Source organism: Pristis pectinata, chromosome 16, assembly GCF_009764475.1.
Source record: "Pristis pectinata isolate sPriPec2 chromosome 16, sPriPec2.1.pri, whole genome shotgun sequence".
NCBI classification, from domain to species: domain Eukaryota; kingdom Metazoa; phylum Chordata; class Chondrichthyes; order Rhinopristiformes; family Pristidae; genus Pristis; species Pristis pectinata.
This window is the reverse complement of record NC_067420.1, coordinates 26,706,324-26,778,412: the sequence shown is the minus strand read 5'-3', so window position 1 is coordinate 26,778,412 and position 72,089 is coordinate 26,706,324. Positions and strand designations below refer to the sequence as shown.

The 72,089-nt window shown below is 40.3% G+C and overlaps 2 protein-coding genes across 6 annotated transcripts in view; both read right to left on the bottom strand.

Annotated features, from left to right (window-relative positions):
* LOC127578913 (regulator of G-protein signaling 20-like) overlaps positions 1–22,975 on the bottom strand; it is an 87,580-nt gene extending 64,605 nt beyond the window's left edge. Inside the window, exon 1 of one of the 2 annotated variants that reach the window (XM_052031472.1) lies at positions 22,814–22,975. The gene's annotated coding sequence lies outside the window, so the exon portion shown is untranslated. The remainder of the gene's footprint in view (positions 1–22,813) is intronic. The other variant, XM_052031473.1, reaches the window with a different exon arrangement.
* A 19,503-nt stretch (positions 22,976–42,478) lies between these two features.
* LOC127578907 (protein LKAAEAR1-like) lies at positions 42,479–63,093 on the bottom strand. Of its 4 annotated transcripts, none has more exons than XR_007957587.1 (4): positions 63,045–63,093; positions 47,258–47,380; positions 46,384–46,480; positions 42,479–43,997 (listed from the first exon to the last, which is right to left on the bottom strand). XR_007957587.1 is itself a non-coding variant. In XM_052031462.1 (3 exons), the coding sequence occupies exons 1-3, from the start codon at positions 51,490–51,492 to the stop codon at positions 43,935–43,937; spliced, it is 468 nt and encodes a 155-aa protein (XP_051887422.1). In that variant the 5' UTR covers positions 51,493–51,505; the 3' UTR covers positions 42,479–43,934. The 4 variants fall into 4 exon arrangements, 1 of the variants encoding a protein (XP_051887422.1); XR_007957586.1 differs by lacking the exon at positions 63,045–63,093 and adding an exon at positions 51,211–51,505; XR_007957588.1 differs by lacking the exon at positions 46,384–46,480.
* Between the last annotated feature and the right edge of the window lie 8,996 nt (positions 63,094–72,089).

Here is a 72,089-nt window from a genome sequence, read left to right as displayed (position 1 = left end):
GTTCTAGAAAGCCCAGCTGGGGTGGGGGGGGGGGGGGGGGGGGGGGGGTGGTCGAATCACCCTTCCTCTATCCAGCCTGTTAAGCCTTGTAAGAGTTTTTAAAGCAATACATAGATTCAACTTGCAAGGGTTCCTTTAAGACCAAAATATCTGACTATTACCACCTAGAATGACAAGGCCAGCAATTGCATTGGAACTACCAATACTTGTCTCTAAAACAAATTTCATTCTCACTTAGAAATATATTTGTCCATCTCTCTCATCGCTGGTCTCCTTGCTGGAATTTCCTGCTTAACCACAAGCACTACAGTGAGTCAGGAACACTGCTCTCTACCATCATCTTAGCATTCCATGAGTGAATAAAAATACAGAAACAAATATTGCTCATTCCATCACAGTTCCTATACTCCATTCGCTGCTCATCTCAGCATCCACTTCGATCACAATGAACAAATATGTGACCCAACTAAATTAACATTTTAAGCTGTAGTAATATGTCTAATCAAAATGTAAGACACACAGTTGTACAATTATCTTCTTTTTACATACAAATAGTGTCTGTCCCCTGTATGCATTTTACCTGTTCCACAGCCTCTACAAATCTTTTCAGGTTTGGTTCTAGATATCACGTTGGGGGAAATTGTATTCAGTCTGTCTTTTCCTATCAGAATGTTGTACATTTCTCATCTTTCTAAACTCTAGAAAATATTTTCAACCTCCCATTATACTTCCTCTTTGGGTCATCTTATTTATATTCTTTTTTAGGTAAGGAGACCAAAACTGCACAATACTCCAGATACTGCCTCAGTAAGGCCTGTATAATTGCAGTAAGATAGCTTTACTCCCTTACTCAAATACTCTTGTATTAAAGGCTAACATATCACTTGCCTTCCTAATTGCTTACTGTACCTGTATGTTGGCTTTCAGTGATGTGTGCAAATGATAGTTGAAAAATGACAATTCAATAAAGCTCACTACCATATTCTCAGGGCAACCAGAGATGGAACATAATTGCAATTTTGATGGTAACTTCCACATTCTAAGAACAATAAAAATGCCAAGTAATGTACCAGGAGGCAGAAGAAACAGAAACACATGCCTCAGAATCTATGCACACAAAACTTTTTTGCTGACCACCATGTACTTTATAAGGAAAAAAAATCATCCTGTTATCTAGCAACGATGAGACCATACACTATTAGGACACATCTGTAACTCATGCCCATGGAAGCTTCCACAAACTATAGTACAACTGAGCAGTTCCAGAGCTTCCGATCTGTTCCAAGTTGTGAGACCATTTACTTCAGCCTACTGCACATTGTCTTTGCTGCTTAGCATACATGTTGTAGCTTCACCAAGTCATTTTTAGATATGCCTGGTGCTGCTCCTGCATACCCTTCCATATTCTTCACTGAACCAAGGCTTGATAGTAATGGTAGAATGAGGGATATGCCAGGTCATAAGATTACAGATTTCGCTGATGTACATTTCTGTGTATGATGATGGTCCACAGTGTCTCATGAATTCCCAGTTTTGAATTGCCAGGTGTGTTCTCAGTCCATCCCCTTTAGCATAATTGTGGTGGAGAGTGAGCTCAGTATCATAATGAAACTTAGTGTCCACAAGAGCTGTGTGATGCACACTTCTACCAATGTTATCATAGACAAGTGGGTCTACCAATAAGAGTTTGATGAGGATAAGGTCAAGAAGGTTACTCTCTCATGCTGGTTCACTCACTATCTATTGCAGACCCGATCTGGAAGATACATTCTTCAAGACTCAGCCAGTGTGGAGCTACCATGTCACTTTGGTGATGGACATTAAAGTCCACTTACACAGAATACATTCTGTACCCTTGCTACTTTCTATGGGACAGTTATCCCAATTGAGAGAGTAGTTCCCCATATGATTGTGATGACAAAGAGTCTTTGACCTGATATGTCAACTCTGTTTCTCAGGTGCTGTCTAACCTGCTGGGTGTTTCCAGTATTTTCTGTTTTTATTTCAGATTTCTAGCATCTGCAGTTTATTGATTTTTGATGCATCTGTAGATTGACCAGACTAGAAGTGATGTCACCATGTCCAAATTCAGTGCCTATATAAACACCAGGTGGCCCCTCTGTTTAGTTTTATTGCTTCTCTTTTAAGATGATGGTTAAGATGATGGCTTGCCAGGCCATTTCAGGGTCAATTGGACTGGAGTCACACACAGGCCAGATGAGGCCAAATTTCAACCCTGAAGGGATTAGTGAACTAAATGGGCTTTGACAACAGTCCTGTCATTTGGTGGTCAATATTACAAATGACGAGTTTGTTTTCAAAATTCACTCCCAGTTTAGATGACAGAGCAATTTCATGAGCAAACATATAGCACATGGTAACAAAAACATCACTTACATAGCAAGCATTAGCAAACATGACTGTTTTGAGACCTTGCTGTGTGCCCTTCAGCTCAGTGGTTTCCTATCAGTGACTACAAAATTACTTCTTGGTTATAAAGTGCTTTGGGTTCAACGAAGTTCATTTCAAAATTAAATTACTTAAATGTGAGATTTAACAACATTGATGTCATCAAGCTGAGAGGTCAAACAAGCCTTCAAAAACTATACTTTTTTTTTGTAATAAGCACAGCATCTCAAAAGCTGTGTTTTCAGCCAACCATGTATATTTTAAAACTGAGTAAGTTTTCCAATGTAACCTAGTTATTTCAAATTTAAAACAGTGACTTGCGAAGCAGTACTACACAGTTTAAGATAAAGCAGGCCATGCTTACACCAAATATACTTGTTGAAAGTTAAGCACCACTTATTTTTGCTTTTCAAACAAGGTAGATTTTTCTTTTGCAACAAACACATTGAAATGGATAGGAATCTTTAAGTGATTTCGTAACATTGATTAACAATTATTTTCTTTTAAAATTAAATCAATTTATCATTAACACTGTTACTGTGCAGTTGTAACAAAATCATCACTCTCTTCAAATTAGGGAATAAAAGTGCAGCATTCTGTGTATTATTTGTCAAGATTTCTGCTTCATCTCTCTTTGGAATTTGTTTGAAAGAATGGATGCATTCAGTTACCGTGCAATACCTGGGCAAACTCTGTTCTGCGTGGTAATGCCTTTCCTTAAAAAAAACATCTCTTTCTTTTCTTTCAAAGTAAACACAAGGTTAGTAACATTTTGTCATACCATATAGTCCAGACCGACTGTTACTGTGCCATAATGTTGCATCATTAATGACAGAAGAGAAACAACAACAAAAAATTGCATCTATTTGTGCTGGAGAAAGAAGCCTAACTGCTTTTCTGGTTCATAGTTTACCCTCATTTTAATTTTGTCCCAATATAAACTAGCTGTGTGTTCCCTCGTAAACCAATACAGAATTTCACATCAGTCTTTGATCCTTCTAGTTTCATTGCAGATGAAATAACTTTTTAAAAAATCTTTTCTTTTAATCACTAGAAACTGTGTCCACAATAATCCAACAAATTATAAGAAAGCATTAACAAATTTATTACAATTATAAGAGATTGCAGATAGTGGGATAGATGAAGGGGAGCAAGTTGATATATGTTAGACTATTAAATGTTGGTTTTCAGAAAGATCTGGGTGTCCTGGTTTTTACCTGGGTGTATCTGGTTTGCTTTTAAAACTTATTTTTGATCTAAGAACAGATCTTAAATACTACTTTCATGATACTGAAGGAAGAATAAGGGATAAGTCAGGATACTGGGTTACAGATCATAATGAAATAAAATTCCGCTGTGCTAACACTCCACAGCAATGCATGGATGCCCATTTTTGAACCACTTGATAGGTTCTGAATCTAACCCATTTAGCACTATTGTTGAGTGACGTGACAATGCAGCATGTGCTTGATGTGAAGATAGGGCTTTGTCTCCATAAAGACTGTATATTGATCATTCCAACATATGACAATGAATCCAAAGGTAAACTGGATCAGTAAAGATAGGTGCTTGATGGTTGGAATAAACATGATGGACCAAAGGGCCTGTTTCTGTACAGTGTGACCCTACTACTCTATAACATTTGCAACAAGTGGATTGTCCAGGATAAGACGTGATTCATTGCAGTACAGTATTTGTCAAGCTCCTGTGTTTTGAAATTGCTTAAGCTTTTTAGTACACCATACAAGAAAATGGAACAAGGAAGAGACTTATTATTAAATTCATATACAGAGGCTTTTACTCACTACTATTCATAAGGGAATAAGAAAATCACAAAATATTCTACAATGACCACACAAGAGCTAAACAGCTAGATGCATATAAAGTCTAACAAAGCATAGCAGGGAATGGATTCAGAAAAAGGCCCAGTCTGTAGCAAGAGGATGATGAATCTTCGGAATTCAGTACCAATGAAGGTAAGGAGGCTCAGTTACTTGAGTATATTCAAGACAGACATCAATAACTTTTTAAATATTAAAGGAATATGAGGTTAGTGCAGAATGGTGGCACTGAGGTTAAATAATCAAGGGCCAATTGGCCTATACCTGCTTCTATTTTTTATGTTCTTATGTAGAAGATTAGACATGAAATATTAGCACAATGTGAGACATGGTCATTGGAAGAGGTGACAATACCAATTGAAAATAAAAACAAGAGTATCAATTATCGATTAAGCAAGCTCTAAAATTAATGACCTTTGCCTCCTTGCATTTTGTGAGATGTTACACCATTGCCTATGGGGACAAGAAAGAGCTAAATGAAAAACAAGAAAAGAAAATTCTAATACTCAAAAATCAGCTGGCCATGATTTTAGCTGAAGTACAGTAGCCATCTGTCTGAGCTTTAAAGGCTAAGTGTACCTGTCATGTGGTGGCTGAATATACCTCTGTGGGCCCATTGACATGTTTAACAACCAGAGGAGCAGTTTCTGATTTTTGTGATGATTATCCCTGGGATGATGGAGTGCCGATAGAGGAATTGGACTCATTAAGCCCTTCGACCCAATGTCTGGCTGACATATCTTATCCCGTTGTGGAAAGCACAGAATGCCATCACCTCTATAAACCAATAATTTCATCCCTTGGCTCAAGTCAGCCTTCAGGTTTGCACTAATGAGTTTTTGCCAAATTACTTTTAAAGATTTCCCTTTTGATTTTGAAGCCACATACACCAAGTTTGAGTAATTCCATCCCGAGATGGATGGCACAAACAAGCTCTACATTTATCTCCAGTGTATTAGCCATCACATTAGGTCCATGCTTTCTGCAGCCACATTTGCCAGCAGGATCACAAATGAAACATTACATCCAAATGTCTGAGAACAGAGCGTATAGACGTGGTTGTTCAGTTTGCCCAGCATAAAAATGGGCTCATGGAAACAACTGGCCAGTTTGGGAATTGGATATAAAGGTACTATCATTTCATCTAAGGGGCTGCTAATGTAAATAGAGCAGCAGTGTGAATGAAGGGTCATTTAAGAAACAGCTTTTGATTACTTTACAAATAATCCTTTGGCAAGCAATAGGTTGTACTCTCAATCCCATTCTGAAGGGGACAGCCATGAGAAGTTTCTGACTAAGCCTGGGAATTTGCACATCACAATCCATCTCAGGCTAAGCCCAATCACGTTAAAGCTCAGACAGATGGCTACTGTACTTCAGCTAAAATCATGGCCAGCTGATTTTTGAGTTTTAGAATTTTGTAGAAGGACCTGTTGCCACTGAACCTACACGTTTCATTTGGGGAAATGGCCATTGAAGTCAGGACTGTAGATCTAGCCAGCTGTCAATCAAGTATTAGACCTTCTGTATTCACTACCAGAACAATTAGCAATTGCAGGGTCTAGACATGGAATGTGTGAAATGAAATAATTGCAGATGTTGCTCAGAGAGCCAAGTTACTGCTCCATCTGGCATGGGAGTGCCGTCTATCATAACCCTCATGGTGTCAGGCCTCCACATCAAAGTTCAAAGCAGGGTTTAACCCTGATTACTGTGAAAGACCTATGGAGGATTACAACAGATAATGATAGTGGGCAGATGATCCACTGTTACTATTCTTTATACCCTGCACTCGGTACATTTACCTCCACAGGGATCACCAGGAAGAGCACCAAGACTTATCCAAGAACACCCAAAGTTCTATCCATTCAAGATCATGAGAGGTGACTAAACCAATGTGTATAACTATGCCAGGTAAGAGAGGAATACTGAGAAGCAAAATGCTGACCAAACAGGGGGCAATTATTGATTATGGCAAACTTGTATTTGGTTGGGAAAGGGAAGTCGTGAGATGATCAAGATTTCTGATGTGCACACAGTTTACATGACCAAGATGGCCTATCAGTTCCAGTTACTCAACCACGAGGTACCAGAGGTTTTAGTATTAAACCACAGGAAAAAGGCAGCCTTCACCACTTCAAAACATGATTGTGGTTGAACATTCAGGGAGAGAAATAAATAAATGAAAATGAAAATTAAAACAGCGACCCCCACAACTATCTCCACTATTCTTCGTCCCATCCTGCCTCCTATAAGAACTCTATTCCATTCCTCCAGTTCCTCCACCTTTGTCAATTTTACTCCAATGAGGAGACTTTCCATACAGATGCCTCTGAAATGTCTTCCTTCTTCCTGAACTGTGGCTTCTCCCCTTCCGTTGTTAATAAAGTCCTTGTTGCATCTCATCCATTTACTGTCCCTATAGCTTAACAAGCTTCTTTTCTCTCCTTTCAAGTTGTAATGAAAGATCTTTGACCTGAAGCATTATATCTGTTCCTCTTTCCTCAGGTACAGCCTGAGTTGCTCTCTTCTCATTACCTCAGCCACTGCAGAGCTTCCATAATGGGATCCCAACATTATGTAAGAAAAGCAACCTATTGCCTCATGTTATTGTATAAAGGCCAGCCTCACTAATGCCCCCTCTTCAGTCTTGGACTTCAAAGGCTATCACCTCTGAGCACAAACAGGTCAAGGATGTATATGTAAGTGGCTCTTCCTATCACATGCAGGGAACTCCAACTACAGGATGTGCCACTGTCTTGCCAGAAAAAAAGTCCTCCAGTACAAGGTTCCCTCTCTGACATCAGAGCAGATGGAATTATTGACAGCATAGCTCATTGTCAATGAACCTATTGATATCTGGTCTGACAGTAGTTTTACAATGTGGATCTCACATGACTTCTTCACCACAAAAAAATAATTACTCTTCCTCTGATGGGAAATCCCTCCTATACAAGTTGTTACTGTCGTAACTCTGAGATACTTTGCAGGGAAGTCAGACTATATCATGCAGATTGCTATTGAGGGCAGACCACTCCCAGACTGGGTGCATGAGCAGCAAATGCTCCTGTTGGTGAGACCACAAAAACCACAGTTACAAGCTGATTGGAGACCCAGATCATTGCTTGGTATCAAGGCCTGGCATCTACTCCAAACACCTTAGAAACAAATGTTCATGGGCACTGGTAACCACCCTTTACTGTCCATTGACAAGAGCTTAAACCTGTTTTTTGTGTCCCATCTGTCTTACAGGAAGAGAATTTACATCTCTTTCACTCATAAGATTTGGGAGTTCATTATTCCACCTCATGAACCAAGCTGTCACAAGTGGTATGGTGACCCAGGATGTCAACTCAAAAGAATATTTATGTACACTGCTGTCTGCCCTGTCTGTGAACTAAGTTACACCAGGCCTTTATGTGCGCCCAGTGTATGTTCTCATCTTTGGGTGATTTTGGGCCTGAGATTTTCGAGGAGACTTTGTGTACATCTATGAATCTTTTCATTCATCAGTTTGGTAATCTCTTCCCTGACAGAGCATGGAACGGAAAGTCTCTTTCAGGAATTTAGTGTCAGGCACATCAACAACATGGGCTATCCAACAGAGCTAACTGAGTATAATTAGGATTTCAAAGCTGGGGATAGTGGCCTGGGATAGGGCACTGATATTGGTTAGCTTAGCTTTCTACTGAATTTAGAGGATTTTGCAGATATCACTGGTGGTATCTTTCCAGTGCCTGAGGTATCTGCCTTAGATAATCCAGGTCTCAAAAGCATATAGAAGGGCCTGGATCACTTATTGGACTCATTCCCCATAGCACATGAGAGGAAAGGCCTTACATTCAGCATCCACAAGGCAAACATCCTTCACAAAACTGCGCCCACTGTACACCTCAGCCCTCTGGCATAAGGTTTATGGCAAGACTCTGGACCACTTCTCATATCTTGGGAACCACCTCTTGGCAAAGGCAGAAACCATTGATGAAATTCACCATTACCTTCAAAAGCTGTGTCAGCACAGCTTTTGGTCAATTGAGGAAAAAGATGTTTAAAGATCAAGGCCTCAGATGTGGCACAAACCACAAGGTACACCAGGCAGCAGTGATCTCTACCCTCCTACATAACTTCACAGGTATATCATAACACCTCAAAAACTAAGAAACAAAACAGACTGGATTGTGAAAGTAAGAGGTATTACACAGACCAGATTGCACTCTCTCACCTTGAGGAAGAGTATAAATGGCAGTTCATGGAATAGAATGCTAACCTTTAGCACAGAACCTACGGTAGATAGGGAAGGAAGAGGTGCACTCCCTCAGAGAATAATATATGGCATGCTGATAGAAACTGGCCTTTGTGAGTAGGAACAAGCCATTTTATGATCTCCCCAGGTTACACCATGGTAGAAATAAGTGTGGCCTGTGGGACAACCAAGAAGCTTTGTTCAAAAATGGTCTAGGTTTGACAACACTACCTTCTGCGTTGGAATCATGGAGTACATTATGAGGGTGTCCTAGTAATGATAAACCTCACTAGGCTAGGGCTGCCCTCATCATGATCACCAAGGGGAGGAGCATTGCATAGGTGCCTGGCTAGAAGAGGCCATAGGATACCTAGTATGCGTAAACCAAAAATCTATGCTTCAGAACTCCAACAAAGAATTTAGAAAAACCGCAAGAAGGTCCATCAAGGACAAAGACAGCCATAAAGAAAACAGATGAGACATGCAATTAATAATGCTAATTAATTGATTAATTAATCATGCCACAGCAGTATACAGTGCAGGGGAAAATAGCAAATCATACAAGTTCAGCCAACACCAATGGGAAGCTGCAGGTTTTGAAGATCTAACGAAAAGAAGTACTTAGGGAAAAAATAAGAATCAGGAGAATCAATTAGAGAGGATCAAATAATGATTACTAATCTTCAGGAGGTCATTGAAATATTACAGACACATGCTAGGACCATTATTTTACTTACTACCAAGGACTAGACAACTTTGGGACTAGAAATTACATTTGTGTCATGCAAGCCAGGGAGAATATACAGCAAACACAAGTAGGGGAATTTCCATCACTGATAAATTAAAGATATTGGATGTGTAGGGATAATACTAAAATGACATATCCAGGTATTGACTTACACATCTTACAGAAGCTTATCCAGTACCTGTTAATCATGGGCAGAGTAATCTGATTGCCCTAGGCTTAGCAATGTGCCTCTTGGTCATTCCCCACTCAGAGATCAATTTCTACAAACTGAGTAGAAAATATTGGAATCATACAGGGAGAAACATATAGGCATTACTACCTTAAACTTTGAAGAATATGTGATAGGAAATAGGGAGCTGGGGGTTGATAACTATAGAGACACGAATTAGTGGAACAGCAATGAACAGAACAACAGTCTCTTGTGTGTGGGTTCAACAATACAGGGGAAGAGAGAGACTGAGTCGTGGAAGCCTGAATGCCACCATGAAACCCACTTAAATAGCCTACATGGATCAGGAAGAAGAATGTTTACACCACCGACCAAAGAAGTTATCAGTACAGTAGTATAGGGTACTCTGTCAGTAGGAGGATCACCTGTTTCACACCCTCCACAAGAATTCGAACCAAAGAAGTTGTAGAGTATCTATAATTAAGAGATGATTAGAGATATGGTTGTGGTTTGAGCACAATGATTCTCTGAGTGCACAATCCTCAGACTGTGTTTTTAGTGTGAAAGGGACTTCAATGAGTGGGAACAGAGCTAAACAGTCAACAGGAGATACTCAACATCAACACTGGTTTGAAAGTGATGTGAGTAGTTGGTGAGCATTTTCTGACAAATTTCTATTCTGTAAAGTTAGCTGTGAAGGTGAGGCATAGCAGATCAGCTCAATAAAATGGCATGTCCATCCCGTGCCATATGGGAAGTTGTGGGCACTAGACTAGGAAGTGTCTTCAGCTGCAGCAGATTCAATTCTAGGCTTCAAAGCTGGAACACTGGCTGGAATCAATATAACATTTCCAAGTTTGCTGATGACATGAAACAAAGTTGGATTCTGAGTAGTGATGAGGATGCAAAGAGACTTCGAGTGTACATAGTTGTGCTAAATAAGTGACCAACAACATGGCAGATTGAATGCTATGTGGAATAATGAGAGGTTACCCACCTCAATGGAAAAGCACAGAAATACTGTATATTTTTTAAATGATGAGAGACTGGGAAATATTGATCTTTCCAGACCTGGATGTCCTTGTACTGAAGTCACTTAAAGCTAAAATACTGTTGCAGCAGACAATCAGGAAGACAAGTAGCACCTTGACTTTATTACTAGAGGATTTGAGTACAAGAGCAAAGCTGTCTCACTCCAACTATAGAGAGCCTTGGTGAGACCATATCTGGAGTACTGTGTACAATTTTGATCTTCTTACACACAAAGAAGTTTTCTGTGCTATAAAGGGTGGGCAGGAAAGACTGACCAGACTGTTTCCTTGGAAGGCAGGCCTGTCATGAAGCAGAGATTGAACAGGCTAAGTCTCAGAGTTCTCTAGAGTTTAGAAGAATGAGAGAGAGTTCATTGAAGTGTACAGGATTCTAAGGGTGCTCAGCAGGGCTGAGGTGGGGAGGAACTCCCCCTGGCTAAGATATCTAGAACTAGGGCTCACAGTCTCAAAATAAGGGATAGGCCATTTGGGACAGCTTAGATGGGAACCTTGATCAGCATGGACCAGTTGAGCTGAAGAGCCTGTTTACATGCATGACTCCATGACAGAAATGAGGATAAATTTCTTCACTCAAGGAACGGTGAATCTTTGGCGTTCTCTAACCCAGAGGGCTGTGGAGGTTCAGTCATTGATTGATTTCAAAAGAATGAACGAAGGATTTCTGGATTTTAAAGAAATCAAGCAATAGAGGGTTAGGACAGGAAAATGGTGTTTGACAGGGAGGACCAGCCATGACCTTGTTGAATGGTCAAGTAGGACTAAAGTGTTGAATGATCTACTTCTTGTTTCATATTTTCTTATGACCACCCAGAATATTAATGAGATGCTTAAAAGAGGAATTTAGAAATTGTATTTATAAATTTCCACCTCTACCTTGAACACTTAACCAAATTAAAAGAAATTTTGAGTAATCCCAAAACCACTATAATACAATATGACAGTCAAAGATATACACCCAAAATTTGATGATATTCTAAAAAACAAGAAATTGGCACAAACGTTGAAGTATATCAGGTTCCCACATACATTAGCAGCCCTACAGTTGTTGGAGTTGATTACCCTTTTGTCTGAAGAGGTTATTTTGAAAATTGTGCAAGAAATAAGATGTCTTTAATAGTCATATGTACATCGAAACACACAGTGAAATGCATCTTTTGCGTAAAGTGTTCTGGGGGCAGCCCGCAAGTGTCGCCACGCTTCCGGTGCCAATATAGTATGCCCACAACTTCCTAACCCGTAAATTTTTGGAATGTGGGAGGAAACCCACACAGACACGGGGAGAACGTACAAACTCCTTACAGACAGCGGCGGGAATTGAACCTGGGTCGCTGGTGCTGTAATAGCATTACGCTAACTGCTACACTACCATGCCTCTACAAATTAATAGCCATTAGTGTCCAATGCTGATTATCACCCAAACTATGAAATTCTGTGCCACTATGATGATGGAAGGTAAAAATAAATGTCATTAATCTTTTCCACATTTAGAGACTTGTAGCCTAGAGGTAGTACATCTGATGTCAGTCTAATGTACAAGAATATGGCCATGAAATATCCTTGGCAAGTAGGACTAAAGAGAATCCCAATGCATTTTATACTTTTGTTAAAAGCAAGAGGATAACTAGGGAGAGGGTAGGACCACTCATGGACAAAGGAGGGAATTTATGCTTGGAGTCAGAGGGTCTGGGCGAGGTACTAAAAGAGTATTTTGCATTGGTATTCACCAAGGAGAAGGACATGGAGGATAGTGAAAAGACTGTGGGGCATGCTAATGTGCTAGCTCATTTTCAGATCAGGAAAGGGATGGTGCTGGGTCTTTTGAAGAGCATCAAGGTGGATAAGTTCCCAGGGCCTGATGGAATATACCCCTGGTTATTGACAGAGGCAAGAGGGGACATTACTGGGGCCTTGATGAATATCTTTGTATTCTCACTAGCAACAGGCAAGATCCTGGAGAGTAGTCAATGCTGTTCCTTTGTTCAAGAAGGGAAATAATCCAGGAAATTATAGGCCAGTGAGCCTCACATCAGTAGTAGGGAAGCTATTAGGGAGGATTCTTAGGGATAGGATTTACGGATATTTGGAAAAACATGGTCTGATTAGGGATAGTCAGCTTGGCTTTGTGCAGGGCAGGTCATGTCTCATGAACAATTGAGTTTCTTGAAGAAGTGACAAAGGTGGCAGGTGAAGGTAGAGCAGTGGATGTTCTCTACATGGATTTTAGTAAGGCATTCAACAAGGTCCATCATGGTAGACTGATCCAGAAGATTAAGATTCATGGGATCCACGGTGACTTGGTAGTTTAGAATTAGAATTGGCTTGCCCATAGAGGACAGAGGACAGTGGTGGAGGGGTGTTATTCTGGCTGGAGGTCCGTGACCAGTGGTGTTCTGCAGGGATCGGTGCTGGGCCCTCTGTTGTTTGTGATATAATTTAATGACTTGGATGAAAGTGTAGATGGGTGGATTAGTAAGTTTGCAGATAACACAAAAATTGGTGGAGTTGTGGACAGTGTAGAGGGCTGTCAGAGGATACAGCAGAATATAGGTCAGTTAGAGATATGGGCAGAGAAATGGCAGATGAAGTTTAATCCAAGTCTGAGGTGTTACGCTTTGGGAGGTCTAATGTAAGGAGAAAGTATACAATTAATGTCAGGACCCTTACAGAGTGATCTTGGGGTTGAAATCCATAGCTCACTGAAAGTGGCCACGCAAGTAGAGAGGGTGGTAAAAAGACATATGGTATGCTGGCATTCAATAGTCGAGGCATTGAGTTTCAGAGTCAGGAAGTCATGTTGCAGCTACAGCATGTAAAACTTTGGTTAGGCCACACATCGAGTATTATGTGCAATTCTAGTTGCCCATTACAGGAAGGATATGGCGGTTTTGGAGGGGGTGTAGAAGAGGTTTACCAGGATGCTGCCTGGATTAGAGGGATGAGCTATAAGGAGACGTTGGACAAACTTGGATTATTTTCTCTGGAGCATCAGAGGCTAAGGGGCGATGTGATAGAAGTTTATAAGATTATGATAGGCATAGATAGGGTAGACAGTCAGAATCTTTTTCCCCCCCAGAGTAGAAATACCAAATACAAGAGGACATGCATTTAAGGTGAGATGGGGAAAGTTCAAAGGAGATGTGTGGGGCAAGTTTTTTTTCCCCACACAGAGAGTGGCAGGTGCCTGGAACGGGGTGCGGAGGAGAGTGGTGGAGTTTGAGAGACTGTTAGATAGACAAATAAAGATGGAGAGATATGGATCACATGCAGGCAGAAGAGAATTAGTTTAATTCAGCATCATGTTTAGCGCAGATATTGTGGGCCGAAGGGCCTGTTCCTGTGCTGTATAGTTCTGCGTTCCAGTATTTCATCCTTGAATTGAGAACTGTTCTAGCGAATAAATTCCTCCTGATCTTTAATGTGTGAATACTTGTAAAATTGAAAGCAAAAGGCACGGCTTTGTAACTTAATGGTTAAAAGAACTGTGCAGATAATATATAAACCACTCATGTGCTGCAGTTTCTGCTAGCTGTGATAAGGATCTTCAGTTTAGTAATTACCCGAGGAGATGCTGCTGAACTTGGACAATTTGTAAATATTTCTGTGTTAAGGAATACTTTCTGTGTAGTAATTGATAATGCAATCAGTTTATTATTTAGAAAGACAAGTCAAAACCAAAAATGTATGGTTATTAAGTTGGCATACGAGCAATTGTTTATGAAATTGGAGGTTTGCAGGAAGAAAGGGATGATGTATGTGATATGAATGCAGAACTGCAAAAGAATAAATAATTGAAGAGAGATTGGGAATTACAAAGGAAAGTAATTATTAATTATCAAGCGAATTCTACCATAGGATTGCAGATTGGCATCCAGGAGGGACAAAGTGGAGACACGAGACAGCAAATGCTGGAACCTGGAGCAAAAAACAAACTGCTGGAGGAACTCAGCAGGTCAGGCATCATCTGTGTAGGCAGCAGGATAGTCGATGTTTCGGGTCAGGATCGTACATCAGGACAGAGGGGAGTATAGAGGGGAGATAGCCAATAAAAGAGGTGAGGGAGAAGGGTGAGGCAGGAGTAGGCAGGCCATAGGTGGAATCAGGTGAGGGAGTGGATGATAGGCAGATGGAACCAGGTAGGGGGAGAGGGGTGAGAGGTAGAGACAGAGGCTGGAAGGTGATAAGTGGAGACCAAGGGCTGCAGATTCTAGAATCTGCTAAGGAAGGGGTTAAGTGGAACCAGGTTAGGGAGGGATGAGGGGCAGATAGACCCAGTGAGGGAGTGGATGGGAGACCCAGTGGGTTAAGTGCATGGATGATGGGGCAGATGGAACCAGGTGGGCAAGGAGAAAGAATCTGCCTAACAGGGAGCTGGAGGGGGGGGAAGGGAAGTTTGGAAAGTGAGGTGGGGGGCAGGAAGGTGAGAGAACCTGGGTGAATCAGGAGAGAAAAAGGAACACAGGGTTGCAGGTTACCTGAAATTGGAAAATTCAATGTTCATACAATTGGGTTGTAGACCACCCAGACGGAATGAGGTACTGTTCTTCTAGTTTGCATTATCATTCTGTTATTGCTTTTCCCTCTGTACTACCTTGATGTACTTATGTTTTGAAATGATCTCTATGGATGGCATGCAAAACAGTTTTTCACGGTAGCTTAGTACATGTGACAATAATAAACCAATTACCCTGGCAGCGGAGAAGGCCAAGGACAGACAGGTCGGCGTGGGAATGGGAAGAGGAGTTGAAATGGTTTGCAGCCTGAAGCTCAAGACAGCCAATGCAGATGGAACTCAGGTGCTTGGCAAAACGGGAATTAAAGTGAATAGAGTTAGGACATCTTAATGCACATCTGAGAATACAGCCTATAGTCAAGACAACACATTTGACCATGAGCGCAGATACTGGTGCTGAACTTCACTGATAACCGACTCCCATTATTAAGTATTTTCTTTATATATCTTTGGAGCTACACAGTGTCAAAGCTACCAGAGCCATTGCCTCACAAATCCAGTGACCTGGTTTCAATCTTGATATCTGGTGTCGTATGACGTTTGCACAATCTCCCTGTGATCGCGTGGGTTTCCTCCAGGTACTCCAGTTTCCTCCCACATACAGGTTAGTAGGTAAATGGCCACTGTAATTTGCTCCTAGTTAATGGAAGAATCTGGGGGAGTTGATGGGAATGTGGGGAGAATAAAATAGGGTTAGTTAAGTGGGTATTTGATGGCCAGTGTGGATTCAATGGGCCAGAGTGTCTGTTTCCATACTGTATCACTCAACAACTCTATTTTAGAGGAATTTAATAAAGTTCAGCTTTATGGTAAACTTGAGTCTGTACCTAGAAAGTCTTAGCTGACAAGAACCCCAACTCTTATGGCCCCCAATGCTTCCAATTTTAGTTTCTGATATTCCATGGCCTCACTCTCTATGTGTGTAACCTCCTCCAACCTCCTTTCCCACTCCATCACGACTTTCTAATCCTCTGACTCATGTTAATAAATTCACTTTCAATTGGTACATCATTAGCAGTTGCATCTTTACCTACCACATTCTGGGTTATATGCTCTTCAAGACCATGATTAAATCCCACTTCTTTACAAAGCACCTTTGGCTTATTTTCTGCCTTAATCTTTCTGTATAAATGTAATTCCTTGCTGCTATTCATACTAATTTTTAATTCTACAATCTTGACTATACATAAAACTATTAGATGTTTTGTGGTCAACTTTATCTGCACATTGAAATTAGTGCTGTTCATTCCTCCCAAAACACTTTATAAATCGTGTGCTAAATCACTTTTTAATTTCAAGGAGTTTTATCTTGTTTATGTAAACAACAAAACCAATACAAAAAGAAAATCACAACAATTGAAATTCATACATTATTTACATTGATATGAAAGGCTATCAGGCAGTTAAAAGCAAAACAAAGTCAAGCACTACCCTTTTAAACAGTGTAGCATTTTGTAATAAATAAGGCATTTACAATGAAAATACTCAATTCATTCAACAAACTGGATCAAAATTACAAAAGCAAATAATAGTTATAAAACTACTTTACAAATATGTTACAAAATGTCAGTACTATATTTCTAAAAGAAATAATTACAATTGATACAATGACAAGTAAATTAAGCTAATTACAATTATATGAATGCAAGTCCCGTCTCTGTAAACTTCAGCCCAACCAAAAATCTGGTCAGTGTCATATCCTGCAGTAAGTGTCCATAATCTATATTAACTCCTGGCCCCATCAAAGTCTTCATTTAAAATGTTCATTCATCCACGATATCTGTCTACACTTCTCGCTGCCTCGGAAAAGCAACCAACATAATCAAAAACCCTTCCAACCTTACACATTCTTTCTTCTACCCCCTCCCACCAGGCAGCAGATACAAAAGCCTGAAAGCGCGTACCACCAAGCTCAAGGACAGCTTCTTTCACACTCTTATAAGACTACTGAACGGGTCTCTTGTACGACAGGATGGACTCTTGATCTCACAATCTACCTTGCCATCGTCTTGCACCTTATTGTCTGCCTACACTGCACTTTCTCTGTAACAGTAACACTATATTCTGCATTCTGTTATTGCTTTTCCCTTGTACTACCTCAATGTACTGATGTGGTGAAATGATCCATATGGATGGCATGCAAACCAAAGTTTTTCACTGTACCTCGATACATGTGACAACAATAAACCAATTACCACTTTCCCATTTCTGCAACCTCCCCATCCCTACAAAATCCAAGAACTGCTCACCTCTTTCTTTGCCCCACGTTTGATAATTGTATCTTTAATAACCTAGGTTCACTCTGAAATTTAATCCCTACAAGGCTCCCAATCTCAATATTCTTGAAAATCTACTCAAGTTCCAAAATGTTACTCATTCCTTTCTTCTGTTAACATGTTTCTGACTGATTTGTTACTGTATGTTATTGAGATGTGACATAATTGACAACAGAGGGGAATTATTAATTGATTTTAGCAGTTAATATGACTTTAAATTTTCAAATGAGTAGTATCAAAAATATAACTAAGCAAAAACCTAATTTGTACCATGTAAAGAATATCTTTAATCCTTTAAAAATATTCCTAGCCTTCCAAGTTATCTTTTTGATCCTCAGTAGTTTATCACTGTGTCCCCAACTCACATACACAGTATGTATCATTTAAAACAAACTGTTCAGAAAATTAATTTAAAATTGTTAAAGTCTTCATTGTTGGCAACATTAGTGGACAAAAATTTGATTTATTTATATAACATTCTATTTGTAACTTTAACAAATATGTAAAAGTTAATTTTAAACAATTAGCCTTTTTTATTACAACAGTATGTTGTTGTAAGTAATAAATACTTTCAAGGAATAATTTCTAGCATTAAGTTAAATGTTCAGTGGAAACTTTTAGTGAATAAAATATCACCATAGTGGAAGTAATGTCTGTGAAGTTTATTCCAGCAATTTTATATTATAAATGAAACAAAAATTAAACTGCATCTGTGGAAGTGAAAGGGATGTGTCAATGTTTCAGGTTGAGATTCTGCATCTCTGTTATGTGGGGTGGGGGGGGGGGAAGGGAGAGGAAGAGGAAAGATGACCAGTGTATAGAAGCATGGCGAGGAGTGGGACAGGAGCCAGTAGATGATAGAACATAGAACAGAACAGCACAGTACAGGTGATAGGTGGGATTTATATTATAAATGGTTTTGTTATTCATCTTAGATCAATAAATTACCATAGATATTAAAAACTTGAAAATGAAGTGACATAATTACATTTGAAGCTATATATAAAATCAATATTAATTAGATGTAACAAGTCCTGATTTCTTGCAATCCTAGAAAGAATTCTGAAAACATCAATTGTTCTTCAGATGAACAAGGCCCATGATTAATCAGGAGTAAGCAACAGAGAGTTTCAGGCATTACACAATCCACTAGTGAGACCACTACTTCTGCAACACATGAATTGTGCAATCAAACACAAAATTAAGTGCTGAAGAAATTGTAGAAATGATTTAACAAGAATCAGTATACATCTGATGTGACAAACAGATCCAATTTGTTATCACACTGCCCATTTGTTCAGGAGACCTTCATTATTGAAATCATTTAGCAGAGTTCATACAAATGCACGCAACACAAGTTAGGATTATAGAAATGTATTCCTCACCTTAAACTATTCCAATCCAAACTAATACTTAAGTCTATCCTTGATAAGTTGTGGTTACAAATAAAAAGTGATGCATCTTGTTGAAATATTGATTATGTTTGGCATCAAGAAACTAACAGAACTAAAAGAATTGGTTAAAAACTAAATAATGTGAACAAAAAGCAAAAGGAAGATGTTAGAAATCAAAAGGAAAAGCAAACAAAAACACTGGCAACATTTAACAAGTCAGGTAGCATTTCAGTTTTGAAGAAAATTAACTGATCTGTTCATGCCAAAGACATGTGTGATCTTCTAATCACCGATCATTAAAGTTAAAATTTACTTCTTAACTTTGTTCTATCTTTTTTGTCCACTCAATATGCATAATATGGAAGAAGCTGGCTCATACAAGTTTCTGAGCACTGTATATTATAAATAGATTGTCAAAAAATTTCAGATGCTTATGCAATAAAATCTTTTCAGTTCTTTTTATTTGTTTCCTCAGAATATCTGGCTCAGCACTTCTCTCAGTTTTCTCAATGCCATCAGTAGCTTATGTTCTTACAAGACAGAAAAATAAATATATATTAACTTAAAGAAAATATTTCAAAGTATAGTGGAAATGAAGTGCTGTATCTCAGGAAACACTGCCAATAAGAACTCAGTGTCTCTTTCATCATAATGATGTTACACCCAAGTGCTGCAATACTTTTTTTCAGAATTGACCAATATAATCATGTGATACTGGTCATCCAACACCTGTTTTGCTGAGACAATATGCATCTTTGGTTACAAATACAGAACAGTTTCAGAGAATGCATGCATGTTAGAAACTGAGTTAGCAAATATGGCATACTCATTTGGAAATTGCAGGCCTGGTTTGCCACATGAAAAGAAAATGACAGATTTGTGTTTATATCTCATTTTTCATGACCTTTGATGTCCCAAAGCACCTCACAGCCAATGACGCTATCTGAAGTATAGTCACCATTGCAATGTAGGGAAACTAATAGCTAATTTTCACATAAATAGCTTCCACAGTCAGGAATATTTTAATCCATTTCTCAGTATTCTCCAGGGCACATGAGGTAACTCCCCTTTTCTTCAAAATAATATGAAGGGATCTTCTAGATCCAGTTGCAAAATCAATTTAACATTTCAAATGAAAGACTGCAGCTCTCATAATGCAGGGTTGTTAGTTGGGGGATAGCTGGATGACCTATAGCAGAAATAGCCAATTCTGATACAAACAGAGGAAGTGAGTTACCTGAAATTGTTGATTTTGAAAATGAATCACAAAGGATGTGATGTGCCCAGATGCAAGGTAGGTCAGAGCAGGGGTGGGATGTAAAGTTAACATGACAGGTAATTGGAAACTGCAGACCAAATGAAGGTGCTCCACAGAGTAGTCATCTAATCTGCATTGTGTTTCTCCAATGTAGAGGGATCACATTGTGAGCACTGAATGCAACATGCTTTCCCAGTCCAGATGAAATATCCACAACCTGAAACATTAAACCCGATTCTCTGTCCACAGATGCTGCCTCAATCGTTGAGTGTTTCCAGCACGTTCTGCTTTTATTTCAGACTTCTATAATCAGCAATTTGTTTTTGATTTCCACCGTTCAATAAGATCATAACTGATCTGACTATAACCTCTACACTGCACTCCCACCTACGCTTGGTAACCTTTCACCCTGTTGCTATCTAACCCTGCCTCAAAACTATTCAAAATTTGTTTCCATTGGCATTTAAGGAGCAGTTCTACAGACTCAAGACCCTCAAGAGAAAAATCTTTGTCTCATAAGTTTGAAATCAGTGACTCCTTGATTTTAAACCGTGACCTCTATTTCTAGATTTTCGCACAAGAAGAAACATCCTCTCCACAGACACTCTGTCAAGACACCCCCAAGATAAGCAAAGTAACCATTATCTGCAGTTTCATTTCTCTTCATCTCATCATTGTGTGCATTTACAGTTTTAATTCAATTAACAAGCAATCAAACCAATAGCAATCCCAAATAGAGATATAGCACACAACACATACCTTTCGAGAATGCTTGACGACAGTCCAAACTGTACAGATACAATAACCATTTACTTGAGTATTCTCAAGTCAATCCTGAATGTGCATTAAAAGCAGCTATAGCTGGCAAAATAGCACCGCGGGACCCACCATACAACACCAAGAGACAGGAATCCACCAACCCCGAGCTACACTGGGTAGGCAACTGAAAATTCTCCCGTTTTCAAGGAGGGTCTGGAGTCCTGGGCTAGGTCACAGGCTTTATGGTGATGGTGGTGGGGCAGGCATGCAGTGGATGGGGTGAATGGCAGCAGTCAGTAAGCAGTTAGTCACTGGGGTCAGGCTGGGCTTAGAGTAAGATTTTTGAGAGTAAAGGGTAGGTACTATGGGGGAAGGAAGTGAATGACAGGGGAGGAAGCCGAGAAAGGTTCTGAGGGAAGGGACAACTGAAGAAGGCAGTTATTGAAAGAAGGACATTGAGAAGGGGACGAATGAGAGGACAAGGAGGGAGGAAATCAAAGTGGAGAACCAAGGAAAAGGATGGGGACAAGATTATGTGCCTGTGTTTATATTTACATGTGCTAACTCTGTGCAGTAGAGCCTGATGTCCAATGGTCTTGTTGGTTCAATGACAAGGAGGTTCAGGACGATTGGAGATCAGGCTCTGCTCAGACCTCCCTTTGTCAAAGACCTCTGGTAGCTGGTGTGCAATGACCACCCTTCGCTAAAGGAATTCACGCACAGGTAGCTACCTCAGAATTTGTATGAAAGTCAATCATCCTCGATTTCGGGGGAGGGTGCCTGAACAGAAGAGTCGGTACCACAGGAATTTGTGCATCCTGAAACTGCGTTTGCTCTTTACAAGATCTAAATGGAACACTGCAATTCTGGCCCCCCATTTAGGCGATCTTTCACATCTATAAAACACCGTCATTTTGATCGTATGTCATCCTTTACAAAAGAAAAACTACAATGCATAATGTTCGAATGTGCATGCATTAAAATCTCATTCATCACAGCACATTTATTTGAGTTGAAACCAATAAAGGAAAAATGGTAGTGAGCTCGGGACAATTCGTTTATAAATGGACATTTCAAAATGTCCCTGTGACATGTCGCTCAGGATGCAAGGGGAGCAGGCGATCGGAAAGACTGAACATGAAGTGTGCTTGTAAAGCAACGCTTTAGTGCGAGAGGCGCTGCGGAGCCCGCTGCAAAAGCGGCGATTCGATTCTGGACCTGAGGGTGGTCTGAATCCCGACCTGCAGCCACAGGTGGAGGAGGTGTGCGGGATCCCCGTCACCGAGTCACGGGTGGGGGAGGTGTGCGGGGTCCCTGACACCGAGCCACAGGTGCGGGAGGAGCGCGGATCGACAGGTGCGGGGGGAGCGCGGGGTCCCTGACACCGAGCTGCAGCCTCAGGTGCGGGAGGTGCGCTGGTTGACAGATGCACGGGGGGGAGGGAGGAGAGGGGGGGAGGGAGGAGAGGGGGGAGGGAGCAGGAGGGCGCGGGTCTACAGGTGCGGGAAGTGTGCGGTCCCTGACGCTGAGCAACAACAGCCAAAGGTGCGGGAGGATGCGCTCCCGCCACCGACCTGCAGCCTCAGGTGCGGGAGGAGCGCGGTGACAAACAGCAACGGAGGGGAAAAGCTTCAGCACAGGCAAAGTGCGGCAACTTAGAAATCCCGCGCGTTCCCCTTTTAACTTGAACCCTGCGACCTGACACAGCGCCGATTCGCCAGTGCCAGTTTTCAAACTGTGGAAACTGAGGGCAACAAAAAATTAGAGCGAATGGCAAATGGCCGCGATTTTTAAACCAAAAATTGGTGCTCTTACAGTCCACGAACACACAGCAATTGCACAGAGAGAGTTCTGCATTTCAGGGTGCACAGGTTACAAAGCACAAGAAATGTTATCTGAAGTACAACAACATCAGGACACCGGCAGAGATTTAGTACAACACCGCGTTCGGCTTTTGCATTAAAGTATTCCCTAATTTAATAGGTCATTCGGACGCCCGAACTGATTATTTGCTGCTGCTGTTGAGTGGATTGAGCTACACGACAAAAGGAAGACTTATGGAGAACACACATCTCTCACACTGAGCTCCCAATACTCCCCTCTAGTAAAACACACCCAAACAGTTCAGCGAGCAGTCATAAAGACAATACTCACGGATTTTTCATTAAAATTCGGCGTATCACTCGTTTCTTTTTCTGAAGCACATCCGTTTTTTCAAGTCTCGGATCGATACCCTGGGCGGCTGGCACTGAGCCGCTGCGCATGCGCCTCAGCGCGATGGACGCTCGCAATTGGTGCGGTTCCGCGTCAGAGTGGGGTGGAGTGGTAGTGGGGTGGAGTGGTAGTGGGGTGGGGTGGAGTGGGAGTGGGAGTGGGGGTGGGGTGGGGTGGGGTGGAGTGGGGGTGGGGTGGGGTGGAGTGGGGGTGGGGTGGGGTGGAGATGGGGTGGAGTGGGGGTGGAGTGGGGTGGAGTGGGGGTGGGGTGGAGTGGGGGTGGGGTGGAGTGGTAGTGGGGTGGGGAGGGGAGGGGGTGGGGTGGAGTGGTAGTGGGTGGGGAGGGGAGGGGGTGGGGTGGAGTGGTAGTGGGGTGGGGAGGGGGTGGAGGGGAGGGGAGGGGAGGGGAGGGGGGTGGAGTGGCGGGGGGGGGGTGGGGAGGGGGGGGGTGGGAGGGGTGTGGAGGTGGAGGTGGGTGGAGGGGGGGTGGAATGGGGGTGGAGAGGGGGGTGGGAGGGGGGGGTGGAGGTGGGTGGGAGGGAGGGGGTGGAGTGGGGTGGGAGGGAGGGGGTGGGAAGGGGGTGGGAGGGAGGGGTGGGAGGGGGTGGGAGTGGGGAGGGGGTGGGAGGGGGTGGAGTGGAGGGGGGGTGGGAGGGAGGGGAGTGGAGGGGGGGTGGGAGGGAGGGGGGTGGAGTGGGGGGGGGGTGGGAGAGAGGGGTGGAGTGGGGGGAGAGAGGGGGTGGAGTGGGGGGGGGTGGGGGAGAGAGGGGGTGAGTGGGGGGGGTGGGGGGGGGAGAGAGGGGTGGAGGGGGGTGGGGGAGAGAGGGGTGGAGGGGGGGTGTGGGGGAGAGAGGGGTGGAGTGGGGGGGGGTGGGGGGAGAGAGGGGTGGAGTGGGGGGGTGGGGGAGAGAGGGGTGGAGTGGGGAGAGGGGTGGGAGGGAGGGGGTGGAGTGGGGAGAGGGGTGGGAGGGAGGGGGTGGAGTGGGGAGAGGGGTGGGAGGGAGAGGGGTGGAGTGGGGAGAGGGGTGGGAGGGAGAGGGGTGGAGTGGGGGGAGAGAGAGGGGTGGAGAGTGGGGGGGAGGGGAGGGTGGGGTGGGGGTGGGTGGGAGAGGGGAGGTGGGGGGAGGGGGGAGAGAGCAGGGTGGCGGGGAGAGAGGGGGTTGGGGAGAGAGAGGGGTGGGGGGTGGGGAGTGGTGGGGGAGAGAGAGGAGAGGGGAGGGGGAGAGTGGTGGAGGAGAGAGGGAGGAAGGGAGAGGGGAAGGGGAGAGAGTGGTGGTGTGTGGGTGGGGAGAGAGTGGGGGGGGTGTGGGGAAGAGGGGTAGGGGGGGGGAGGGGAGGGGAGAGAGTTGGAGGGAGAGAGTGGGGGAGAGAGTTGGGTGGAGGAGAGAGTGGGGGTAGAGTTGAGGGGTGAGGAGAGAGTGGGGGTAGAGTTGGGGGGTGGGGAGGAGAGTGGGGAGGGGGAGAGTGGGGGAGAGTAGGAGGAGGAGGGAGAGTGGGGGGAGAGAGTGGGGGGATGGGGAGGGAGGGAGGGGGGAAAGAGAGTGGGGAGAGAGAGAGTGGGGGGAGGGGGAGGGAAGGGGAGAGAGAGAGAGTGGGGGGAGGGGGAGGGAAGGGGAGAGAGAGAGTGGGGGGAGGGGGAGGGGGAGGGAGGGAGAGGGAGAGAGAGTGGGGGAGGGAGCGAGAGAGAGCAGTGGAGAGAGAGCAGGAGGAGAAGGGGAGAGGGGTCGCCTGCTGCCCAGACCGCAGCACCTCCCCACGCATAGTGTGCGCCGAACCCACGCCTCACACTCGGTTTCAGGCGCCCTCGAAGTCAGGTTAACTCTTTTTTTAAGTAAAGGCACGAACACTGGACTTGTTTGTTGCAGTTTTGTGAAACATTACAATTCTTTAAGACGTTAAGGAAGGCGAGATTTCGGTTTGCTGGCGCAGCTGATTTCAGCACCAACTAACATCCTGCTGTGGGTACTGGCAAAGTGAAAGCAAATTTATTTTAAAAACAGCAGATAATGCTAAATACTTAAATGCCAGACTTCACCCAACTTCTTTTCTGTGAAAAGTTTTTTTTTGGTGACACAATATAACTAAAATAAAACAGATAAGCAAAATGAATATTAAATGAAATAACTTTTACTAATGCTGAATATGGATGGACTTAAATAGATTTTCTCGTTACATGTCGATATGAATATAATCTTTTCATTTCGAGTTAGAACGAATTACTTGAAATTTCATGTTTATATCAATGGGAAAGGCTAATAACTCGCCCAACGATTTATGAATGGTATCAGCTCTGGATATAATGAACGATACAGTTGCACTGTTGAAGTTTATTGTTTCTCGCTAAATCTAACCGTGTGTGAAGTGATTGTTTTTTGCTCAATGCCCGTTTCAAACGCGACAGAGACAAGCTCCTGCCAACGCTGGAAGTACTCAGTAGGTTTAAAACGTGTCTATTAAGAGAGAACCAGTTAACGTTTAAGTATAAATGGGGTGTAAGCATAACACTCTTGTATCGATATTTTTAAAGTTTAGACAATATGGTTGTTGATTCTGTTTACAAGGGTCTCGTACTGGGCCACACCGAAAGGAGATTATAGTTTCTGAGCTGTGTAAGCAACCTCTTCTGTTATCCACAAATAAGTGCTGCGCGCTAACGATTTGATCTCCCGGAATTATTTTTTTTTGCATTTCTCTTTCAAAGAAAGGCGTTTTTGCTTCTCTTCCGTAAAAAAAAACACGAGTCGACATTTTCATGTTATTCAAGTACAGAGAACAGTGTAATTTCCGATTTAACACAGAATGTTTCGGTTATTCGATCTTCAGCACTTTTACTTTTACGAGATGTACCTGAGTTCTTATTTTAAATCTCTGTTCACACATATCTCACTTAAAATGTTCATTTTACACACCTATATGTGTTGTTCTCCCATGTCAGCAAAGTTTTTTTAAGTAAATATCTATGCCAACAAAGTACATTCAATATTCACTAATGTATCGGCCTCCTTGTTTTCTGTCACAACCGAACAAGCATTAGTGGAAATAAATCTCATCAAAAGTATTTAGCAAGTATACGAATTCTGACCCATCACCGTTAGAGAACCTTATTTTCACACGAAGTGCTTCTTTTTCGCCTTTAGTCTCAGAGGGTGGCGCCAGACACCACAGATAAACCCTGAAACCAATTAACCAAAGACTAGTCGATACCCTAGATATTTCAGAGCTAGATCATAATGTTGTTTTCCCACTTTCTTGATCGGTCTTATGATTCGAAAATCAAACGTGTGTGTGGTTGGGAAGCGAACAGATATCAGCAGAAAAACAGAAATATGTTTACGACGTACCTGAATATGTGTTTGTGTTGGATGGGTGACTGGTGGAGGATCTACTTGTGCGTATGTGTGTCGGAGGGTGGGGATGAGTCTAATATATTATGTGCAGCGGAAAGAGAAACTGTGCTTGTGGGAGGAGACGCTGAATATGTGTGTAGTTGTGGAATGTGGTTATTGTAAATATACAGAGCATTGTAGATGTATGTGGAGTTGTGTAGTGTGTGTTTGTGGAGGGGCTTTAATTTCTTTCAGCCATTCACGGGATAAGGATCTTGCTTGCAATGATTAGCAGTTTTATATTGTCCATTCCTTATTGTCCCTGAACTGAGAAGACAGTTAAGAGTCAACTGCATCGATGTTTTTGGCACCACACCTGGACCAGACTCGCTGAGAATGATTGTTCTTCGTGGAACACAAGCAGCCCCTCACACACATTAACAGCCCCACCCTCAACCCCTCCATGCACATGATAATGCCATCATCTCATCCTGCTGCTTCACACATCCACTGGCAAGACACACACGAATGAAAGGTTTTTACAACAAACTATTAGTCTCATGGTTACCATTTACTGACACGGATGTTTCATTCCAGATTTATTCGATTGCCTGAAATTCCCGAGCCGTCATGATGGAATTTCAACTCACCATTCAGCAACAACCGCCATGTTTCTGTTTGTATTTGTGGTGTGTAGCAGGGTGGGAGGGGCAAGGTGCATAGGTGGTTGTGATCATAAGTGCAGCAGGATGAGGTGGAGCGATGTGTACGGGTGTATGTGAAGATATTTGTGTGTCAATGCATGTGAGGAGTTATTTGTGTGTATGCTGTGAATTGTTAAGTCATGTTTTGGATCTGGGTTTTGCTGGCAGGGTCAAAATTTATTTCCCATCCCTAATTGCCCTTAAGAGACTGTTGGTGAGTAACCCACTTGAACTACTGCAGATGTTCTGCTTTGAAGGGACTCAAACAAAGGATTTCTGGTATTTACACACAGCAATGATGGACTAGCGAATATTTCCAAATCAGGATGAGTATGTGACTGAGGGGCATGAAGAGTGTTGCTCCGTAAGAATTTATTCTGTGTGAGTGGGGCAGGTTATTGTCTGTGTGAGAGAGATGTGGTAGATTATGTAGGTGTTAGTGAATTGAGAATATTGTGAATGTGTAAGCACAGCCATGTATGGGTTGGGAGGGTTGGTGTAGAAATCAAAATTAACATTTACAGAGGAAATGTGATTCTAAAAGGTCGCAAATGGAAATAAAACATTATAGGTTGCAGAAAAATCTGGATGACTACAATCTGAATTGAGGTAATGGTTACCTCCAACACTTAGACATTCTGTAAAGGCTCATGAATGAGGTGAACATTTCAGCCTATCAAAACAACCAGCTAACCTCGTGAGCTTCCTAAGTATTTCTGTAACAAGACTCATTTTACCATGAAAAATCCAAGTTAAAAATAAATATTGACCTCAGGGATGATGAAAAAGCTGTTTGTGCAAGTGAACAAGTATAGTCTCTATCACCTTGTAATATTAGACTTGTGACTGCTTTCACATACCATTTTAGTTCACAGATTTACTTGTGCTATGAAAATGTCAGCACATTTGAGTAAAGCCGAAAACAGCAGATACCTCTGTATTTGCTTTAAGTAGTGAACAAGCATTACCTGCCATTCATGTGTCATTTACGAGTGTTTTGAGAGAGGGATAATGATTATGTGGAATTGGGGAAGTGAGGGAAGAGAAAGAATACAACTACTGGAGTTCCACAGTGAAATACTAACACAGTAGTAATTATGCATCTCCTTAACCAATCAGATTGAAGAATCTCTTCTTATATTTATTCGTTGTTCAGGATCTGCACGTTACTGGCATGGTCAACATTATCCTTCAGAAGATGATGATGAGCTGCCATTTTGAACTGCTGCCACTACTTCTGAAGAAGATATTCCCACAGTACTGTTAGGTAGGGAGTTCCAGGATTTAGACCAAGCGATGATGAAGGAACAGTGATATATTTCCAAATTAGGATGATGTGTGCCTTGGAGGTGGTGGTGTTCCCATGCCCATGAAACATTGTCCTTCTTGGTGGCAGGACATGGATTTGGTGTTGGGGTAGTCAAGCTGAGTTACAGCAGTCCATGTTGTAGATGATATACTCTGTAACCACTGTATGTTGATGGGGGATCAATCTAGCAGGCTGCTTTGTCCTGGATGGTTTTGAGATTTTTGAGCATTGTTGGAGCTGCATTAATCTAGGATGTAGAGAGCATTGTGCTTTATCAAAGGTGGAAAAGCTTTCAGGTGTCAGGAGGTGCATCACTCCTCACAGCACAGCCAGTCTTTGACCTACTCGAGAAACTATGTTTATGTGGGTGGTCCAGTTGAATTTGTGGTCAATGCTAACCCATTCCTTCCCCCTCCACCCCCCACCAGGAAGTTGATAATGGGGACCTCAATGATGGTTCTGCTATTGAATGTCAAGGGTAGTGGTTAGATGCTCTCTTGTGGTTGGCACTTCTGTGGTGGAAGTGCTGCTTGACACTAAGAAACTTGTACCTAAATATTGCTTAGGTTGTACTGCATGTGAATGTGGACTGCTCCATTTGCTTAGGTGTTGCAAATGAAATTGAACTTTCTATACTCATCAGGAAACATATCCACTTCTGACCTTATGATGGAAGGAAGGTCATTGAAGTAGCTGAAGATAGCTGGTTTAGAATACTGCCTGCTGTGCTGCCCTGGGGTTGAATTTATTGACACCCCCCCAGCCCCCACCCCCACCCCCCCCACAACCACAACTATTTTGCTTTTGTGTGAGGCATGACTCCAAACATTGTAGTGCTCTTCCCTTGATGACCATTGATTTAAGTTTTACCAGTGCTCAAGATGCCACACTTGGTCTAATACTACTTTGATGTCAAGAGCAGTCACCTCACTTCACATCCAGGAATCAGTGCTTTGCTCCAACTTGGATCAAGGTTGTGATGGGATCTGGAGGTAAGTGTTCCTGGTTAAACCCAAAATGGGCATCAGTGAGTAGATTACTGGTGAATAATGCTGCTTGATTGCACTGTCTACACCACTTCCATTACATTGCTCATGGTTGAGAATAGGCAGTAATATTCTGGATTGGATTCGTCCTGCATACTGTGAACATGACATAGTTTTGCAATTTTCCTTATTGTTGGGTCTTTGCCAGTGTTGTAACAGTTAGAACAGCCTGGCCTGTTGTGGAGAACAGGTCTTAAGTTTTACAGTCAGAATGTTTGGCTCATGGATGGTTTTTTTTGTGATTGACTTTCGTCGTGGTGGTGACCTCAGGAGGAAGCTAAAATGAAACACTCATTCGTCAAGTATGGCTGAACATGATTGCATGTGCTGGGCCCCACTATTAACAAGGTTGCAGATCTTCCTCTTGTTGCTGTTACCTCCTGCTGGCTGATTAATTTTTCACCACATGACTTGATGAAGCAGGGCTGCAGAGCTATGATCTGATCCACTGGTTGTGGGATCACATAGCTCAATCTATTATGTGCTATATTTGCTATTTAGCATTTGTGTTGCAGCTTCGCTAGATTGGCTCTTCATTTTTAAATCTCTCTGGTACTACTTCAGGCATGACCTTTTGCACTTCTCATTGAACCAGGGTTAATCCCCTGATTTGCTGGTAATGGTAGAGCACCGTAAAGTTTAAATCAGGAAGCGTATGTTAGAAGAAGAATTCAATGTCAATTTAGATACAAAAGGGAAAATAAAGAGAAAGTTAGACTGGATTAAGTGGAAGAAATAAAAGGCATAAGAAAAATGTAAATAAAAGTTATTTTTAATTTTATTTCATCTCTGACAATAATTAAAATCCTAAGGAATAAGACTCCACAGATGTAGTAATAGTGAATTTTCGATTTCATAGAGGTTGTTTTGCAGTATTTAAGATTTATTGTATCATTGTTATTAAGAGTACTCATACTAAAATGGTGAAGTCCTTACCTTTAGTGGCCAGTCTATGTCTACAGGAAGGAACCTAACACTGTTCAATATACCTGAATGTAAAACAACAATGAGTTGTAACACAGGTTCTGCATGAGCAACACAATCTGGATAGCAACTTACAAGTTTTTGTATTTAATTGTAATATACACTCTCTTGAAGGTGTTATTTGACTTTGACACAAATGATAGTGAGTACAGCTAACCTGATGATCACTTTCCCACAAAATCTGTACATTATCACTAGTGAAATTAAAACCTACAACAGATTTTATCTTTTGATTTGTGTTTAGCAGCTTTGGTTAAAAAAAAAGTGTGAATATTTCTACTGATGGTTTTGGAATGGTGCAGTTATAAACCCACAATTTATCAACATCTTTAGAAAACCTATTTATACTTTATTGTTCTTTATGATTATCCATGTTATGATTGTTCTCCTGATCTCTTTGTATTACATGTATAAACATTGATATATTAATTTGTATTAATTTGAAAACTAATAAAAAGATTGAAAAAGAAAGAATACCTATGTAGATGTAAAGGGATCTCTTGCATGTATTTGAAATTGTTACCATACTTTAAACCTTTCTGTGATAATAGATTTGTGTATGTATCATGATGGCTTAAACTTGCATCAGAATATGTTATCATAAACAATGTATAGTGTTTTTAGCACTGGTATTGGCTTATAGGGGAATTAAGGTATGCAATGGCTATGAATGTAATGAAACTATGGTGCCTTTCACAATCACAGGAAATCACAAAACTCTTTGCATTGTTAATTATAAATATATAGAACAGAAGAAACAAATTGTATTACAGACAACTGGAAATCACAAGTTTTTCTTTTTAAATTTGTATATCATTTAAGATTTTACATAAATATCTCTGAGAGTAGTTGCCACATGTATGTCATTTTTCCCTTTGAATTGATAAGGTTACCATTTTTCTAAGTTTGATATTACACTGGTACCTAAAGAATTTACATTATTGCAAGATAAGTATCTGATACCAATAAAAGTCAAGCATAGAAATAAACCACATCTTTCAGTCTACTGAATGCAATGAAATACAGTGATGTATTGCAATGAATTGACATGTTATAAATATTGGGCCAACTCTTCTGACTCCATGCTGGCACGAATGTCAGGACTTACTAATATTTCCTCACAAAAATCCTAATTTTATTAGCATTAACTTAAGCCAGTGATGGCATCTTCCATCCTGCTGCATGTGCTTTCTAATATCCCAATGCTGCAGTAGAGCAATGGAAGTTGCCACATACTTCCCAGTTCTCAGGCCAGAAAGTCTGCCCACTAAGCCTATGCCAAGGTTAACCTGTACATCAGTCCCATTCTAATGAAAGGAAGAAATAAGTTGCGGGTGAAAAGTAAGTTGAGCTTTTATTAAATTAAATTAATTGAAATATTTCAAGTTTTTTTAGCCTCTTAGTATGAAAAATAGTGTTAACATAAAAAAAGTAAAAAAAAATAGACAGGTCATAAGTGATAATGAATATTGTTAATATAACCTCAAGGTGTCTGGACACTCTAAGTAGCATCTAAATTGCATGGCACCATGCCAAAGTACTGGGAACTGAGCTCCAAAAAGAAGATTATGCCTATGCCAAAATGGAAGAAGCAGTGTGATCCAGGAGAAGGTGGCTAAAGAGCTTGTGGTAATGAAAGGTCTGTTCCATTATTACATAGCAGGTTGTATATAAATTATTGAATCTGGAGGGATTGATTCTATAATATAATAAGAAATTATTGCAGCAGGATAAAAACAAGTTAAAACATGCTGAGAGATAAATTGTTCCACTCTGGAATTCCCACATGGAGATAGAGAAATGTGATTAACCTGTATCTGTTTGACTTGGTTCAGACAAAAGGCAAACTCCATGTTGCCTTCGTGTGAATGTGATTTTTGCATCCAACCAACACCAACTGTGCTGTTATGATTGACTAATAACTTGTCAATGAATCCAATTTTGTGAGGGGCCAGCAGCCTTTGAGTTAAACTTTACTACTTGAACACAGCTTTCTTCTCCTGAAGCCATGATGCATCTCCTTTCAGAGAAAGTAGGCTTGATTGGAGCAGCTACTGTGAAAGGGCACTTTCATTTGTTTAATATTATATCAGAAGCCATAGTGGAGGGGGAAATGGAGTACAATCTGTCCTTAAGGCAAGAGGGTCACTGTAGGATCTTTGCGTGGGCACATTGCAAAGCTGCTGCAAGAACTAAACTCAGGATGTGAATGCTGAGAGCCTATTACCAAGGATTTGGTTGTAGTGCTGTAAACTGTTCATATGGATGGACATTGTCTATTCACACGAGGTCATGAACATTCTACATGTCATATCCCACCAACTGCACCACTAACTTACGACTCTGATCAATTCTCCATTACCCAATCAATACCAATAACCTCTATCAATCATGAGGATCCTACTCCTCAACTTAGGTAAGATAATTTATCTTTATTAGTCACACATACATCAAAACACACAGTGAAATGCATCTTTTGTATAGTGTTCTGGGGGCAGCCTGCAAGTGTCACCACACTTACAGTGCCAAATAGCATGCCCACAACTTCCTAACCCATACATCTTTTTTGGAATGTGGGAGGAAACCGAGCACCCGGAGGAGACCCACACAGACATGGGGGAGAATGTACAAACTCCTTACAGACAGCGGCTGGTAAGCGTTGGTAAGCGTTACGCTAACCACTACACTACCGTGCCTTCATCCTCCCTCATTCAATAGATTGCTGTGCTTGGCATTTTCTACCTTTCCATCCATACTGCATTCTGAGAAAAATAGCTGCTAAAGTCTGGAAGCAACTGGGCACTGGATAGACCGTGAATTCAATGAAAAATTCTTAAGCTTATGACATATCATGCTTCGTAGCTTTAACAGATTCCTGGGACTTCTGGAAGCACCAGCACAACAGGTTGTAGAAATGCAGCATTTTGACCTGACACATCAACAGTTCCTCTCCCCCACAGATGCTGCTTGACCTGCCAAGTTCCTCCAGCAGATTGTTTGTTGCTCCAGATTCCAACATCTGCAGTCTCTCGTGTCTCCAGGTTGTAGAAATATTCAGCAAATAATATGCTGATATTGATGTGCTAATTAAACAGCTAAGATAAGGGAATAATGCTTGATTCCCCATGTACGTGGAACTTAGAACATACAACATAGAACAGCACAGGAACATGCCCTTCGGCCCACAATGTTGTGTTGAACTAATTATGCTAATGATGCCTAATTAAACTAATCCCTTCTGCTACACATGGTCCACATCCCTCCATTCTCTGCCTATGTGCCTATCTAAGAGCCTCTTAAATGTCTCTATTGTATTGTATCTGCTTCCAACTCCACACTTGGCGGTGCATTCCAGGCACTCACCACTCTCCGTGTAAAACAAACTTGCCTTGCACACCTCCTTTGAACTTATCCCCCTCACCTTAAATGCATGCCATCCAGTATTAGACATTTCGACCCTGGGAAAAAGATACCAGCTGTCTACTCTATCTATGCCTCTCATAATTTTATAAACTTCTATCAGGTCTCCCCTCAGCCTCCACTTCTCCTTAGAAAGCAACCCTAGTTTGTCTCAACCTCTCCTCATAGCACATGCCCTGTAACCAAGGCAGCATCCTGGTAAACCTCTTCTGCACCCTCTTCAAAGCCTCCACATCCTTCTTATAATGGATGCGACCAGAATTGAATGCAATACTCCTGATGTGGCCTAACCAGAGTTTTATAAAGCTTCAATATAACTTCCTGACTCGAATTCAATGTCTTGGCTAATAAAGGCAAGCATGCCATAGCCTCTTTACTGCCCCTATCAAGCTATGGGTGGCACTGCAGCGTAGCGGTTGGCATAATGCTATTACAGCACCAGTGATCAGGGTTCAATTCCCGCTGTTGTCTGTAAGGACTTTGTTCTCCCTGTGACCGCGTGGGTTTCCTCCGGGTTCTCCAGTTTCCTCCCATATTCCAAAGAGGTACAGGTTAGTAGGTTAACATGGGTGTAATTGGGCAGCGTGGGCTTGTTGGGCCGGAAGAGCCTGTTACTGTGCTGTATAAATAAAGTTTTAACTTGTGTGGGCACTTGCAGGGAGCTATGGATTTGAACCCCAAGATTCCTCTGCACATCAATGCTGTTAAGAATCCTGCCATTAACTGTATATTTTTCCCTTTACATTTGATCTCCCAAAGTGCAACCTCACACTTGCCCAGATTAAATTACATCTGTCAATTCTCCACCCATATCTGCAGTTGATCAATATCTCACTGAATCTCTTGGCAATCCTCCACACTATCCACAATGCCACCAATCTTTGTGTCATCATCAAACTTACTAACCCTTCCATCCAAATTTCCATCCAAGTCATCTATATATATCACAAACTGCAGAAATCCCAGTACAGATCCCTGCGGAACACCACAAGTCATGGACCTCCAGCCAGAATAAGATCCATTGACCATTACCCTCTGTCTTGGGCAAGCCAATTCTGAATCCAAATGTCCAAGTCATTGTGGATCCCATCTTAATCTTCTGGATGAGCCTAATATGAGGGACTTGTTGAATGCCTTACTAAAATCCATGTAGACAACATCTACTGGTCTACCTTCATCAATCACTTTCATCACCTTCTCGAAAAACTCAGTCAAAACTCATTGTTGAACACCTGGCATTATTGCATTGTTGAGGTCAAATTTTCACACTAGCATTAAATCAGCACTGCACACTGATATATATCACCACACCACACTCTGCAACTTCCAGAAGAAGAGGCACCAGAGGAAGAGTGCTAGAACGCTCCTCAATATAGCTGTTAGCACCACAAACATCTGCATGCACATTACAAGTTGGACAGAATTCAAGACACATGGTGTTCAAGCAACAAGCGCAGCATAGCTCAATTTTACAGTCTGCGACTCTATGATAATTTTTTTACCAATAATACTTTTTGTTCATTTTATCTATATTAAGAAAAATATAACTTGCTATCCTAGCTGGAATAAAAGCAGAACAGGGGACTGGCATAGATCGAAAGTATCATGACTGCTTTCCAGATTGTGGGCACATATTTACATGGTGCACTTTCTGTGGTCACAAACCAGTTGTACATTGCAGCAGTGGAATCTCTTATGATTGCTTAAAAATGTCAGGTAAGTGTCAGTGAGCATGCAAGGCAAATAGTTTGCAATTTGTGGCATCCTGCACTGTGGGGAGGCCTGTTACAAAAGCAAGGCTGCATACACTCTAGTTCTGCTTTGCTCTTCTCACAAGAAAGATGATGCAAGTTCTCCTCCTTGGGTTGAAACACAAGGTGAAACCCTACTGTTGAACTGCAGACTACGAGATGCTGTTGATGTCACTTGTTGCAAACTGAAAGGGGTCTGTGGTAGGAAAACTGAGGGGAAGTGTGTCTTTTGACAGCCATATGCAATGTATTCAATGCTTCGTTTAAAGGCCAGAGTAGTTGAACTGACTCAGTATTAGCCATCTTGGTGATGCAAAAGCACCCGTCATTGCTCTTGAATAAAATTCTCTGAATACATTCTGTGGTTATGGCATCCTATGTAGTCCTGTCTTTCTCATTTCTGTTCTGTCATTAACCTTGCAGTATTCTCTGCAACTTTCCCCAGCCCATGTCCTCCAAAGGCACCCCAACTAAAACTACCCCTAATTTTAGTCAATCATTTCTGTGGCAGCCAACAACAATACAACACAAGCCAACAACGCTAGGGTATCAGTTTAATATAGCCAGAGTGCACAGTACTTTAAACTCCACAAATTATCCAACAGATGGAATAGACAAACCAGCAATAACCTTTAAAATAATATTATGGAGGGCCCTTTCTGCTGGGTTAATCCCATCTAATGTCGCATCTGCCCAATTAAGTACTGTGTATTAATCTCTGCAATTGTTCCTACAATAGGAGCAGGACTGCAACTCAAATGAGTAACTCTATTTTTGTATAACCTATATGAGCACTCAATGCTCCAAAGCGTCTATCTACATCTATGTACCAGACAGCTCAATGAGTGCTTGCAGTGTGCATGTGTTTCCTGCCTGCAATATTGGAAGATCAGTGAGTCACTTAGCACTCAAAAGTTGGGTATTTCAGGGTTGAACCTCTAAGACATGGTATTGATGTCAACAAAGTCTTAACTGAAAGATAGAATCTGGATCAAAAGTGCAAGAGACAAATGCTATGGGTGAATTGAGAGGGAGTGGGAGTTGAGATGGTGAGATAATCTGACAATAAATTAGATTTAAACTGTCTGACATTTGTAACATCTATGAAAGATTTACAAGCACCTATAAATTATCAACTATTACCACAAATTCAATTTATGTTAATGGCAGGGGGGCTTATGAGGTATAAAATAATGCATCAATTCAGTAAAATATGTAGTATTTATTAGATAAAAATATGCAAATTTAAGATAATTTCCAGGTCAAGTCCCAGTTGTAACAAAATGTGATCAGAGTTCAAACATCCCTATTTGTGAACTGATTATACAAAATTATTCCAGTCTTAAGTGCAGCAAGTGCAAAGCCCCACCTATTTATCTTGAACATCAAATCACAGGAAACATCTTTCAGTTAAAGAGAACAGATAAGTAAGATCTGTATCTATAACTGCATGCTGTTATCATAAGGTAGATGCTAAATTGTTCAGAACACAGACTTACAGGAATTGTTGTTTCAGTAAAATTACTGTAAATATTTTATAATAATGACCATATTTTGCTAAGTACGACCTTTGGCAAGGTTATTTTGCAGCTACTCTTTCTTCAAAGCGAAAGCAATAATTCCTGTTTTAAGGTTATCATTGAATCAATGACTAAAGGACCTTTATGGCATATATCTCCATAAGTTTATTAAAACAGATATTCATTTTCAGAAAGACACTGGGACAGAAAACAAACTGCTGGAGGAACTCAGTGTGTCGAGCAGCATCTGTGGGGATGGGGAATTGTTGACAATTCTTCTCCCCTGCAGGTGCTGCTGGCCCCACTGAGTTCCTCCAGCAGTTTTTTTTTGCTGCAGATTCTGCATTCTTTGCTACAGCATCTTATAGCCTCTGCTGTTTGATGCAGTTGCCCCTGCACCTAGCAGCTCAAAAAATTGACATTATTAAAATCTTCCCAAAGGGCTCATAACTTGGAAGAATGACTTTTCCATATGTGGAAAGAGTTTCCATACTTGACACTAGAGAATTTTATGGGCTTCTTTCATGTGGCTTGTAGAAGATACTACCAATTAATTTCTAGGTTAAATGACCAGAAGGTTGGGAGGATTGGAAGATATTCTATATTTATTCAGCAAAACAATGAAGGTGATATGCTTCTTTTGTGCAGAGAGAAACAGCATTAACATTTCAGATTGATGAACTTTGATCAAAGGAAATCAGGTTCTGATGAAACATCATCAAACTGAAACATTAGCCATGTTTCTCCTTCCACAGCTGTTGTCTGACTTGCTGAATATTTCCATCATTTTCTGTTTTTGTTTAAAATTTTCAGCATCTATAGTTTTTTTTGTTATGCTATCATATGTACTGATAGGTCAAAAATCTGGTTGTTGCTCAGTGGGATCAATAGCAAAATATTTGTTTTCGGTGGTGAAAACAATCCTTAAGTTTCATCTTTTTTGCATTGGGATGTGAAGATTTTGATCTAGCTCCATATATGGTTGAGGGGTTTTAACCTTGCCATCGGAGGCTGGGGTAGGTCCTCAAGTTATTATGCAATGGAATTTTCATGTTTGTATTGATATGGATGAGGAAATGCATTTAGTTTGTATCCAGATATTGCGACCTCACACCATTCAAGGCACAACAGCAATGAGCAGACATCAATATACCATTAAAATAAAATTAATGACAGAATGGGCCAATTCAGTATCTTTTGATATTTGCATTTAATTGCACATTTTTCTCTCACATGATATTCCAATTATTCATAGACAATGCTGAGTAGCATTAGGCTCACTGTTGTACAAGACAGTGAAATTTAGTTCTATATCTTCTTATTCATATATTCACATTTAACTCACGCTGATTGTGAAAATAATTTCTATGCAATTCGAAATAAATACTTCATATTATTTGATCAATTATTTGGTTAGCAGATTATTTCTGTTGATTATATAGGATATTGACAACAGATCAAATCCATTACTGGCTTCAAAGTTTAGTCGTACTTCTGTTTCAGTTACTGCAAAGTAGTTAAGATATTTCGGAGTTTCCAAACTAAGTCACATCCATTTGATGATCATCTGTGTGATATGGAGTATGTATTCTCTCTCCACTGGAATGAACCCAGACTACTTAATCTATATAAATTATATTGAGATTTATAAGGACAATGTGTATATGGGTATCATTAAGTATTTAAATAAAATTGTGTAGTTTACTTGTAGAGAAGACTCCACACATTTGTTCACTTACTTACCACATTATCCATTAGGGATTTGTTTGTACAGTTACTGAAGATGAGTTTAAGAATCCCTCTTGCATTGATCGGTATACCATTCCAGTTCTTCTAGTAATTTAGAATGCATCATTAATCACAACCTGTGCCTAGTTCAGGTTTCTGATTTACAAGTTCAAATCTGAATATCAACTTGGTGCCAACTGGACTCCATTCATGTCCCATTAAACCTCAAAGTGTTGTCACTCTTTCATCAATAACCTGCTGCCTAAATGGCATTTAAACAGTCCCTCAGGTGGTTGAACAAATCTTTCACTGAAGTCATGCCACACAGCCAGAAATTCATTTCCAAATTTCTGCAATTCCACTGTTTCTGCAAATGTATTAAATGCAAATCTACTACAGCACAATATGTTCTTCATGTTTAACAGATTTGCAATGATCTTCCATGTTAGGTGGGATTGTGAGTACAGAGAAGAATTTTCAACAGGCTACGGACAAACTGATTGAATGGATGAGAACATGGTGGATGGAATGCATTTGGAAAAAATGTGAGGTTATCCACTTTGGTGCACATAACAGGAAAGCCCAGTATTTGTTAAATGGAGACAGACTGGGTTATGCTCATATTCCAAGGGACTTGTGTGTGCTTGCACACAAGTCGCTGAAAGCAAACATGCGAATTGAGAGGATGAGTCATATGTTAGTCTTTATTACAAGACATCTAGACTATTGTATGCAGTTTTAGTCTCTTTATCTAAGAGGGGATGCACTTGACATACAGGGACTGTGGTGAAGATTCACTAAACTGATTCCAAGGATTGTGGATTTGTCATAAGAACAGAGATTGAGTAGACACTAGTGGCATGGTGCTACTGTATGTTTGTTTGTTTATTTTTTTAAAAAGTTTACACTACTGAATGTAATGAACATGAATGTAAAGGTTTTTTTTCACAGTTTCTTCCTTTGCATATATTTTTTATTATGAATAAAGTTTAGTTTTGAAATTTAAAAAAAGAGGTTGAGTAGATGGGATTAAATTCTCTAGGGTTTGGAAGAATGAGAGGATATCTTATCTCAACATACAAGAAGTATTCACCTGTTATTAGTTAATCAGACACTATCTAATGTTTCATCACTGGTTCTTTTCAGTCTCCTGCAAGGGACACCTCAGCCTGCAGTACACACATGAAAGAAAAAGCTTGGTAAATACAACAATAGCCAGTCTCCACTGCAATCTGGTCACTGCATTACCAACAAGATATATCCTTTGCTGGTCACAGAATCAGGAATTTCTGCAAAATACCAAGGGAAGTGCAACAGCAAAGTCAGTCTGAGATATTCTATTATAATCCTCCAGAGAAATATGACAAACTAGGAGTGATGTTTCTGTTACAGTCCATGATGTCTACCATTATTCCATCGCTCTGAGCAGCACTTACATAACACCATCCAACTAAAAGTACTGTTTAAATGTGACTCTACCACCCTTTCAGGAAGTGAGTTCCAGATCCCCATCATCCATGTGAATTCATTTTTTCTCATCTCTCTTTTAACCCTTCTATCAATTACTTTAACTATTCTCAATTGCTTTAACTCCTCCATTATTTATTCTGTCTGTTTTTAATTTTAATTTCCTATGCTCATTCAAGACTTTTCTTAGCCTCCCGTTACAAATAAATAATGCTAGCTCATCCAATTTTTTTCCACATAGCTGCAGTCCTTTTTCCATCCAAGCAACACCTTTGTCAATTTCTGCCTGCCCTCTAAATACAATATTTTTCTTGCAATGAAGTGACCAGAATTATGCATAACTGTGTGCAGTTTTGGCATCCATGCACGGTATGTTGACTCACTGAGAAGGCTACCTTTGGATTGACCATCCTTTGTCAATTTTGAGCAGATAGTATAAGCCATGATTCTATGACAATTTATGCATTGAAGTAAGCTCATAGTAATGTTAGGTAGTGAGTTGAAATGTTTTGAACCATAAATGGAAAGAGTGCAGAGGAGATTCACCAAAATGTTGCCTGGATTGGAAGGTTTTGGTTATAAGGAGATTGCATAGGCTGAGTTTCTTTTCAATGGAGTGAAGGAGGCTGAGGGGTGTGAATGTATAAAATTATGAGAGACTTAGATAGGGTAAATAGTAAGAATCCTCTTCCCATGGTGGGTGTGTCTAAAAGAAGAGGACATAGATTTAAGATGAAAGGGAGGAGATTTTGAAGGGATCAGAGGGAACATTTTTCTCGCAGAAGGTGGTCATGGATGTTGTGAACTTTGGGGGTCATTTCTGTGCTGCACAACTTGATGACTTTATGATGAAGGTTTGGCAATATGTTTTCAGGTACACACGGGCTGTGACTTGCAGATGATGGTTTCCCATTCTTCTCTGGCTTTCCACTTCCTGGTAATAACATCATGGGGTTGGAAGAAGCCTTGGCAAGATGATGCAGTGCATTTTGTAGGTGGTACCCATTGCAGTCATGGCATGCCAGTGGTAGAAGAAATTAATTTTTAAGTTAGTAGTTAGGGTGTCAGTTCAGTAGGCTGCTCTGACCTGCATGTTGTTGAGTTTTAAGTGTTGGAATAGGACCCATAAGTGGAAAATCTTCCATCACAGTCCTGATTTGTGCCTTGTAGATGATGCTAAAGCTATGGGTGTTATAATACTTGTGACTTGTTACAAAATACACAACCTCTAATCTACTCTTGTAACCACGGGATTTATATAGTTGGTCCATCAAATTACTTGGTCATTAGTGACCTCCAGGTTGTTAATGGTCAGACAATTTAGCAATGATAATGCTGTTGGATGTCAGGATGATGTAGTTTGACTGTGTTGTTGGAACTGATCATCATCTTGCACTTAATTAGCAAGCAATATTAATGTCATAAATTAGCAAAAGCCTGAATGTTGTCCAAGAATAACATGTTTGGGATTTGCAGTCATTCTTCTCCCCAGTGCAGTCAGATCTTTCTTGATATACTTGACATCATAATGAGGACGTCAGGTGTATGACAAGATAGATTCTTCCTTGCAATGATGATTGAACATACTTCAGTCAGACTTTTACTCTTGTGCTGTGGTTTACCATTTTAGTGGACGGGGATGTTCTTGGAACTGCTTTCTTTCATTAGTAACTTATCTCACCACTGCCATTCATGACTGGATGTGACAGAATAACAGGATTTTAATCTGCTCAGTTGGTTGGGGGATTGATCACCTCTGTCCAGAGAATGCTGTTGCCCCTTATAAAAATATAGTATTGTTTTAGCTGGAAAGGATTTGAAAATCACTTTTACGTGCACCTGCTCCTGACATTCTGTTCTGCACCCTTCTTTGAACAGGTTTGTCCTGCCAGTGAGATGGTAACATTAGGGTTAGGAATACCCTGGGCCACAAGGTTATAAATGGTAGAATTATCTAATTCTTTTCACGCTAATGGCTCATTGCAGTTCAAGGCTACCCACTATTTTAGATACTAGATCTGTTCTGAATCTAACCAATTTAATGCAGTGGTAATGCCACACAACACAGTGGTAGCCATGTTTCATGCAAAGATGGGTCTTATTCTACATAAGGAGAGTGCAGGACGGAAACAATACTTCCTTCGGTAGTTGCTCCTATGATATGTGAATTGATACACATTCCTAATGAATTGTCTGCACAAAGAATGGTCTTGATGTCAGAGTCATGTGAGAATTTGTGGAAACCTATTTAATGATTTATTGTTTGAAGTAAAACATACTGGTAAAATTAATAACACCACAATATTCCAATTTTAGCTATATAATGTTTAATATTGTTTTACTCCAACATTTCATAATAGTACAGAAACAAATCATAAAGTTATACTTGGGTAATATTTTGCAGAAATCTCAGGCCAGTTATGTTAAAAAAAAACAACTTATTACAATCTTCCATTTCATATTGTACTGAGTGTTTGAATTGAATAACCAAGCAATATTGAATTATCATCACTTGAATGATAAATGGATTAAGGGGAGAAAACTTTTGAAAATGAGATTGTTGCTGCTGGTGGTGTTGGAATGGGCAAGAGCACTATGAGATGCTACTGACAGAAGCAAAAATTGAGGTATGCTTGTTCTTGCTGTTCTTATGAGGATGTTAAAGATTCAGGCTACTTCCCTGCAATTGACTTTGCTGGAGACAAGTCAGGTCTGTTATTCTTTACTAATTCTATCATTTAGAATTTCGATTAGTGTCCTTACAACTTGTCTGGTAAAGAAGCTATAATATAATGACACAGACCATTTCACCACTGAGAAGGGAAGATCTATTGTCAGGTGGTAGTATTAAGCAAGTACTGCATTGGTTTGGATGTGAGTCATTGCAATTATCTGCCTTTTTCCCCCTAAAACATATTGTTACTTCTCTACTGCAACTGAGATTCAGTACTTGAAAGCATACACTGGCAGCCAGGCGAATAATAAAATAACGAACAATATGTTGGAGGAACTCAGGTCTACCTCGCTGAGTTCCTCCAGCATCTTGTTTGTTGCTCCAAATTCCAGCATCTGCAGTCTCTCCTGTCTCCGATTTATGAAATAAATCTTGGTTTTCATGCTTTGCAATTAAACTGCATTATTAGTAACAAATCTGTATGAAATTTGTCTCATATTTTGTTAATGTTGCTAATCTCATTTACTTAAACAATAAACAGACAAATTTCATATCCATGTACAAAATCGAGTTATGAACATGTACCATTTCAATTATAATCTCTATTTTCCATTAGATTCATTTTGATACTGAAAGAAATAACACATTTTTAAAGTAGAGGGATTAAAATTCAGAATTAAAAATTAAAACATATTTTCCAACTTCTGTAAATCTTTGAATTGGATCCAAAATGTGAGAATATTAAATTACATTTTATGCAAATTTTTGATGGGAAGCAAGAAGAGCTGGTGTTGAAATGAAAGCAAATTAACTGTCAGGTCAATGATCATTTCTCCAGTTCTTCCAAAGTTTGGAAAGGTTTGGTTGTGTTATGCAGATATTGGTCAACCTTAAAAGTGCATGTTTAAAAGATATCAACTAAATTCAAATAAAAGGACAAAACAATGAATTTCTACTGATTTTGAACTCTGTTGATAATTATATATTAACGTATTTTTGCACACCTTTCTTCCTTATATAGAAATGATCAAGTCACTGTTGAGCTTCAAAAAGTTTTATTCAGAGCAAATATGTTACAAATGATGTTCCCATATGTTCTTGAACTGGGGCAAACGTTATGATATATTGCCTTTCATAGGTTTCGATTTATTGTTAGCCCTGCTTCATCACTCATAATTTCTTCTACTCTTTTTCTCTGTAAAAACAATTGCAAAAGAAACTTTGTCACAAGGATTATGAAAGTCAATTTACTAATGATGAACCTTGGATTCAGTGACTCATGCTGATAAGATAAACGTAGACATGAAACCCACTTCCTCAGAATTTTACACATAGCAATTTCTTTTAATGTGCAATAATTGTTGCATACCAGATACAACGTGGCCTGGCAGAGTGAAGTCTTGGTTTAGAGTTACTGAAGACCAGGTTCTGCTGCAGGGACATTGATATATACACATATGTAGACACATAAGCAAATGCCTGTTCTCTCACACGCAGGTTCTGGCATCTGCATTCTTTCCCAATGCTATTGCCTCCTCCGTTAACCTCTTCCCTCACCCACCCTCCTCTCTCGCCCTCAAACTTCTGCATTCCTGCATCTCCACTTTTCCTCTGTCACTCTCCAAAACTCTCTCCCTTGCACCTTACTATTCAGCCACCTTCCTTCATCCCCTTCTCTGGGCTCCCCTTCCTCACTTTGCCTCTCACTCTTCCTCTCTTTCTCCCATCCTGGTGTTCTCTCTCCCATTCATAGATCTCCCCTACCTTGGCTTTCACAGTGAGAACCTGAAGATATTCCATATCTCCACTTCTCAATGAAGGTAGATATTGTTGATGAAATTCAACACTGCCTCCAATGGATTGGCACAACTTCAGTCATATGTGAACACTCATTTCATCAGAAGAATGACTCAACCCCTGCATACAGCTTACAGTGATTCCCATGTTCTATATGGTTCAGAGACAGACTCCCTATAGCAGGCTCCTTAAAGTACTGGAGTAGTATCACCAACACTGCATCCACAAACCCTTCCAAATCCAGTGGTAGGATAAGCAAACTAATGCCAGTGTGCTCTCCAGTTGTCAATGTACCCAGTATCGAAGCTCTAGTCACATCAAGTGGACTCTGACAGATGGGCCATATTAGTCATGTTCCAAACACCAAACTCCATAACATGCATTTTAGTCTGAGCTCCATCATGGAAAGAGATTATGAGGACAGAGGAAATGCTTCACCTTCTTGGGGGAAAATAAAACTTGTGGCTCATGACTTACGAATGTGGAGGAACATCCTAGATTGCGTTCAGAATGTCTAGTCTCCTCCTTGTGGAAGCCCAATAAAAATGAAGAAGGGAATGCACAATTCCCAAACTGGAAATATACTACAGGACATGAAACCAAATATCAGTTTCCATATAGTTGCTGCACCCATCTTCAATGCCAAAATGATCTTTCCCACACAGGAAATGAGACTGAAGCTAAATGTGTTGAAATGGAAATGTACTCTTTCTTCTTAGTGAGTCCCTCAGAATTGAGGATTTACTCCCACTCGAGTTTTTGTTGGATCTGAGGTGGCTGATGAGATCAAGGTGGAAAATGGAAATAATTCAATAGATGGAGCCTGACAGAGCAGATGGGTGGGTGGTTTGCAAGGAAGGGCACTCTTTTAGGTGCTTAAGCAGGGCTTGTGTGTTCCCAATTCGTGGACTATCGGTTTTCCATTGCATCCAAAATGCTCAATCATCATGTTGAGTGATCATGGGAAAGAGATTCCCAGGAGTCAGTAGGGATGTTGGATTTTTTCCAACAAGGACTTCACAACCTCAAATCTTTCTCTCTTTCTGTGATACAAGTTCAGAATCAGAGGGAGCCTTGGACTGGGAATGAGGTTGGGTGGGCAGCCAGAGCAGTGATCAGGAACATGTGCCAAGTATGTGGCCGGAACAAGGGGCCTGGAACATGGATAGGTGTTCCATCTGAACTGGGAGCCTGGAATGGTCCTAGATGTGCAGCTGAAGGTGGGGGCCAAAGCATAGCGAGGAGCATGGCCAAGAAGCAAGGAGGTAGGCAGTGGGCAGGACTCCTATGCCCAAGCACACATGGATGCAAGTGTGTCCCATTTATGTGAGTGCATATATACCCATGCAGCAGTTTTCAGTTGTTTTGGTCCCTCTTTTCACTGGATAAAGACCTTGGTTTGTAATGCCCATGTGGTCACTAGTGTGCAATGACTATTCCATGTCCAAACAAACCACACAAGGACAACTTCCACTCCACAGCCTGAAGCTCAGGACTGGAATGCAACAACCCTCACGGTAATGTATTGGACACAGTACGGTGGATGAACTAAATGATGGCTTTCAGTTCAATGTAAAAGAGTGGGTATTTTGCTGCAATTTGCCAGTGAAATCTGCTATTCTAGATTTATAGTCAGTTAAATCGTTTGATGCAGATTTATTATTCAATCAATCTCCATTGCTTTGCAGAGCACAGAAAAATTTGAAGTGGCCAATTTAACGTCTAGAAAATGTGATTAGCAGACCACTGGCTGGAAGGTTCAGGGAATGATAAACCAATCTTACGGTAATAATCTGAGAGCAAGAAAAAAAGCGTTCCAAGTGCTCCTCTGAATGGTTCCATTGTGCTTCACTGTTAGTGCATCTCTTTTCCACGAGAATCCTGTGCAATTTTGGGGGAAAAGAGGTAAATTGGTCTAAAGTAATCATGGCAGTGGAAGGATATTCAGTTGGTTCTTTTGAGTCAATGAAAACAAAATACTCCTGATTTCAAAGAATAATGAGCTGGAACTGCTGGCTAGCTGCAGTACACATGACAGTGCAGTCCAGACTTCCCAGTCTGTGCATTGTACAACACCACCAAATCTAGAGGTGGTTCCGAGCTTGGCCCTATTCATTGGAATGGGGTCACTAGCCTGGACAATAAGTGGTTTGCTTTTCTTCCTCCACTTATTTTAATTATGTTTAATGAATAACTAATAACTAAGATGTTATATAAATTTTTTAAATTACTTAAATGCATTTCAACTCTGTGAAAGAAACATTAAGGTAAGTTTTTCTGATCCTGTAAATAAATTTCTCTAAATGTTCCTGATCTTCCGAGATGCATAGGGACAGTGGAAGGGCTTTTCGCACCATGAGATGCGATTTAGGAGCAAGGCCCATGTTTTGGTGTGAAACCTGCGCGCTGCTTATGGACCACTTGGCTCTGTGAGACCACCACAGCAATGATACCAACAGGACACTGAGCCTACTCAAGTGTGATTCGGGTTAATGGCAATGAACTTTCAGAAATCTTGTGTCTTAACTATAGTTTACACTACATTTCCACTGATTTGGGATGGCTCTCCTATCGTCTCACATCAGTAGAACAGTGTCTACATACAAAATTTCAAGACCAATATACAAATACCTACACTACTTTTGTGCAAGAACTCACCTGCAGTTTATTCAAAGTATCCTTGAGGTTAATTTGTTCCTCATATGGTGGAAGAAGAGCCTCCAATCGAACAGCCCTTCTGGCTGTTGGCTGAGATGATATTAAAAGATTTATTTCTTCAGCCTAACATGAGAAAACACCTATGTTAGTTTCTATGAAGCAAGATAACTTTATTTTTGTCAAGAGGCACAAGTTGATTTTGTGAATGTAAAAATACTGAATAGCATCAAATACAACTTTGTAAAGTCAGCATTGTAAAATAAACTGCAAATTGTTGCGAATATACTGGAAAAGTTAATATATAGTCTGATGCTAAATGCAAGATATTGTGTGTCTAATTAATTAACACAAGACTCCCAAAACATGTACTGTACTCTGAGTTTATATATCTTAATAACTGAAGATATAGCCTTAAAATTAGTGAAATGCATCACTATTATCATAATATATTTTATTCACAGAAGTGGATTTTTTTAACAAGTTTATATTTTTTGTTGAAATTTTTCATCTGCTTTTGATAAAAATTGTTCACTTACAAGAATGGAAAAATACAGAACGAAAATAAAACTGGGGGAGTGTAAAATGCACTATCATCCATTCTGTGCAAAATGAATTTTAACCCTGCCATTAACTGGCAGGATGAGAAGGATCAGGAATTTTAGAGCCACATGTCCAATAAAATTCTTCCTGCCACTTGAACAATCTATCTATTTAATCTCAAAGATCTTCAGTAACATCAATGTGAACTTTGTGTTTTACATGTTGGTACTTAAGACTTCAAGTGCTGGGAAATGTAATACTTTTTAGGTTTCCCAAGCACAAAGTTTCCATTTTCTCTGCTAACAGTTATCTTTTCTAATTATTCAACTAGTTCAGTTCCTTGTACAGAGAGTATTTGCTATGCTCAAAGGAATTCCAGGCTCGGCCAAAAGATGATAATTATGCACAATAGTAAATGGATACTTCAATCAATCAGTTAAAACAGAATATGAATTCAAAGATACATAGTGAGCAATCTTACTCAAATTTTCAAAGTTCATGTGAACTTGATGGCATAACAGAATCCAAAAATTTCCTTGAGGCTTTCCTACTTCAAATGTATTTTTGTCAGATGGTTGGTAACTTGGATAGAAATCCCACTGAAAGAAACATTAAGTTTTCCTGACCCTGTGTCTGGGTGTATTAGATCATAAACCAACAGAGACTGTAAAGAAAATGGGTGAGAGGTACAAATAGTATAGACCGAATGAAGAATTTTAACTTGGAGTAGGTTTCAGGAGGGGAGTACTGAATACAGCCATCATTAGGAATTTAACTCCTGAGCCATATTTGCATGTTGCCAATCTAGTATCCACTAAAAGGTGAACAGTGGTAGTTATCCCATAAATAGGAGAACTTCTGGTGCCAGCTGGTCACCATCAGGCAACAGAAAGGCTTGCCAGCAAAAGCTACAACATGATGGAAGGGGAATTTAGGGCCCTCTCACAAAGGTGGGGGAGCTGGACATAGGTGGTCTAAATTCTCCTTGTGTGACACACACTTTTCCTGTCTCAAGTACAAAAAAATAACCTTCTGCTCCCGAAGCTTCTTATTACACTGAATTAATACAAAAACCTCAGTACTTTCCAAATTGAGCTGCAATTAAAATTGCAATCATATCACAATGTTGTCATTTGGTCCCCAAACCCATATTTAAAAATAAAATGATGTCATTGGCTTTGGGCTGATATCTTTGTCACATGCTCAGAAAATCAAGTTAAAATCAGGATTAGCGCAAAGCAGAGAGCAAATGGGAATCTCTAATCTCTAAACTGAATTTAGGAAGGAATGAAAGGAAGTGGAAATTAGAAAGGGAGTAAGCAACATAAATAAATGGCAAAAGCAAAGTAAAGCATCAAAGAGGGTCAAGGTACAGAACAATTGTTAAAAAACCTAAAGGCCCTGTACCTGAACATTCACAGCAGGCACAGCAAGGAAGATGAGTTATTGGCACAAATAGAAGTAAACAAGCATAATCTTAATGCCGTTTCAAAAATGTGGTTGCAAGGTGAATAAAGCTGGGAACTAAATATTCCTGGATATTTGCATTCAGAAAAGGGCAAAAGGGAAAAGGGATATTAACAATGGAGCACTATTAACAAGGGAGGAACTAACAATACACAAAGGAATTAACCAAGGAAACAGTATTTTGGATTTCATACTGTACAGTGAGCAAGGGTTAATCTTGTCGTCAAGAGGCCATTGGGGAAGAATGACCTTAACATTGAACTACATCACTTTCAAACTTAATGCAAAACTGGGGTCTTACGTCTAAATGAAGATGGGAAATGCGACTCCACTATTTTAGAAAGGAGAGAGAGAGAAAACAGGAAGGTACAATTATTGATAGGGAAACTGCTTGAATCTGTAATGAAGGATGTAAGAACAGAACACCTTGAAATGAATAAGATGATTGAGCAAAGCCAACATGGTGGAACTGAGGATGTGATCAATAAAATAGTGGAAGTGATGAATTTAGGAAGGTGTTCGATAAGGTCCCACATCGGAGGCTGATCAACAAGGCTGATCAACAAGATAATATATTGACATGGATTGAGAATTGGTTATTGGACAGAAAGCAGAGAGTGGGAATAAACAATCACTCATGGTTGGCAGGCTGCTACTACTAGGGTACCATATGGATTAGTGCTTAGGCCCCAGACTTTGACAATCTCTATCAATGATTTGGCTGAGGGGACCAAATGGCAGATTTCCAAATCTGCTGATGATACTGAACTAGGAGGGATTGAGTGCAGAAGAAGATGTAAAGAGGCTTCAAGGTATATGGACAAGCTGATTGAATGGACAAGAATATGGCAGGTGAAATACAATGTGGACAAATCATAGATTACCTTTGGCTACATAAACAAAAAAAAATTAAGTTTTTGTTAACTGGCAGAAATGGTGGCATTGATGTTCAAAGGGACCTGGGAATGCTTGCATACAAATTACTTAAGGCCAATGTGCAGGTGCAGCAAGTGATTAAGACAAATGGTAATGTTAGTAATTTATTAGGAGAGGATTTGAATACAGGAAAACAGGAGCAAGGAGGGCTAACTGCAATTGTATCGGGCCATGGTGAGATTCCACTAGGAGTACTGTCTACAACTTTGGTCACCTTGCCACAGAAATTATGTATTTGGGTTTGCTGTACAAGCAGAGACAGAGTAACCGCTGACTGTATTCTCTGGAAGAATGGGAGGAGATCACATAGAAATGTATAAATGTTTTTTTAAGGACTTTACAGGCTAAGTAAAGGGAGGATATTTTCTCTAGTTGGGGTGCCCGGGACCAGGTTTCACAACAAGGAACTGGCCATTTAGGATTGAAGTGTGGAAATTTCTTTATTCAGAGGTTAGTGAACCTTTGGTGGGCTGTTGTGGCTCAGTTGTTTTGTTCATTCAAAACAGAGATCAATAGGTTTTGGGGAAATCAAAGGATATGGGTGATAATGCTGGAAAATGGCTCTCAGATAGATCAGCCATGATCTAAATGAATGGTGGAGCAGATTCAAAGGATGGATGTCCTTCTCCTGCTCTTTATGTTCATTTGTTCTTATGAGGAAATTATATGATAAATAACCAGGGTCATTTTAAATATTTGCCCATTGAACTTCTGCTGGATATGGTTAAAATCCTTGTCTCCTTATCACTGTGCATCCCAGCCTAAGGCATTCATAGATTAGAGCCTATGTTTTGATTGGAGGTTTTAATATCAAATGTAATCTTACATCAATTAAATTATGACACCCTTCACACCCTTTGCAATTGGCTAGAACGCTTCTGGCATTCAACACTTGACAATCTTCATAAGTCACAAGATGATCTATGTAATGGAGTCATTTTTTGATCTTCACACGATCAAACAATGATCAAAAAATGGACTTCAATTACTTCTTATGATGACCAACTTACTCTCATTGTTTGGTAACGGAATCTCATGTCCTGTATCTTGTTATGTGATTCAGCAGCTCTTAGCTGCCCAATAAGAATTTGCTGCTTTTTCTTTTCTAATTCTTGATGGCAATCAAGAGGTACATTTGATCCTAGCAAAATGAAATCTGTTCTCTTTAGGTGTTTTTGTGAATTTGATGTCTCTTTGGCATTGCGCTGCTTCGGAGCTGTTTTCTTTTTACTTGATATGGATTTATTTTCAATATTAGGAGGATTGGAATCTTTGGCTTCCTTCTGAGACATTTTATTTGATCAACTTTTTCTACATTCTGTAATGAAATGAATAAAAAAACAAAATTAGCCTGAGGGGACCTTTGGCATTTAAAATTTCCAACATCCACAATACTTTCCTTTGGTAATTTCATATAAGCTTCACCTATTTACAGCGGAAAGCAAACTGCTGGAGGAACTCAGCGGGTTGAGCATCATCTGTGGGGGGAAAAGGAATTGTCAATGTTTTGGGTTGAGACCCTGTATCACATATTTACAGCTCCTCCAAACTGACTTTTTGTATCTACATATCCCATTACTACCCTCCTCTGCATTGCATTATCATCTCTTTTTTCATTTAATCTCTCTTGCCATTCACCTATCAGTCTTTCCCTTTTGTTTTCTCCTCCAGACTCCCTCTCTCAGCATTTTAAACCTGTTTGCCTCGTACTTCTCCCAGTGCTGATTGAAGATCATCCACCTAAAACTTAATCCGTTTTTTTCTCCCCAATATCTACTGAGTATTTCCAAGATTTTCTATTGATATTTGATAATGAAGTGCCCTTTCGGAAGCTCACAATTTAGTTAATTTCATCATAAATTCTGATGAAAGGTCATCAACCCGAAATGTTGATACACATCATCTAGATAGATGCTGGCTGACCTGCCTGAATTTTCCAGGATATTTTGTTTTATTTGCAATTTTTGTTAGGAATAAACTCTAAAGATGATATCTTTAAATGAGTGTGAAAAAACTCTGGTGATGTTATTAATTGGCACCTTACTTTTCTCTTTTAATTTTATTTCCCTTCTGTACCCATAAGCAAATAACTGAAAAGTCTAACTAGGTATTAGGTCCGAAATGAAGAATTGCAACTAAGTGACATTTGTTCTTTTACCCTGTAATTGGCTGCTGTTAGTGAAATATTGTTTCAATTATTCTGACATGATAATTCCTATTATTAATATGAATGCACTTATAATATTTAATAAAGTATGTGTAAACTGAAGAGGATTTTCTGGATCAATATGTCCAAAGAGCTAATAAGAGGACAGCCTGTTTTGGGTTGTACTGTGCAATGAGTAAGAGTTAATTAAAATCTGGTTGTCAATACTATTTCAGGAAGAGTACCCTGATTTGACAGAATTTTATATAAAGATTGCATGTGATTTTATTCAATCTGAAACCAGGGTCTTAAATCTAAATGAAGCAAACTATTGAGGTATGAAATGGCTAAAATAGATTGTGAAACTACGTTAAAAAGTATGACAGTGAACAAGCAATTGCTATCATTTAAAGAATTAATACAAAGTTTATAACAATCCTACATCCTTGCAAGCCAAAAAAAAAGTTGTCCAGCTTTGGCTAAAAACAGAAGTTAAGGATAGCATTAGATCAAAGGAAAAGACTAAAAGTTAAAAGAAACCCCCCTCCCCTCCCTCCCCTAACCTTACAGTTAATCTGAGCTCTTCAAAAATCTCAGAATTCAGCAAAGGCTTTGATAAAGAAAGAGAAAATAGAATGCATGAGTAATCAGGCACGGAACATAAGAAGACTGTAACAGGTATGTAAACAGAAAAAAAGATTAGCAAAAGTCAGTGTAAGTCTCATATACATTAAGGCAGGGAAAATTATAGTGGGGAATTAGGAAATGGCAGGGAAATTTAACAGATTTTTTTTTAAATTTGTCTTCATGGAAGACTCAGGAGATCTTGCAAAAAATGGTGCAACACGCAAAAAGCTGGAGAAACTCAGCAAGTTATGCAGCATTTATGGAAGGAAATGAACGGTCGATGTTTTGGGTTGAGACCCTTCAGATGCTGCCTGCCCGATGAGCTCCTCCAGCTTTTTGTGTGTTGCTCCAGATTCCAGCATCTGCAGTCTTTTGTCTCCATTTTGCAAAAAATGGTGACAGACAACAGGTCCAGAATGAGAAACTGGGAGAAACTGGCATTAGTTTAAAAACCATCTGGAGAAATTAATGGGACTGAATACCAATAAATCCCCAGGATTTTGTGTTCAGAGGGATCCAGATGCATTGTAGATGAATCACTGAAAGTTAATGTGCAATTAGGACTGTTGGCCTTTATTGCATGAGATTTTGAGTACAAGATTAAAAATGTTTTATTGGAACAATGTAGGTTCTGCTGAGACAATATCTGGAATACCTTGTACAAGTCAGGTCTCCCAACCTAGGGAAAGAGATATTTTGCAAGGAGTGAGTAACCAGACTGGGTCTATTCTCTATTCTCATGTTTAGAAAAATGGGAGGCGATCTCAATGAAACGTAAATGACTATTCCAGTTTATTTTATAAAAAAACAGATAAGAAGAGTTTCTAAAGATATTTAGAAAAAGAATTAAAATAGTGAGCATTGGTCCTACAGAAACTGAATCTGGGGAGTTAATAATGGGAAGCAAGGTAATGGCAAATGAATTTAATAGCATTTTGCAGTGTTCATCTCAATGGAATATACAAGTAACATCCCAGAAATAGCTGTAAATCAGGAACTGAAAGGGGGTGAGGCATTCAGGAAAATTTAATCACCGGTTAAGTAGTAGTAAGCAAATTGTTTGAGCTGTGGGGTGACAGTGCCTGGGTCCTGATCGTCTTCATCCTAGGACTTTAAAACAAGCGGCTACTGAGATGGCTGATGCATTGGTTTTATTTTTCAAAACTCCTCCATTTGGCAAAGGTTCCATAAGCATGGAAAATAGCAACTGTAACTCCTTTATTCAAAAAGGGAGGGAGACAGAAACCAGGAAACTATAGGTCAGTTAGCTTCTCCCCATGTCTGCGTGGGTTTCCTCCCGGTGCTCCGGTTTCCTCCCACATTCTAAAGACGTACGGATTAGGAGCTGTGGGCATGCTATGTTGACACCGGAAGAATGGCGACATTTGTGAGCTGCCCCCAGCACATTCTCAGTAATGCAAAAAAGACGCATTTCACTGTGTGTTTCGACATACATGTGACTAATAAATAATCTTATCTTAATATCTATCATAAGGAAAATGTTAGCAGCTGTTATTAAACATGCTGTGGAAGGGTGCTTTGAAAAATTCTGGGTAACCAGGCAAAGTCAGCATGGTTTCATGAAAAGGAAATCACGTTTAACTAATTTATTGAAGAAGTACAAGTTTGCTGTGAATAAAGGGAATGGTTGCATGATACTGAAATTCTCAGAAGAGATTTGATAAGGTGCCATATCAAAAGTTACTGCGGAAAATAAAATTTCACAGTACAGGAGGTAACATATGTGGTATGAACAGAAGAAAGGCTGGTGAACAAAAAAAGTGTTGGCATAAATGTTTTTTTTCCTGATTGGCAAGATTTAATGAGTGACAATGCCACAGGAGATAGGTGTTGGGACCTCAACCTTTTACAGTTTATATAAATGACTTGGATGAAGACATCGAAGGTGTGGTTGCTACATTTGCTGACAACAGATCGATAGGTTAAAAGTAAACTGTGAGGAGGACATCAGGAAGGAATAAAGATGGGTTAAGTAGGTAGACTTACTTAATGGCAAATGGAGTACAAAGTGCGAAAATGAGTAATTGTCTATTTTAGCTGGAAAAATAAAAAAAAACATTATCTAATTGGTGAGAGATTGCAGAGTACTGAGATGCAGAGGGAGCTAGGTGTCCTAGAGAATGAATCGCAAAAGGAGAATATGCATGTACACTAAGCAATTAGAAAAGCTTACAGATTTTAATCATTTATTCCAATGGGAACCGAATACAAAAGTTGGAGCTTTTGCTTAAGTAATATTAGGAATGAAGAACTCCCATCTAGAATACTGTGTACAGTATTGTTCTCCTTAATTAGGGATGTTAATGCATTGGAAGCAGTTCAGAGAATGTTTACTAGATTAATACTTGGAATGGGCTCATTATCTGCACAGGAAAGGTTGAGCAGGCTAGGCTTATATCTGCTGGAGTTTAGAAGAGCGAGCAGGGACATGATTTAAACATACAGGGGTATCGACAGGGTGCATATAGAGCATACACCCCTCTTGTTGGAGAATCTAGAATGTGGTCACTGTTTAAAAATTGGTGGTCACCCATTTAGGACAGGTAACGCAAAATTTCTTATCTCAGAGAATCCAAGTCAAAAGCTGGTGGAAACAAAGTCCTTGAATATTTTTAAGAGAGGCGGAGAGAGTTTTAATAAGCAAGGGTTTAAAAGGTTACCATGGGTAGACCAGAATGTGAAGTTGCAATAAAATCAGCCATGATCTTAATTAATGGTGGAGCAGGCTGAAGGGCAGAATGCTCTATTACTGCTTCTAATTCATGTTTATAAGTATCTTGTATGAGGCAGACCAGAAAATACAAGAAAGAGCAAGGACATATAACACAACCCATGTTGCTTCCTCCTGGATTCTGTAGTGGAGTAATGGAAAGAAATGGGCGGAAAGGCTGTGGAGTGTCAGGCTGATGTTATTAATTTGTTTATAGGGCATTATCAATATACTGCCCTTTCTTTTACTCAAACAACAAAATAGCTTTAACTGGGTCCAATTTACATTTCACATAGGTAGTGTAGAATATCTGTGCTGTCACACAAAATAGTAGATTAACTCATTGGGCTAGATTTTGCATTAAAAGTAACAGTGAAGCAATCAGCACCACCAAAATGTAAATCTGTTATCAACTTCCAGTACATGCATATGCACAGTTAAAAAGGGAAACCAGGTAGTTGTTATTGAAGTTGCTAACACCTTGAGTGGCTTTGTAATAGTAGTTTCTTTCAGAGAGATTAGCCATTGAAAGACATAGAAGGCTATGAAGTTGTACTGCATACATGATAAATAACTACTTACCTCGGAGTAAGCTGGGGCTTGCCAGTGCCAATGCAAGTAATTTTGCTTTTAAAGAATCTTAATTACTACCAAGTGATCTTTGCACCAAAAACAACACTTATGCAAGAGTGACCCTGAGTTTCCAGTTCCACTTTAATTCTCCATCCCATTTCCATTCTGACCACTGTGCCTTTGGCTTCCTTCACTGCTCCAGAGAAAACCCAACATAAGCTAGAGGAACAGCACTTCATCTTCTTACTTGGCACATCTTAGCCTTTGGGATTTAGCATAATCAACAGATTCAGATAATCATTTATTCCACTCTTGCATCTTGTTCTTTTTAAATCTTCTCTGTTTTGGTATTTTAGATTTAGTTCATCTCCTCCTCCTTACACCCACTCCAGAGAGCTTTACCAAGATCTTTACAGCTGACAGCAGCACTTGTGTTATTCACTCTTTCTGGCTTTCCATTCAATCACAGGCATTCCCTTGGTTCTCTCTACCTCTATTCTCTCCTCCACAACTTATAACCTCTAAATTTTCTAAATTCTGGTTAAAGATCATCAATCTAAAATGTTAATTCTATTACCCTCTCTTCACAGACGCTGCTTCACCTGCTGACTACTTACAGCAGTAATTTTTTATTATACAAGAAGCCTCATTTAAAAAAAATGTTCTCTAAATGTTAAAAACAAAATAGGAATCCCTATTGCATTCGGTGCTCTCAATGTGGCTTCCTCTAAATTGGTGAGACCAAGCGCAGACTAGGTGACCGCTTAGCTGAGCGCCTGCGCTCTGTCACAATGGCCATCTGGAGCTTCCAGTTGCAAGCCATTTTAATTCCCTTTCCCATTCCCACACCATCCTGTCTGTCCTCAGCCTCCTCCAATGCCAGGGTGAGGCCAAACGCAAACTAGAACAGCACCTTATATTCCGCCTGAGTAGTCTAGGCATGAACATTAAATTCCCCAATTTCAAGTAACCTGCTCCCCCTCTGTTCCTTTCTCTCTCCTGATTTACCCAGGTCCTCTCTCTCACACTCTCCTTTCCAAACCAACCCCCTCATCCACCCCCTCCCCCACCAAGCACTTATCGCCCAGTTTCTTTACCCTTCCCCACCTACTCCATCTGGGTCCCCTATCCCCACCTGGCTCCATCTGCCAATCAACCTCTCCTCACCTAGATCCACCTATTGCTTGGCAGCTCTTACCCCACCCCAACCTAGATGCAGGGTGAAGACCTGAAATGTTGATTGTCTGTTTCCCTCCACAGATGCTGTATGTCCTGCTGAGATTCTCCAGCAGCTCATTTTTTTGCTCCTGATTCCAGCATCTATAGTCTCCTGTGTCTCCAATTTTTTAAATCCATTTTTAAATCTTTGTCTTTCACCTCTTTTATTCTGAATTCCATCTTATTTTGCCTCTCTTTATTAGATTTTTATGATTTGCCAGTAAATTGTGTGCACTGGAGTGAGAACTGGCATACCTCAAATTCTGCATGCCTCAGCAAGGATTTGTCAGCTTGGTTGTTAAAGATTTTCAAAATTACTTCTGCTGTTCATCCAATTTGCAGATCCCCTAAAGAGGGTGCTGTGCTGAAGTTACTTTCTAATCATTAAAAATCCATAAGAAAGTCTGTAAACAACTGTAAGTGCTATGAAAAGTTGGTGTCTTTGTTTGCCCCGACTGCAAAATCCAACATTTGTGAACAAAGCCACATCAGTTGTACTTTTAAAATGCTTGAGGCCCTGTGACTGTATCTACTTCCTGTTTTCACATTCATTTGGTTCACTATGCCTTCATCCGCTTGGTGTCAGGACTGGGGTAATGATTTTGTAATGTAGAATAAGATCGATATATCTGATAATGTCTGCTGTTCTTAATTTTCAAGGCTTATATATTAACTTGGAAGACTGAATGTGACCAGCTCAGTCAATTCAGAAAACTTCAAAATTTGTAATATAAGAACAGGAGCACACAATTCAGTTCTCTGTGCCTGTTACGCCATTTGAACAGATCGCAGCAGATTTTTTTTTACCTCAGAGCCACTTTCCTGCACTAACTCCGTATCCCTTGATTTCCTTAATATCTAAAAATGTACAGATCTCTGTCATGAATATACTCAGCAACCTTGGGTAGTGAATTCAAAAGGTTTTCTACCTTGTATAAAGCAATTTCCTCTCATCTCTGTCCTAAATGGCCAATCGTTTTATTGATACTGTACTACCTGGTTCTAGGCATCCCAACAAGGAAATATCCACCTTGTATAGAATTCTTCTGAAGTTCGTCATTTCAATTAGATTGCATCTCAAAAATGGGAACGCACCAACTGACTGCACATTTTCATCCTTACAGACATAATTTGGAGTTCAAAGCTCCACTCCATGACAATTGTGGTACAATCTCAGTGTAATTAGGAGCACATTGTGCATTTGTTGCTTTTTTCATTATTTAAAGGGACATTCTGCTGTTGTCAGAAATGGGTAGCTACAAAATTGACCCAAAGAGTTTAAACTAACAGGGGATTTCTTTCACAATTATTTAATTGATGGGATACTCAATCCATGGATGCCACAATGGTGACACTCTATTACTGGAAGCACTGTTACGGCCATGCGTGGTTATTCATGGCATGCCTTCTCTCAGAGTCATCAGAAAAACCACATACTGGCTTGATCTTTCTGATGAATAAAGCTTTCCTAGGCATAGGTTTTCCAGGTCATCACCAAGATAGGTGACATCATGCAGATGACTTACAGAAATACTTATGTGCCCAGAGTATTCTCTCTGTGAAGGTTAAGATCACATTGACTCCCATCTTCCCTGCCTCAAGATCTTTTCAAATGACTATATATGATCTTGACTATTTTTCATAATTTTCTGCTCACCACAGCATCAAAGAGGTCATGTATAAGAAAATAAGTGAATTCATCTACTTTGATTTTAGTGAGAAGCTGGTGGCTTCTTAGGCACTAGGATATGCCAGCAATACCGGCCTCCCACAAGTGCAGGCAACCATTGTCTGCATTCATGGTTCCAAAGATGAATCTCTAGAATTCTCTACCTTAGAAGTTGTGGTGATTTAGTCACTGAATTAATTCAAAACAGAAATTCAGAGATTTCTGGATGTTAAGGGAATTAAGAGATATGGGGAGGCTTCGGGAGAATGGAGCCAAGGTAGAAGATCAGCTCTGATTTTGAAGAATGGCAAAGTAGGCTTAAAGGGACAGATAGCTTATTCCTGCTCCTATTTTTTTTAAATGTTAATGAACTGCCATTGTCAAAACTCCCAATGTCAATATCCAGGATTACAGGAGGGTAGAGTGGGGGTGGGGAAAAAGTCATCACCTTTTCTCAAAACCTTATAAAGTGGACCAGCCACATAAATACAGTCATCATGTGGCTGCAAGAGCAGGCAAAAGGATGGAATATCTGGCTCAAAGCTTTTGCACCATCTAACTACAAGGCACATTTAGAGTGTGATGCAAACTCCTCATGTGTCCTGACAAGTGTAGTTCTAATAGCACTCAAGAAGCTCAATATCATATCTGGACAAAAACAACCCATTTAACTGTAAGCCACCTTCCAGCTTAAACATTCACTTCCTCCACTGCCACGTTGTTGTAACATGTCCTGTCTGTTAAGTGCCTGCAGCTTCTCATTAAAACATTATTGACTGCACCTTCCACATCTGTAACAGCAGGCACATGGGAATATTGCTACTTTCAAGTTCCTATTCAAGTTGTACATATTATTCTGGCTTGATAGTTTGCATGTTACCATGCCTTAGTATTATTCATAAAAATAAATGGTGATCAAAATTCGGGGACTTATAGCATTGTGTGCAAACTCCAGAGTTTCCATTCCAAGCTGCATAGCACATAAATGACCCAGGATATATGCAGTGGCATTCAATGATATATGGCCAAAGTAACCACCGGGCTTTTCATTCATCCTGCCGGCTGTGCCAGCCACAGGCCGCATCTAAAGAAGCAGGCTTTCACAATTCTGTGGGGCCGACTTTGCACCTTAAAAGGGACTTCTGTGAGCACACCCCAAGCTAGCACTGGGAACCTGACCAATTTGGTCATATATAAGTTATCTACTTATCTAGCTTCTCCTCTTTGGGCTTCATTGGCCTTCTTTGCATCAAATCAGGCTGTTAAGTCCTAATATTACTTCCGGCAGTCTGCAAAATTGAAATCTTCAGTCAAGATTATTATTAGAGAATGTGACCTCTGTACATGATAGAACTTCCTTAATTTCATTTCTCACTTTTGTACTTGCTCATATCCAGAAGGTACCGTTTTTAACTCCCAGTTCCAAGCAGTTAAAAGCATGCCTGCTTTATATAGGATTAAATGTTAAAAATATATGCCAAAAAAACAATTCAAATGATTGTCATAATCACTTGAATTGCTTCCTGAGCCTAATAGATAAAAAAGCACTGAGTACTAGTTGAGGCAATCAAGATTTGAATCTTAGTGTTGATTGGTGCTTGAGTAATAGTTTCCACCTAGATCCCAGATATAATGTCCTGCTCCAACAGAATGCTCCCTTACAAGCAGCAGCAAAGCAAAAAAGAGGCAGGCCTGCCACATATCTAAAAAAAAATTCACATCTTCATGGTTCCCCGTGAAGTGAAGGTGAAGACTACACATAGGCTTTAGTGGATGACAAAATACACTGTTGGTAATATGTTGGGAGAATAGGAATTAAAAAAAAATCTGAATGTAAATATTTAAGTCTGTAACAAAGCAGATGTAACAATTGCTGGAGTGTAAACCTGCCATGAGAAGTAACACTGTGGCATTTCAGCAGGAGTTTTGAAAGGAACTGATAACCATTTACTATAGTGTTTCATATCAAACTTAAATACATCTAGTTTTGATTTGCATGTAGACTCATTTTTCTGAAAAACATGATTCCATCCAAAATAATCATGCCTTCTTAATAATCACATTACAATAAAATAAACAGAATCAATCTTTAAAATATTGTCCATCCACTGAAATATGGATCAATTGTTTTATTTCAGGTGGAGCCATCATATACAGGTTTTAAGTGGTAACCTGAAGATGCACATCTAGAAATTTCATACCCAGAGTTTTCAATCTCCCTCAGTTACTTAATACTAACATTGCTCAGCATGTATGTTAGATACTGCACTGTCTGCTTACAGAAGTAGAGTCGAAAACTAACAGCTCTACTCAAATGAGCACTAAGTTCTTTCCCAAACTGCAGGAAGGTTTAAAAATCACATTGTACGTTCTCTTTTAATTTGATACTAATCCTCTCTTAACCTCAGACTGCTTGTGTTTTAAGTGAACTCAGTACTGAAGAGCTTAAGGTCTAGTATTGTAAAAACAAACTAAATAAAAACAAAAGCTTTCAGAGGGCACTGACACACAATTCCACAGAATTTATTTTACATATGTTTCTTTGCATTATCTATTATTGTACTGCAGGTGGCGCTATGAAACATGCACACTCAATACAATTTTTTTGTTAAATGGGTGCATGTGATTGAAGGCCTTGGGACCAGGATCAAATGAGAAATGCAGGTAGCCCTCTTATACTCATTTTCATAACCATCCCTTTGACCTTGTTATCACATGGCCTCACTATTCCACTGGTCTTTAGTATAATGAAGTTATCTCTACCTCTGAACATTTCCTTAACTTAAAAGATCTGAACCAGTTGTATCACAATCAGGCATGATTGAGACATATGTTTCTCCAGGATCATCTTGGGGAGCAAAGATAACTTGTGGCTTCTCTTCAAGGAGCATGACTAAACAGAATACGAAGTTAAGAAACAAGATGTGGATGATAGTCAGAGACAATAGTTATTTAGGAGAGACAGAAGAGGAGACAATAGAAAAAGAGAAGCAAGACAAACAGGCAGGGATCATGTAAGTGAAAGACAAGTAGAGTTAGATGAGGAAGGAAGTGGAACAGGGAGGGACATAGCAGAATTCAAGTATAACTTTACCAATATTCTTACCTAGGGAACACAAAAAGTAATGTTTTTGGGGTAGGGCTCAGTTTCAGAAAGTTTCAAAAAGTGCAGAATTAGGTAAGAACCTAGTTTAATAATGGATACATTATGGACCAGCAAAAATACTTAGAGCCAAGTATTATGAAGAGATCAAAAAGGCAGGGGAAGGGGGGTATTGGTGACAGAGCAAAATCTTACAGAAATAAATGGAAAAATGAAAAACAATGATGGCTAGGGTGATACAGAAAGTGAGTGTTGTGCAGCCAGAGTACAAGGTCAAAAACAGCCAACAGCACACCACACACACATACGTACACACACACACGCATGAAAAATTAGCAGAGACAATTGGAGGAAAATATTTTTATGTTAATGTTGTGTGTACAATAATACATATTTAAGTGGGGACCTGTACTAAAGGTAGCAACAGCCCTAAAAGTAGATAACGCTGGACAAGTTTCAGCAGATCTCCCATTTTTCTGTGGAGCTCCTTAATGCTTAATACATGACTTCGTGTTACTGTACGTGATGTAACATTAGCACAAGATACTCGCCGCACAAGATGCCGGGGGCTGGACTATATAAACATGATGCAAGTTCGCTCCTGAAAGCGAGCACAATCTGTTGTGAGAGGTTTACAATGCATCCCACTCTCCTGGTATGGAGCATTGCCTCTGGCAGATCATCCTAACTGCACCATGTATGAAAACTGAATGGACTCCCCCTATTACACCATGTTACTCAACAAAATATAAAAAGCAACACTAGAAATAAGCTCACCCTTCCACACGCCGACACTGCAAGTGTTCTCAGTGAAAAGCAATGCCGAAGCACAGACCGGAAACCAAACAACTGTTACTATGGTAACTTTGACATGTTTTTCCGGGTTATCTTTCGCCAGTTACCTGTTGAGGATGGAGCAACCTCAGCAGACGGGGGTGGATGATGTACTGCAATGAAAGCAGTCCGCGGCTTAGACGGATTCATGGTCTGTGAAACTATTTCGTGCTCTCTTCTGGCACATTTCCAATAGAAAATGGACGTTTATAACTGTGTGGGTCATACTTAGAAGTCGAAAGTGCCCCTAAAATGGGTTGGATTTATTTTCTTCTAGTTCCTGTAATTCAGGTTTGCTCTCCAAATGCAGTTAAGGATCAAACCGAGGACCTTACTGGTCAAAAAGCTTATTCAACAAATTTAACACTGGTCAGAAATCATAAGTGATTTTGTAACGCTATGTACTGTATAGGTCGGTGTAAACCAGATATCAGACCCCAAGTTCCAAATGGAGACAATACAAGGTTCATTGCACTTTTCTGAGATCAGGGGCATAACATTACATTCAGGTTGCTTCCACGTAGTTATTGCAATATCTTTTGCAATAAGCAGATGTTTTAAAAGGCATGAGACTCGGGCCACTAAATGGGGCATGGTAGGTTGGTGTCCATTTGCTACTAATTTCTCGGGCAAAGTATACCATGACTGAGGCCATTTGACAGATTAGTTATCATAGTAGTGCCAAACCTGTGTTTTTTCACTAAGTGCAAGATCTTTCGAGCTGCAGGCTACAGGATCCAATGAGCACAAAAAATGGCTGTGACGTTTAGACCCTGTGCACTAATTGCCATCTGTGGCCTGAAAGGTATGAATTCACATGTGTGCATGCAGGCTTGAGTTCAAATGACCCAGAATTTTCTTGAAACCTGTTAAGTTTTTGCAAACCAGTGGAGACTAAGTGAAACCCAGAGAGTTCCCTCATGTGGGTAGTACTTATGGCACTCATGCACATCACTTTATTTGCAGGCGATTCATGATATCAATCATCATGCAACACTGATGTGACGTTCTGTTGCTAAACTGAATCATAATGATCAAGTTAACGCCATGTTAAGCAATTATGGAGTGTTCAGAGTTCAGTAGTGGAAAGAACACCTATCACTACCTATCCCACCTCCAATCCATATTCATTTAAGGGATTCTCGATGACCTGCAGGTTTGCCTATCTGCAAACATAGCCATAAGATAATGAGGATTGCACAAAGTTCAATTTAGATCTTATCAATAAATGAAGCAGTCCGTGCCTACTGTATGTGGAGCAAGACCTAGACCTGGGTTGATAAAATGCAAGTAACATTCGCACCACAGAAGTGCTGGCAATAACCATCTCCATCTAAAAAAACAGTCTAACCACCTACCCTTGATGTTCAAAGGTATCACTATTAGCAACTCCCTTATGAGCATCCCAGGGGTTACCATTGATCAGAAACGCAACTGAACTAGGCACATAAATACAGTGGCTACAAGGTCAGAGATGAGGTATCATGTGGCCAATTCCTCAAATTCTGACATCCCAACTTTCTACAATCTAAGGAACAAGGTAGGAGCATGATGGAATTCTCTCCACTTGCCTGAATAAATGCAATTCCAGTCACACTCAAGAAGCAGCACACTTGAATTGCACCCCATCCATCACCCTAAATATTAATTTCTTCCACCAACAGAACATTATAACAGCAGTGTGTACCATCTGCTTAATTCACTGCAGTTCCTGGCTAAGGCCACTCCAAACATAACTCTTTAATCCATGACATCAACCACTAAGAAGGGCAAAGAAAACAGGTACATAGGAATACCACCATTTTAGGTTCCCCTCCAAGTCACATAAGACTCCAGAATTTGAAATATGTCACCATTCATTTGTAATGCATTTTACTAGACAGATTACAGTGGTTCAAGAAGGGCTTCTCAAGAGCAATTACAAATGATCAATAAGTGCTGATCCTACCAGTGATAGTCACATTTCATGAATAACTAAAAAGAATTCCCAGGAGCAGCCATTACCCTCTTCCTCAGTCCATCATGCTTCCCTTTTTTTCAGCTACTAGGTCAGAGCACAGGGCAACTATTTGAGTACTGCAAATAATGGTAGGGAATCTGGAGAAGGTAATCCAGTGGAATGTCAAGGGGAAGTGGTTACACTTATCTTGTTGGAGGTGGCCACTTTCTTGAACATGCACGGCATAAATGTTACTTGCCACTTACCAGTTAAATGTTGTACATGTTTTGCATGGCCACTGACTGCTTCATTCACATAGAGAATAACAGACTCATACAGCATGGAAACTGGCTTTTCTGCTCACCATGCCTGTGCCAGCCATCAAGGACCCTGTAATTCCATTTTCCAGCCCTTGGCCCATGGCCTTCCACGCCATGGCATTTGAAGTGCTCATCGAAATACTCAAGCAATACATTCGCGATTCCAACCAGCCTCTAGTTGAAAATATGTTTCCTCAAATCCCCTTCAGATCTTGTCCCCCTTAAACCTATGCCTCTGGTTATCAACACCTCTGCTAAGAAGATACGGTTCTTAATATTTATTGTTTCCATCCCCCTCATAATTTGCTATGCCTCATTCTGATTCCCTTAGCCTTATCCACTGCAAAGATAAATCCAACTATTCAGTCTCTCCTCATAGCTGAAACACTCCATCCCAAGCAAGATCCCAGCAAATCTCTCTGCAATCATATCTTTCCTATAGCGAGGAAACCAAATCTACAGTCAGTACTCCAGCTGTAGCCTAACTAATGTTTTATACAATTCTATCACAATGCTGTGACCACTTTGCACTACAATAGATTTTGTTTTTTTTGTTCTAATTGTGTTCTTTCTTGTAAAAATTGTGTATAATTTATGTTTGTTTTTCTTGTGAATGCTGCTTATCTGATGCTATGTGCCTGTGATGCTGCTACAAGAAAGTTTTTCAATACACCTGTGCATACATGTACTTGTGCATATGACAATAAACTCGACTTTGACTTTTTCAACTTCTGACTCACTTAAATACTATGACGTGGCTAATGAAGGCAGTATCTCATTTACCTTCTTAGCCACCTTGCCTACTTGTGCTGCAGTCTTCAGGGGATCCTCAGATCTGTACACAAAGTTTCCTATGTTCCTCAGTACTTCCTAGGTTCTTTTGTCCATTTCCTCCAACAACAGAGCACTATAGCAGCAGTGTGTACCATCCTCCAAAAATTCTTCATCTCACATTTTTTAGGATTAAATTTCATCTGCCATTTCTTTGTCCATCCTAGCAATGATCAATGTTGTTCTGCAGTTCAAGAGTACCCTCCTCACTATTAACAAAATCAACAATCTTCATGCCACCTATAAACTTACTAATCGTACCTCTTACATTCGTATCCAGATTGTTAACATTTATAACAAACAGCAAGACTTCCAGCATCAATCTCTGTGATACAGCATTGGTCACAGACTTCCAATTGCAAAAACAACCTTCCACCTTCCCACTCAGCCTCCTATCACCAAGCCAATTCTAGATAAATTGCCAAATTGTACTGGATCTTGTGAACTTTGGTCCAAAAAGTAAGTCTTCTGTGTGGGATCTTGTGAAAAGTCTTTCTGAAGTCCATGTAGACTACTTTAACCACATTGTTGACTATCCCTGACTCTCCAAATGCAGATTAATCTTGTCTCTCAGAATATTTTCCAATAATTTCTCTTCCACTAATGTTAGATTCACTAGCCTGTCATTACCTGGCTTACCCCTGCTGCTCTTCTTGAAATAAAGTACAACATTCACTGTCCTACAGTCATTTGGCACCTCTTCACTTATGGGTAATGATTAAATTCAAGCTTCCCTTTACTGAAAGTGCAATGATATCAGTATCCCTAAGTGTATGACCGGAAAGATGCTTCCAATGTCATCTTCTCTCTTTCCACTACCCCTCTTCCATCTCCTTCCCTTTCTCTTCATCGGCTGCTGGCATTAGATAAGTATTCATCACTGCCAAATTGTAGAGGAGACACATGGGAGACTGCAGATGCTGGAAATACAGAGCGACACACACAAAATGCTGGAGGAACTGTCAGGCAGCATAAATGGAGGGAAATGAACAGTTAACGTTTCAGGCTGAGACCCTTCAGGACTGAAAATAAAGAGGGCAGAAGCCAGAATAGTGGGAGAGGGGTAGGACCATGAGCTGGCGGGTGATAGGTGAATCAAGGTGAGGGGGGAAGGTAGGTAGGGTGGGGGAGGGGGAAGTGGGAATGATGTGAGAAACTGGAAGGTGATAGGTGGAAGAGGCAAAGGGTTGAACAAGATGGAATCTGATAGGAGAGGACAGTAGACTACGGAATAAAGGGAAGAAGGTTGGGAACCAGAGGAAGGAGGGTGTGGGTGATGGGCAGGTCTTGAGGGCGGGGGAGGGGAAAGTGAAGGGGTAAAAGGGCCAGAGGGATAAGGGAAAACCAAAGGGGGGGGGGCAGCGTGGAATGGGGGGAGTGGTTACCGGAAGTTAGAGAAATTGATGTTGATGCCATCAGGTTGGACACTGCCAAGTTGCAATATGAGGTGTTGATCTTCTAATCTGCGTTTAGCCTCAACTTGGCAGTAGAGGAGGCTGTGGACAGACATGTCAGTGTGGGAATGGGAAGTGGAATTAAAATGGCTGGCCACCGGGAGATCCTGGCTGTTCCGGCAGACGGAGCGAAGGTGCTTGACAAAGTGATCCCCCAATATGCTTTGGATCTTACCGATATAGTGGAGGCCACACCAGGAGCACTGCATGCAATAAATTGTAGATTGTAGAGGATGTGTCCATCTACTTGAAATCTCATTTTGTATTGTGCATAAAACGAACTGCTGGAGAAACGGCTGGATCTGCCCATCGCCCACACACAACAAACAGGATCTCCTATCCTGTTCCTCAGCTGGTTCCATCTGCTCATCTTCCTTCCCTTATCTGGTTCCACTTACCAGACTCCAACATCTGCAGCCTCTTTTGCCTATTTATCACCCAGCTTCTATGTCCACCCTTCTCTGTCCCCAGCTGGCTCCATTGTTTCCCACCCCGCCCCCCCGTTTCCTCTCTCCTTAACTCTATCTACTCATCACTCGCAGTCATCATCTCCCAACTTCACTCCTACCCCTTCCCCACCTGGCTCCATCTGCCCATCATTTCCCTCCCCCCTGGTTCCGCCTATTGCCTGCCAGCCCCTGCCTCACCCCTCCCTCTCACCTCTTTATGCCAACTATCTCCCCTCTACACACTCGGTCCTGATGCTGGGTCTCAACCTGAAACATTGACCGTCCCTCTGCTTCCACAGATGCTGCCTGACCCACTGAGCTCCTCCAGCAGCTTGTATTTTTTGCACCAGATTACAGCATCTGCGGTCTCTTGTGTGTCCTCATTCTGTATTGTATTGGAAAGTGCCTCTGAAGTAACACAGGCAGCAAAAGTTTTCTATAAGAAACCCAGTTACTTGCCCAGTTACTTTATAGTTGGTGATGCGCCTGCTGTTCTTTGTGCATTCTCCTCTTTTGTACAGGTTTCTGATTCTGCTTAAATATCCTTCATCTGCATTGGTCTGATGTGTTAGGGAGTTTTCTGCATTATGACAGAAGAATGTGCATACTATGGTTGAATAGCAAACTGTGGGAGATATGAATGCAAGGCCTAGGATAGCATTTTCTGTCTGATTACTATTAGGTGCATGATTGTTAGGATCGAGCCTTGATTGTTGGAGATTGATGTTAGGTGAGTAACAGGATAGTCTTGCATAGAGAGATGGTGTCAGGTTGGTGCTGCAGTTGTGAGACAAAATCTGAGTTGATTCACTGGCTTTAGCCATTTGTATGAGGTCATTAAACCTCTTGCACACTGCTTCCATCTATTTGGGGTTTTGCTTTTGGCATTGATTACCTCCTGTTGCCATCTCTCTATGTAGCTGGAGAGCTTTCTTACCCTCCATGGAAGAGGATCTTCCTCTTCTCCTCCTCAGTGACTGAAGCTCAAAACTGTACTTTCACTAATTATCAGTGATAGAATAAATTTTATTAACAGTTACAGCCCCAAGGCACTTCTCCTTTAAGAAGTGCAAACATGCCTTTAATCTGCGCCAGCTAGTTCCACGCTGGTGCTAACCTCTCACAAAACTACGGCTTTGTTTATGCACCAAGGCCAGAAACTGCATTGTTAGCAGCAGGTGAATGCTGAACTCACGTTAAGGAAGTGGAAGCAAAAATTACGTATGCATCCTGCATTGAGTCATAAAGGCATGATTAATTGCACATTGCAACCCATCTATGATTTCCATTGTCAGCCAGTTTAGTCTCCAGTGAATTTTATCTCCTAACCAATCAGCTCTGGTGTATCAAAATAGCTTAATATTACATTTCAATATTTCTGATCAAGGGATAGGGTACTGGTTGCTTCTTGGAAAATAAAAAAAGGTGGGAGAATATTAACAAAGTTTGCTGGAAATATGACTGCTGAAGTTCTGATGGAATTTCATTGACCTGAAAGACTAGCTCCATCTCTTTCTTCACAAACATTACCTGGTTTGCTGAGCATTTCCTGCAGTCTCTATTTGCTTTCCCTTTCTTATTATTGTTATAAATAGGAATTTCAAAGAGAGGACTGAAAGTTAGATATTTTCAAAATAGAATAGTGAAAAATAAACCATTGCTAAATAGTTTTTAAACTTTGTATCACAATTCTATTGTTAATAATTTAATTGCAAAATTTGATATTTCTCATTTCTAAATCTAATTTTAAAATGTTTTGTTATTGAATGTTACTTTGTTAATTAACTTTAGAGAATTTTTCTAATACTATAATTGGCTTAATAAAACCTCAAAAGATGCAGTTATCCTTGTTCTCCTAAGGTTGCCAATCAAAGAACATAGCTACAGAAGTAGTGTTCTGCTTTTTAAGTCTGCTTTGCTATTAAGTTAAATCATGGCTAAATGTGCGTAACATTGATCACTGGCTCAAGTTTAAATTTTGTGGTCCGGAAATGGGAGATAACTATAATTAAATGATACATGAAACAATAAATCTTATGTGATCTTGTGATCTTTGTTGTGATATTTGTTATAAATATGATGGCGGAATATAGTATTAATGGTAGGACTCCTGGTAGTGTGGAGGATTAGAGGGATCTTGGGGTCCAAGTCCATAGGACGCTCAAAGCGGCTACGCAGGTTGACTCTGTGGTTAAGAAGGCATATGGTGTATTGTCCTTCATCAAACGGGGAATTGAATTTAGGAGCCGAGAGATATTGTTGCAGCTATATAGGTCCCTGGTCAGACCCCACTTAGAGTACTGTGCTCAGTTCTGGTCGCTTCACTACAGGAAGGATGTGGAAGCCATAGAGAGGGTGCAGAGGAGATTTATAAGGATGCTGCCTGGAATGCGGAGCATGCCTTATGAAAGCAGGTTGAGGGAACTCGGCCTTTTCTCCTTGGAGCGACGGAGGATGAGGGGGGACCTGATAGAGGTGTATAAGATGATGAAAGGTATTGATTGGGTAGATAGTCAGAGGCTTTTCCCCAGGGCTGAAATGGTGGCCACAAGAGGACATAGGTTTAAGGTGCTGGGGAGTAGGTATAGAGGAGATGTCAGGGGTAGGTTTTTTACTCAGAGAGTGGTGAGTGCATGGAATGGGCTGCCGGAAATGGTGGTGGAGGCGGATACGATAGGGTCTTTTAAGACACTGTTGGATAGGTACATGGAGATGAGAAATATAGAGGGCTATGGGTGAGCCTAGTAATTTATAGGGTAGGGACATGTTCAGCACAGCTTTGTGGGCCGAGGGGCCTGAATTGTGCTGTAGTTTTTCCATGTTTCTATGTTTCTAAACCTTGCTGCTTACCTTTTGCTTTTCCCTTCAGTATTTACTTTTACCAGGGAAATCTGATGAGATGCCTATTACCAGTCTTCCTTCAAGAGCTGAGACTGATGTATTTAAATAGCACAATGCTGACTTGCAATCCAAACTTTAGAAAGCTTTTAAATAAATAACCTATTTATAACCATGATTTACAATAGGAAACAAAGATCACAAGATCACATAAGATTTATTGTTTCATGTATCATTTAATTATAGTTATCTACCATTTCCGGACCACAAAATTTAAACTTGAGCCAGTGATCAGTGTTACACACATTTAGCCATGATTTAACTTAATAGCAAAGCAGACTTAAAAAGCAGAACACTACTTCTGTAGCTATGTTCTTTGATTGGCAACCTTAGGAGAACAAGGATAACTGCATCTTTTGAGGTTTTATTAAGCCAATTATAGTATTAGAAAACTTCTCTAAAGTTAATTAAAATGACATCTAACCAAATCATCTGCTAATTTTACCACTTGGCAAATGCTGCCTTTGAAGGATTTTAAATGTTAAAAATGACAAAAGATTGCCGCCCTCTGGCAGAAAAGTACAACTGCAGCTCGGTAAGTGGTGCAAGTATACCAGTGACTTGCAACTGCCAATGCGATCAAAATACCATAAAGGGGAAAAATAAGTCATTTCTCAGTGGCCACCGTCACATTAAACTGTGACTTTTGATTGCATTTATCAGTCATACAAAATATATATTTAGATTTTATATTAATTAGTTCAAAAAACAATATGAAAATATGTTTTCACCTTTTGTATTACAATATTGTAATTTGTTTCACAATATTGTAAAATAAAATGTTATAATACATTTACTAGGCACACATACATCAATAAATGTACCTAGCCATTCAAATATGAAGTACCTCTTAAAATAAACAAATTAATAAGTAAAGAATTGATTGGATAGCAAACCTCAAGATTTTTTCAAAGTTACTCAGTCAAAACACAAAGATATACATACATCATTCTTGGCCATTTCTGGCAGGTATCAAAAACATTTGTAATATTAAAAGTTCACCTCTAAATATATGACTATGTAAATGTAGGTTATGGGCATCCAAAAATTACCTACTTTTACCTTCGTCATATGTGTGATGTTGAGAATGTAACATC

What these genes read in the sequence shown, in the direction of transcription:
- LOC127578907 (XM_052031462.1), bottom strand. Translation starts at nt 51,492, where the DNA reads ATGTCTCAGAAGGAAGCCAAAGATTCCAATCCTCCTAATATTGAAAAT. An exon ending in TCCGTTACCAAACAATGAGA is followed by an intron (nt 47,381 to 51,210) that starts GTAAGTTGGTCA and finishes TTCTCATGTTAG; the next exon opens with GCTGAAGAAATAAATCTTTT. An exon ending in ATACTTTGAATAAACTGCAG is followed by an intron (nt 43,998 to 47,257) that starts GTGAGTTCTTGC and finishes TTGTTTTTACAG; the next exon opens with AGAAAAAGAGTAGAAGAAAT.